This window comes from Durio zibethinus, chromosome 5, assembly GCF_047325235.1.
Source record: "Durio zibethinus cultivar Kanyao isolate XHJ-2024 chromosome 5, ASM4732523v1, whole genome shotgun sequence".
NCBI classification, from domain to species: Eukaryota; Viridiplantae; Streptophyta; class Magnoliopsida; order Malvales; family Malvaceae; genus Durio; species Durio zibethinus.
Genome location: NC_143166.1, coordinates 32,295,593 through 32,367,681, shown reverse-complemented (window position 1 = coordinate 32,367,681; position 72,089 = coordinate 32,295,593). Strand labels below are relative to the sequence as shown.

Sequence of the window (72,089 nt, the reverse complement as noted above, 5' to 3'; positions counted from 1 at the left end):
CATGTGAGTAAGCTATCATATATATTATTTAAATATTTAAAATCATTATTTTTTTCAATGAATAAAACTTATTTTAAAATTATATAAACTTACAGGTGTATAAAAATAATTGCACAAAATGGAAATGGCACACATATACTATTTATATATAAATTTTTTGGATATTTTATTTTTCCTCAAATATTATTATTGTTATATATTTTAAATTTTTAATTAAAAATTTAATTTTATTATATTTTGATATTTTAATTATATTATTTGTAGTATATATATATATTGAACATCTAAATGATTAAATAATATTAATTTATATATCTAAACACATTTAAATAAATATATTACATGGATAATCAACTAGTTCCTTAATAGTTCTCTTAACCAATAGTGACAATTAAAGTCTCTAGCCCTTTTTCATACAAGAATGATAAAACAGTACCATAAAAGTATGATTATGATGTTATAGTCAATGTAGATACTATAAACATAATGGGCGGTATGAGTCAAAGTGGGAGATGTTACACTTTAAAAACACTAGAAAAAGTTAGAAAAAAAAAAGAGCAAAGGTTGAAGAAGAAAAGAAAGTCATAGTAATCCTACGGTAATCCCTAATAAAGAATGTCAGAAGCCAATATTTGAGAATGAAGCTTGTGAATTTTTGAAAACTAATAAAACATAACGACTATAACATGATAGAATAGTTAAACAAGATGCCAGCTAGAATTTCGCTATTGTCATTATTGCTAAGCTCAGAGTCACATTATAATACTTTACTAAAGGTACTAAATCAAGCATATATGTCTTACGATATCTTTATTGAATATGTGGAACAGCTTGTTGGCAATCTAGCAATCTCAAATTACATTTCTTTTAATGATGAAGAGATTCCTCTTGAGGGTTACCAAGGCTTTTTACATTACTATAAATTATAAAAGTCATATAATGGCTAAGGTTTTGATCGACAATGGCCCATCAATCAATGTTATGCCTATGACTACTTTAGTAAAACTACCTATTGATGGATCTTACATGAAGTCTAATCATATGGTAGTTCAGGCCTCTGATGGGACCCAAAACGAGGTGTTAGGAAATATAAAAATGCTATTACAGTTTGACCTTTATACTTTTAATGTAAAATTTCAAGTTATAGATATCTCTCCCTTATATAGTTGCTTATTGGGTAAGCCATACATTTATATGGCAAGTGTTGTTCCATCCTCATTACACTTGAAAGTCAAATTCATTGTTGATGGAAAGCCTACATGTGTGACAAAAGAAGAAAATTTACTTCTAACCCAATCGATAAAATACTTCTTATGTAAAAATGGTAGATAAAGCCCTAAAGTGCTTTTATAGATCTTTTGAGATTGCCAACATAACAAATATGGCTGAAGAATCTAAACTATATTCACAGCATCTGTCTATGATAATTAAAATGGTTATCAAGTAGCTTACCAAGATGGAATGGCAACTTGAAGCTAAACTAGAGAAAAATCTACAAGGAATCATAAAGTTGTCGGTAATATATGATAAGAATGACAGATTTGGCTTATGTTATAAACCAACAAGAGGAGACATAATGAAAATGGTGAATGAGAAGAAAGAAAAGAGAATGGCTAATCTCAAGAGATATTAATGGTTATTCCATCCCTTTATGATTGTTTCTGTTTGGGAGGATATATTTATCCAGATTCGTTTGAAGCCCTAAATGCAAAATTGGTGGAAGATTTTTCTGAGCTGACCATTCAGGTGGTGGATGAAGAAGAAAAAAAGAGCTAAGATGAAAAATTGTTTATGCATCCTTGCCATTCGAACTTCGAGCTAAATAATTGGAATGTCATAGAGTTACTTGTTGTTTTTAAAATTTCTAAAAAGTAATGTACTATGAAACTATAAATCTCTAATTGCTCTTTATAAGCATTAAAAGATCTTTTATGGAGTGTTTATGTTTCGTTTTAATAAAAGTTTTAAAAAATACGTTTGCATTTCTTTTATTTGTTTTCACTTTCATTCATTCGATCCACTTCTTTTTTCATTTTCTTATCATTCCATTTTTGGGTGCCAATATTCTTTTCATCTCACCCATTTATAGGTTCCTAAATAATGAACACGAAGATAATTATGACAATAATCTCATATTCAATTTTGAAAACCTAATTCATGTTGACGAACTTGATAATGAAAAAGATTTTGATAATTACACACTACCTTCTGATTTGTTAAAAATAATAGAACATAAAGATAAGCCAATCGGATCTTACACAAAATAATTTAAAAAATTTAGCTATCATCTGGGGTCATTTAAGTGAAAAAAGAAAAGAAAACTTTTACAAAAAGTATAGGCAGATTGTATCTCTCATTCCAATAGTGATTGAGGAGCAGTTAGTCAAGGCAACCATACAGTTTTGGGACCCATCCTATAGATGTTTCACTTTTAATTAGGAATATTTGATGCCAACTATTAAGGAGTACTTAGTTTTGCTCATGATAGAACTACAATGTCCAAATAAAGTGTTTACTCGAAAGTTGAAATCAAGTTATCATAAAAGGTTGGCAAAGCTTATAGGGGTTAAAATAGAAACCATAGATTCATTCGTAAAGCCTAAAGGTGAACATCTCAATATCTATTGGGACTTTATCCAAAATTTTATTCAAGGGCATTTAAATGATGATCAAGGCATGGTTATGTTTGCTTTGGCAGTGTACGTCATGGTGATCTTCTTGAAGATTTCGTGTTACATCGAAATAATTGTGGTGGACTTTTTTGAGTAAATTAAAACTTAAGCAATTAATCTTGCACTAGCAGTCTTAGTCGAACCAATCAGGTTATTGAATTTCTATCAATGAAATGAAAAAAGACATTTATAGGGTGTGCACTGCTATTTTATATGTAGGTCATAACTCATTTCAAGTGTGGAAAGAGTGCATTCTCAGAGCTGTATTTTTTAAATAAGCACTAATCGAAGAGTTTTGCAAAAGCTAATGGCCAACATTGAAGACTAAAGAAAAATGGGTTTTATTTTTGCGAAGACTCACCAAGGATGAAATAAAATGGATGGCGCCATGGATGCCTTGCGTGCTCATGATGAACCATAGATACCGCTGTTAATACTAAAGAGTATGGTAAGTTACGCTCTATTAATGGTACTGTGACAATTCGATGCAAAGTAGTTTGTTCATGCCACTCATGGCCTAGTTCAAGTAGAATTCACTTACGAAGAATCTAATCCATTAAAAATCTTGGAGCAGTTAATCCAAGCATAGAAAAAAACACAAAAGATGAGATTAAGGCCTTTTCTTGACAAAATCACTCATAATTACCAGATTTGAAAAGTGAAGTGACTCAAATACATGGTGTTCATTCCTAATGATGACTCATATCAATTAGCTAACCTTTTGACAAAAGTGCAATTATTAAAAGTTGAGCTTGTTAAGAAGAAATTAGAAGCTAAAAAAAAAGAAATAAAAAGAGAAAATTTGAAACTTAGTGAAAAGATAGGATAGTTAAAATAAGAAGTAAAAGTACAAAGAAGCAGATTGAAGAAGGTCATAAAAGAACGACAAGTGGCCAACATTGATTTGAAAGATCTACACCAAGAAAACAAAAGGTTATGAGTCCAATTCATGACTAAAAAAGTTACTAAGTCTAACCTTAGTTGGCAACATGAAATGAACGAGCTCTGAGAGGAAATGAACTAATGAAAAAGCAAAGCTCAAGAAATAGAAAAAGAGGTCATCAAAATTTCTCAATAATGCCAAAATTATGAGGGATTATACCTTACAGCTTTGGCAAAATTGGTTGAATGCTAGAAAGAAAAGGAAAAGTTGAAGGCTATGCTCACAAAAAAGAGAATAGAGCACCTTAAAGTACTAAACGAAAAAGAATCATTTCACTAGGTGATCCACAGGTTAGAGCTGTAACTGTAAAATTACAAGAACCATATTTCAATAATAATATATGAGTGGTAGAGAAGGAAAAAGGATTGGATCTTTACATGTAATTCGAAAAGTGATGCTTGTATGAAATAAAAAGCAAAAAACTTAAGAAGGCAATAGTACATAAAGCACCTAACCAGTCAAGTTTGCAAAGCAGTAAAGAAGGTATGAAAGATGGTTAAAAAGGTAAAGGCATTAAGAAGATAAGTCAATCTTATAAAAGAATATAGCCAGCATCAAGTAAACTTTTTAGATGAGACCAAAGATCGTTATGAGCAAGTCAAATGTTTCTATGAATATAATTCTAGGATGACAAATCTTATATAACAAAAGTTGAAATCAATGAAATTTTCTAGTGTTGAAATTTGTCAAAGAGTAAATATCTCTCACTTGCATTTATGCATCATGTGCATTATTTTTAACCATATATTTTTTTAAAAAATCACAAAAAGAAGGTTAAAAAATAAAATTTCTAACACATAGCATTTTGATTTAAAATTTTTTTTTTGTGGTAATAAAGGTTCAAGAATAGCTCATCCACCAAAAATTTTAATTCAACTTACTAACCATTCATACAACTCCAGAGCTCAAACAAAAATCATGAAACAAGAATACACTAGTCGATTTTAAAGGATTAAGAAGGCTTAAAAGAAATTAAAAGGGGATTTTAATAAGATAATAGACATGCTTAAGAATTTTGACAAAGAAAAAATAGTAGAAAGAAACCTCAGTTTCCAAAAGCAAGTGCCAAACATAGTGGATCCTATATACCTTTTACGATTTAAGCCACAACCAATCCAACCTTCTCAAGGAGCCAAAATGCAAATTTTTACTCCCAGAGGATATTTTTATCCTTATCTAGGAATGACATCCACACCTACTCCAAGATAGTTCTAAAATTTTGGTAATCCTATCATAGTAGAAAAACCATCAAAGCTAATCTTGATTCCTGACTTGGATGATCCTAATGAGAGAAAAAAGCTAGGGATGAAAACATTTTAAAAAGTGAAAGATACCAATGCTCAACAGAAGATGAAATTATTAGAAGAAAAACTTAGGACCATAGAGATAATAGATTTTTATGGCTCTATGGACGCAACTAAGCTTTGTTTAGTTCCATATGTGATCATTCCACCTAAATTCAAGGTCTTTGAATTTAAAAAATATGATGACACAAAATGCCCAATAACTCTATCACCCTATATTATCGTAAGATAGTGACGTATACTTATGATGAGAAGCTATTGATACACGTATTTTAGGATAACCTTATGGGTTCTGCAGTTAAATAGTATGTTCAACTAGACAGAACTCCTATTCATTCTTGAAAGGAGCTCATGAGGGCATTCTTTGCATAATATCAGCATGTTATAGATCTAGCTCCAAATTATCTGTTTCTGTAGAGCATAGAAAAGAAAACAACAAAATATTTTAAAGAATATGCATAGAGATGAAAAGATGTGATCATACAAGTACAACCTCCCTTCACTAAAAATGAGATAACTATTCTATTTCTGAACACTTTAAAAATACCTTACTATAAAAGACTGATGGGCAATGCAATTGAAAACTTTACAAATATGGTGATATCTAGTGAGATTATTGAAAACGCCATAAAAATGGTAAGCTTGATACAGAAAAAACATGTAAAGTAAGAAAGGTGAAGCTTTTATGAAGAAAAAAAATAAAGCCCAAACAGTTAACTATGTGGAGCAACAATTCAGATGCTTCACTCATATCTCATACTAGTGTACGAAACCCATTATCCACCAATAAATAATGTTACATCCATCCCTTATCCATATCAGTTGTATCAATCCCTATAATAACCAGTTTATTTACTTTATTTTCAATAATCCTTTCGGATACCTACCTATTCATATAATTGTCTTGCTACACCTACCAAACCAAAATGGAGATCCAATCTAAGTAGTGGTTTGAAAGCCCTAAAAAATGCCTAAAAAAAAGCCATTTTCGACCTTATCCCTATGACATACACAAATTTGCACCCTCAAATCATTGAAAAATATTTACTAGCCTTTGTTATTGTTGAACTTTTGAAACCTTTATTTCTTAAATGGTATGATCCCAATGCGCATTATGATTATAATTATGGAAACTTGGGCTATTCTATGAAAAACTATACTACTTTAAAATCATAAAGTGCAATGATTAATCAATAAAAAGGTGTTAAACTTTGATACTAGCCAATGAGGGACTAGAAATGTTAATGAGAACCTTTTACCAAACCATACTATACCATTAATAAATGCTTTGATTGATGGACAAGCAAGTTATGTCAAGAAGGGGATAGATGAAGTCAAAACTTTAACGGCTAATATGTTTGAAGCCTTAGTCAAAGCTGATATGTTGAAGTCCATAGAGTCTCAAAATTGCTAAGGAATGATTAACTCAATCGAGAGCTACAACTATCACAAAGATACTTTGAGGCATTCTATCGAGAGTTGTGACCAATTTTGTCAAGAGGTGAAGAAGTTGATGGATATGGATCGGATAGAGTTTTACAAAGAAAAAAAAGATTTGATGAAAGCTAAGTTGTCTACCATTGATTCAAAGAATAAGTTTATGTGTAAATTAGTAACTATTTATTATGATGATAAGCCAACCCTGAGGTCAAAAAAGCTTATCTCCTGACCAATAGTGATGATTAAAGTCCCTAGCCCTTTTTCATATAAGAATGACAAAACAATATTGTAAAAGTATGATTATGATGTTATAGTCAATTCAGATATTGTAAACATAGCAAGCGTATGAGGTATGACCCAAAATGATAGATGTTACACTCTGAAAACACTAGATAACGTTAGAAAAAAAAAGCAAAGGTCAAAGAAAAAGAAAAAAGTCAAAGTAATCTTATGACAATCCTTAATAAAGAATGTCAGTAGTCGATCTCTAAGAATAAAGCTTGTAAATTTTTAAAACTAATAAAACATAACAAGTGTAGCGTGATAGAATAGTTGAATAAAATGCCAGCTAAAATTTTGCTATTGTCATTATTGCTAAGCTCAAAGTCATATTGTAATACTTTACTAAATGTAATAAATCTAGCATATGTGTCTCACAATATCTTTGTTGAATACGTGAAACAGCTTATTGGCAATCTAGCAATTTCAAACTACATCTTTTTTTATGATGAAAAGATTTTTCTTGAGTGTCAAAGAAGTACCAGGACTCTTCACATTACTGTAAAATACAAGAGTCATATAATGACTAAAGTTTTAATCAATAATGGCTCATCAATCAATGTTATGCCTATGATTACTTTGATAAAACTATCTATTGATGAATTTTATAGGAAGCCTAGTTATATTGTAGTTTGAACCTTCAATGAGACTCGAAAAAAGGTGTTAGGAGATATAAAAATGTCGTTACAAATTGACCCTTGCATTTTTAATGTAAAATTTTAAGTTATAGATATCTCTCTCTCATATAGTTACGTATTGGGTAAGCTATAGATTCATATGAAAAGTGTTGTTCTATCCTCTTTGCATCAAAAAGTCAAATTCATTTTGATGAAAAGCTTACATACGTGGCTTAGACAATACAAGCTTTATCACATTACTTGGCTCATAGCATATTTGAATCACATTAAGTATATCTTCGAAAAGGGTTTATTAACAAGAAGAATAGTGTGGTGACAAGTTATGCTTTCAGAATATGATATTGTTTATGTAACTCAAAAGGCTATTAAAGTGAATGCAACAGCTAAGTTCTTAGCCGATCATGCGATCGAAGATTATGAGCCAATGAAACTAGATTTTTCTAATGAAGATGTGATAGCCATTGAAATGAATGAACTTATTGAAAAGTCTTGGAAAATATATTTTGATGGAGCTACTAATGCTTTAGGCCATAATATTAGGGCAATTTTAATATCTCTCAATAGACACTATTATCCCATCATGGCCAGATTGAATTTCAATTGCACATACATTGTGGTTGAATACGAGGCTTGTGATAGAGGTCTATAAGTAGTAATTGAAAAGAAGATCAAAGTATTGGGTGTGTTTGGAGATTCAACTTTAGTCATCTATTAGTTATGAGGTGAATAAGAAATAAAAGATTTCAAATTAATCAGGTACCATTGATACGTTTCTAAGTTTGTCCAAAAATTTGAAGAAGTTTATTTTGAGCATGTGCCTAGAGAGGAGAACCAGATTACTAATACAATGGCTACTTTGGATACAATGATCAGAATAGATACAAATACCAAGATTCAACCCATCAAATTGGATGTGAAGGATACACTAGCACATTGCTCAGGTGTCGAAAAAAATTAATGGGAAGCCATGGTATCATGACATTATGCAATACATTAAAAGTCAACAATATTTAGAACATGCAACAGAAAATGATAAAAAGACTATCAAAAGGCTGGCTATGGGTTCTTCCTTGATAGAGATATCTTTTATAAAAGAAATTGAGATCAAGTGCTCTTAAGGTATGTGAATACAATTGAAGCAAAAAAGATTATTAAAAAGTACATGACGGGGTTTGTGAGGCATATAATGGTGGTCATATGATGGCTAGACAAATTATGAGGACTAGCTATTATTGGTTGACAATAGAGAGTGACTATATTGATTATGCAAAAAAATGTCAGAAGTGTCAGATTGTTGCTGATAAAATTCATACTTCTTCAATAACATTGCATGTTTTGGCTCTTCCATGGCCAATATCTATGTGAGGCATGGATGTCATCGATCCTATCACTCTAAAAGCTTCAAATAAACATAGATTCATCTTTGTGATGATTGATTATTTTACGAAATAGGTAAAAGTTGTATCGTATGCTAGTGTGACACAATCGGTGGTATCTAATTTCATAAAAAAAAAATAATATGCAAATATAGGCTTTTAGAGATGATTATTTTTAATAATGCTAAAAACTTGAACAGTAAAATAATAAATGAAGTATGCACTTAGTTCAAGATCCATTATTATAATTTGACACCGTATCGTCTAAAAATGAATAGGACAGTAGAAGCTATAAACAAGAATATAAAAAAGATCTTGGAAAAAATGACTGATACTTATAAAGACTAGTATGAGAAGTTACCTTTTGCCTTGCATACTTGTAGAACATTAGTTTGAGCATTTACTGGGACCACATCATTCTCTTTGGTTTATGAGATAGAAGTTGTGTTGTCAGTTGAAGTAAAAATTCTATCATTGAGAGTTCTGATGGAAGTCAAGTTAAAAAAAGTAAAATGGGTCCAAAATCGCTATGAGCAGTTGAACTTCATTGATGAAAAAAGGCTTACAATACTTTACCATGGTCAATTGTATCAAATGAGGATAATGAGAGCACATAATAAGAAAATTCACCTTCGTAGCTTTTAAGAAGGAGACTTAGTGTTGAAAAGGATCCTTCTAAATCAACATGATAGTAAAAAAAAATAGACACCAAATTAAGAAGATCTGTATGTGGTGAAAAAGGTCTTTTTCGATAGGGCATTAATTTTGGTAGAAGTGGACGAAAATGGTTTGCCTACTCTGATAAACTCAGATACTATGAAAAGATACTTCGTTTGAAAAAGAAAAAAAGAAGAAAAAAAGCAAGAAAAAGAATGGCATTTAAGTTAAAAACTTGAAAATGTGACTTGGATGTAAAAGAGAAGTATCATTAAGAAATGACCTCACAACACAAAAGCAAATATAGTTTAACGAATTCTAAAGAATTAAGGAAGTCATTTGGTTAAGTTTTGGAGAAAGAAACTAGGAATATTTTATTCATGATTATCTTGTAATCATTACTTGGGTACATTTGTTTCTACCTAAACACTTTTGTTGCCATGCACTTATTATCAGTTTAATGAAATATGTTTTCTTTTCTTTGGGAATAATGCCTATCCATCCTTTTATCTCAATTCGTCATATTTGTTCACCTTACAAATGAATTAGAGGAATGTGTGATTGTATTTTATTTATCTTGAACTTGAAATGATAAAAAAAAATAACATGGAATGTCTCGGCATTACTTTTAGAAGTCAATAAAAGCAGATGAAAAATGACAAGAAAAGCATGACAAGACATTGATGTTGTAGAGTTTTGAAAAAGAAAAATATTGTTAAGAAAGAATATAATGGTCAGACATTAAGAACAAATTGGTCCTATGGCAATTGTTTAGAATTTTGATAAAATAAATAAAAAGGTAAGAGATTTCGAGAGCCTTTTACCACAAATGAATGATTTTGATTGCATTACATGCATTGCATTTAGAGCATTCAACACATGCATCAATGAGTAGTTATAACAAGGACAAGGACTTTCAATTTCATAATGGAAAACAAGATTTTGATCATTAGGCAAAGATAATAATTAAAGAAGAGATTTTAAAAGAAAAAAATTTACTTGCTCAAAGATAAGAACTCGATTTTGAGAAAAGATGATGAACTTTTTTAAGTTGTTAAGCCTCTATTCAGAGGAACTTTTTTTCAGATGTCAATTTTAAAGTTATTGAGTCTTTACTTAGAGGTGCCATTTTAAGTTTTCAAAAGTTGTCGAGCCTCGAGTAAGAGGAGTATTTCGATTTGATCTTTAAAGCGTTTTGGTCTTTAATGAGATAAACTTTTTAATTAGTTTAGATCAATTAGAAAAAAAAATCACTTTGGACTCCAGACAAAACTGTTGTCTTTGTTTTTACCCTATTCCTGATTCTCAGCAATGCATAAAGAGAGGCAATTGTAAACATCAAATTTATCTAGGTTTCAATTTAAATTTCTTAATTCTAACGAGTTAATAGGCTAAAACCCAATTTTTTCTAAGCCTTGGCCCACTGTTTAATTTTTAATTTTAATTTTATTATTTATATCAAAATATAATAAATAATAATTAATTAAACATTAATACAAAAATATTAAAAAAAGGCAAAAGAACAAAATACTGGAGGCTAATGCTAGTAGGTGCCGTGCACGGCACCACTAGCCACTTATTCTTACGCCCTTGTGCAACCCACTGCCTTCCATGCCCAAATCCCTTTGGACCTATACAACATGCCTCTAAAAATCCCCTATTGGGGAACTTAGCTCTGTGCGATGTGCCTAAAGGAAAAGAGAAAAGTTAGTATCATTAAAAAATAAAAAATAATAATAAATTAAAATTAATGAAAATATAAAAAAGAGGGAAACTAAAGCTTTAAAGCCTATTCAATGTTGATCAAGGTTGTTCTTGGCAAAAAGGAGACCAAATCTGAGCTTAAAGGGTAAAGGGGAGTCTTTTGATATTTCCTTTGTTTTTCGACCACCGAAAATGGTGATCGATGGCAAAACAAAAAAATTTTGGTTTTTATATAGAAGACTAAGCCTTAAAACAACATCGTTTCATCCAAGATCTATGTGCATACCAATGGGTTGATCAGAGATCTGCGTGTTTGACTCGTGACCCAGTTTTCCCTTTTTGACTACCAATCAGTCTAGCTAAACTGATACAGACCAAACCGTTGATCGGTCCGGTTTAATTTTTTTCATTTTTTGATTTATTTTTTATATTATTTTTGTTATTATGAATTTTATCATTAATATTTATGCATGTTAAAATGTTTAAATTTTGTTAGACTAATTTTTTTTAACTAGTAAAAATGAAAACAAAATAAAATAGATAAATTAAATTAAAAAATGGAAAATATAGTTAAAATTTTTTATAATTTTTATTAAAACTTAGGATAAATCTTATAAAAAAATAATAATTAATAATTGATTAGTATGATACCAATAATAATAAAAAAATGGTTTCTAAACTTTGATAATTTTTTTAAGATTAAAAAATAGGAAAAATAACCAAAAAATTACTGAATAAAATTAATAAAAATAATAAAAAAATTAGTAAAAATGTAAGAAAATGAAATTTTTATTCGAATATAAGATTCAAAGGTACTCCAAGTAGTGATACCTATGAAATCCTTAGGTTAGAAAATTTTCTTAAATATTACCAACGTATTGGAGTATTTATAAAAAGTTTTCAATACAATAAAAAATTTTCTCTTTTTTTTTTTGCTGTAAAATAGTAAATAAAAATTAACTAATTTGTTAAAATTAAAATAATAAAAAATAAGGGAAAAGAAATCTTTACCTGATGATAGGATTTTAAGATATTCCAAGTAGTGATGCTTTAAAACTCTATAGGTGAGGAAATTTTTTTGAAATATTGCTAGTATATTGAAGTATTTATAAAAATTTTTTAATGTGATAAAAATTTCTTCAAACAATAACAATTATAATATAAAAAATAAATTTTCTAAAAGGAAAATAAAATGTGTAAATCAATGTATTATCATTTGTATTGCATGTATAATAGTGTTTTTGAAAAATAAATCTGGACCTCTAAAGATGAGATTTTAAGGTATTTTGAGAACGATACTTAAGAAATCTTTAGGTGAGAAAGTTCTTCTAATATTTTCAATGTACTGAAACATTTTAAAAATTATTTCAATAAAAAAGTTTTAATTTATTTTTCTCAAATAAAACAGAACAATGATAATAATAATAATAAATAAATAAATATAAAATTGTTTTTGTCAGAATTAAAGGATAATATTTAATTAATTGGTACCGTTTTAAACGGGAGCTGTAGGGGTGCTAATTTTTTCCTACAAGTAACTAACTCCTTGACCCAACCTGTTTTGCATACATTAAAATTATTTTTTTAATAAATTTTAATTAATTTTAAAATTTTATTAAAAGAATATGTTTTAATAGGTAGTCAATTTCACCTAGCCAAAAAATATTGGTGGTGACTCTTTTTTTTTTTTATTTCATTTTCAAATTCATCAAGCTACTCCAAAATCGTTATGATAACTATTCAAAACACCAATTTATGCTGATTTTCTTAATTACATACACAAAAATAGATATTCAAAGTGAAACATGGATTGATATCTAGTTAAATTGTATTTTTTAAAAAAATTGTTTAATCTATTGTTAAGGAAATTTTTTAATTTTATAAATGAAGTTAATAAGATCGTGCATGTCTCACTTTTTTTAAAATTAATTTTTTAATTTTTTAAAATATATTCTAAATATATATTTAAATTTGTAATATTAAAAATTTTCATTTTCTTAATATATTTGATAATTTTTCTTAAAAATTAATAAATAAACAAGAGGATTCATTTTATAGAATTTAAAAACTCTAATGTTGATGTATATAATAATAATAGTCAACCATACAAAAAGCTTAAAATTGATTCTTTTAACCATCCTTATTCTCAAATGGTGTCATATAAAAATTGAGATTTATAAGTTAAGTTGTTCCAAAAAACAAGTCACTTTCAAAGATGTTGACATCTTAGGAAGTAAAGAACTTTGAGTTCATTTGGGAGTCTAGATTAGATTGAAGGCTCTCAATGCATCGGATGGTTTGTTTTAGTCAAGCATGATTTATATTCATAGGGTCCTTTATGTGTTGTCTTTCACCTAGACTTTGTTAAGTCTTTTAACTTATGGAGGGAGCTTTTGGCTAGTCTTATTCTAAGTAAGATATTCTTGTCTTCATTAAAAGATATGTTTTGAGTATTAAGCTCTTTTAATTATGTCTTTGAAGTTTCAAAATTCATTAGAATCAAGTTGAACTTAGATTTTCTATTATCAATGTTCCATCTTGTAAAGCATTGATTATAAATAATTTAAGAATAAAATTTGAATGCAATGAGTGTCAAATCTTAAATTTAATAATTAATTGATATAAAAAGATAAGATTGAACACACATTAAGATAGAAGGATTAATTCTATCATTTAATAAAAGTATAAGGATTATCTGTACAATTTGAGAAAAGCTGAAGTGAAAAAATAATGATGTATTAAAAAATTTTGTCATGTTATTACCTTTGATCATTTTGACCTCAAAAGTCAATAAAGTCAACGATCATATAAACAAAAATGTCACGTTAGAAAAGTCAAAATACCATGTCATCAATTTTAATTGAAAAAGTTTGAACCGTTAACAAAATTTCGATAATTAAAGAAAGTATAAAGATCCAATTTAAACACATTAAGATAAAAGGATTAATTTTATTATTTAATTAAAATACAGATATTTATTACATAATTTGACCTCCTTTTTTTGATATGGACTAATCCAATCATTAAAACAAAAGAAAAAAAAATAGAACACACTAACTGTGTCCTACTCCAATAAAATCTTGACCAGATAGGCAATCAAAACCTATTTTTCCACTATAATCACCCAACTTATGATATTAATCAAATTTATTTATAAAAAACCTTATTCACGATGGGACGAGCTTGGCACAAAGCAACTAATGGCTGAACTTTAGGCATGGTGATTCCCTTTCCTTCAGTCATGTCAATTTCCTTGTCATCAATCCTTTCCCACTCAAAGCACTGAATCAAAGATCCTAAAGTTAATCCCACTATTCGCTGAGCCAGGCTTGCTCCTGGACATGCTCTCCTTCCTAACCCAAATGGCATTAGCTTGTGAGAATATTCTCCTAATTTCCCACCATTTTCAAATCTCTCTGGCTTAAAACTTGTTGGATCATCCCATAGGTTTGAATCCCTATGAATGGCCCAAGCGTTCACCAGTACGATGGCACCACGTGGCACGTTGTATCCACCTAAGGTACAATCATTCGATGGCATGTGCGGAAGCAGAAGAGGAGCTGCAGGGTATAATCGAAGTGTCTCCAATATAATACTTTGAAGGTAATGTAGCTTGGAAACATCTTGTTCATCAATCAGGTTGTCTTGACCAATTTGATTGTCTAGTTCAGCTCTAGCCTTCTTCAATACTTCTGGGTGATTTAGCAAATTGGACATTGCCCATTCTATTGTGACTGCTGATGTATCTGTTCCTGCAAGTATTATCACCTACAGAACAATGTTAATTTGTTAGTTTAGGACATTTCAGATTTGAATGTCATCTTCTAAAAATAAGTGCATGAATCAATTAAGTTAAGCTCAAAATTTAAAACCGAAAATCTTTCAACAATAAAATATTGAAAAGTAAAAAGAAAAAAAGAAAAAGATTCAACTAATTACCAATATGAACCCTTTGATAATTTCGTCAGTATAGTAACGAGGCTCAGATTCTTGCAAGGAAAGAAGGTGATCAATCATACTATTATTTTCCTGCCTCTTACTTCGGTGATTGTCAATCAAAGTTTGCAAGAACCTGTCCATCCTTTTTCCAAGCTTCTTCACCTTCTTTTCATACCCTTCACCAAACCAGTTCAATACAGAAAAGTAATCTTCTTGATTTGCTGTTCCACCATTCTTGAATGCCTCTGCCATAAGTTCCTTAAATTCTCTTGCTTCTTCTTCATTCGTCACTTCATCTCCATAGTACCGCTTCCCTGCCACCATCCTCATTATGTTATTAAAGGTCATGTCATTAAGGATAGATTTCAGCTCCACTTTCGCAAACTCTTGACGCGAATCACACGACAGTTTTAATAACAAGCGCCTGATTTCGTCTTTTCGAACAGTCACGGAGGCGTTTAGACGACTTGATGAGAAGATTTCAATGGCACCAATTCTACGTAAGTTGCGCCAATGATCACCATAAGACGATGTTGAAACTGTGGTATAGTTGTAGCCTAAGTGTTTCCCTATGATAAACTTGGGGCGATTGGCAAAAACTATATCGTTCTTGCTGAAGCATTCCTCGGCTGCGGTTGAAGATGATACTACAACAAGAAGCCGAGAACCGAGGCGAAGGGAGAAGATTGGACCATATTTTTGTGAAAGGCTATGGTACAAACGATGGATGGGGGGTTTTAGGAGGTGAAGGTGGCCAATTATGGGTAGTGATGGTGGGCTTGGAGGGAGGTTTTTGGGTTGTTTTCTTGATTGAAAGAACAAGTTTAAACAAACGATGAGAAAGATAAAAGAAAGAAATGAGTAAAGAATTGTTGCTTCTTCCATTGTTTGATTTGCTACTGGTAGCTCTGTGTTTGTTTGATTTGATTTGATTTTTATTTTGTGATGTATAGAATTAAAATGTATTTGCTTTTATAGAGGGGCGTAGTATTGCTAAAAAATTTGGACCCGCCCATAGAAATTTCCAAGTTAGAGTACTTTTAACATGAATCACAATCATGTGCTTTCAGAGCATATTTTAATTTCCCACTCAGATCAACTGTCTTTTTGTATATTTGCGTAGGAGATAGTGTCATCTTAGAGACTTCTTGCGTAGGAGATATTGTCATCTTGGAAACTTAGGGCCCATTTGGATGCACTTAAGGATTATTTTGCACCATAGAAACATGTTTGGATGCACGATTGGAATCTTTCAACTGCACCACACCCCTCAATCGTCACTGGAGCTAAAGAGATCAGTGAAAATTTGTAATCTGCGATTGAAGACAAAAACCCTTAAAATAACCTTACATATAACTCAATTCAACATTTTTCAATTCAATTTTAAAAGCCTTAAATTCAAGAAACCTTATAAAGAGTATGTGAGAGTCCACGTATTTTATTTTGCGTCCAATCTTTATTTATATTATTTTTAATTTATTTTTAATTTTTTATTATTTATTTATTATTTATTTATTTTTCTTTGATCAATGTTTAGAAAAAGCTTTTAATATTCTTATCGCTTGCGTACTAAAGTAAATTATTTAAAAAAATAAATTATATAAAGCTATCATTTTTGTTAGTAATTTTTAATTATTTATTAACTTTAAAAAAATCAAATATACAATAAATTTTATTAGGTAAAAATTTTAATTTGTTATATATAAATAACTTTAAGAATTTATAATTATTTATTCACTTTTCAAATATATACTATAAATTTTATTATATATTAAATTAAATTTAATATTTTTAATAATCAATTTTTTATTACATTTTATTTTATCGTCGTCACTATATTTATACTTAAATATATATTATATCATTAATTTTAATTACACATTTAATTTTATTATTAAAATAATTATTTTTATTATTTTTATTTTTAATTTAATTAAAATTAATTTTACCGTTACGATATCATATTCATGTTGTCTGAATGGAGATGGAGACGTTGATTGATATCTTGTGACACCGTCGTATGAGATATTCAAGGAAAAAAAAAAAATGAAGTTTTGACATTTTTCAAGAGACGACTGCTGACATCCATAGCTTACGTGGCCGCTTACATATTCATAGCTATCGTGTTCTTCTAGCAAGGTTGGGCTTTTGCACGTGGGTTGCTAGTAATAGATTATACGACTTTTCACCGTATTATTACAAATTTAGTTTCTTTTTGTTTTGTTATTCTGGATTTTGCTATTGCATGATACAAAATATCTTAAACCAAACTTAGTTTATGGGTTGGATTGGCTTATTAAATGTTGCGCCTGAAGCAATAATTACAACAATACAGAAGTAATAGACAACAATTAATAATCAAATGCGCAGGAAAAATAAAGCACACCAAGATTTACGTGAAAAACCCTCCAGTGTAAAGGGAAAAATCACAGGCCACCAGAAAAATCTTCACTATCAAATAATAGTTATACAAAGTTCTTCTCTAGCTAAAACTACAGCTAATCAACAACTAGAGAAACAATTGGAGAAATTTCACCAAATAAGTGACTCAACAAATATACCTTGGATTTGTTCCTAGAGAGCTTCAAACCCGATCTTCACCGTTCAGAATGTATAACTCTGAATCATAAACCTCCTGACAAGGTTCCAACTCAATCGAACCACGGATCGACTTTCGTTTAACCAACTCTCCCTTCTCTTTTTTCTCTCTCTGCTTTTTCTGACTTTTCTTCTTTCTCTGCTTGGTTGTCGACACACACCTTAAACAACCCCACCTCTTTTTTATTAAGTAGCTAGGGCTCTGTGTAAAATAAAAGATCAAGGCCCATGGCCTTTACTTGGTCCAAAACCACTTACATGGGACTGGACCCCATTTTTCTAACAATCTCCCCCTCCAGTCCCATTAGAAGGAGATTCATCACCATAGCAATTTCATTTGGAACTTACCTTGGCCAGGGAACTCATTCCGGCCAAGTTACTGCAAAGCTCAAGCTTTTCCCTAGGAAGTATCTTAGTCAACATATCTACCACATTTTTATCAGTATGGACTTTCTTCAATAGCATATGCTGTTCTTCAATCACTGAACGTAACCAATGATATCTAACATCAATGTGCTTTGTTCTAGCATGGTACATGGTATTCTTACTCAAATCTAAAGCACTCTGGCTATCACAAAATATCACATACTCTTTTTGATTCAACCCTAATTCAAAAAGAAAACGTTTCATCCAAAGCATTTCTTTACATGCTTCAGTTGCTGCAATATACTCAGCTTCTGTAGTTGACAAAGCAACACACTTCTGCAACTTAGACTGCCAAGATACAGCTCCTCCTGCAAAAGTGAACAAATACCCTGAAGTAGATTTCCTACCATCAAGATCGCCTGCCATGTCAGCATCAGTAAACCCTTCTAGAATTGGTTGTGAAACTCCATAAGTCAAACACATTTTTGAGGTACCCCTCAAATATCTAAAAATCCATTTTACTGCTTCCCAATGAACCTTCCCTGGATTAGAAAGAAATCTGCTCACTATACCAACTGCATGAGCAATGTCAGGCCTTGTACAAACCATAAGATATATTAAAGAACCGACTGCAGAAGAATAAGGAATACTAGACATAGCTAGTTGCTCTTTCTTAGACACTGGACAAGATTTCTTACTTAGATGAAAATGGTTGGCAAATGAACTGCTAACTGATTTAGCATGTTGCATGTTGAATCTACCAAGCACTCGTTCAACATTCTTTTCCTGTGACAACCACAGCTTTCCAGCTCTCCTATCTCGGATAATGTCCATACCAAGAATCTGCTTTGCTGGACCTAAATCCTTCATATCAAAAGACTTAGACAATTGTTCTTTCAACCTGTAAACCATACTAGCATCTTATCCTACAATCAACATATCATCAACATATAATAATAGGATAATGAAGTTACCATTAGGGAATTGTTTAATATACACACAAGAATCCACTGCTGTTCTTTTATAGCTATGACTCACCATAAAAGAATCAAACTTTTTGTACCACTGTCGCGGAGCTTGTTTCAAGCCATACAAGCTTTTCTTCAATTTGCAAACTAAGTGCTCTTTCCCTTTCACTTCAAAACCCTCAGGCTGATTCATATAAATGTCCTCCTGTAAATCACCATGCAAAAATGCAGTTTTAACATCAAGTTGCTCAAGCTCAAAATTCAAACTAGCTGCCAATCCCAGTACCACTCGAATAGAACTCATTTTTACAACTGGAGCAAAAATCTCATCAAAATCGATGCCTGGTTTCTAAGAAAAACCTTTTACTACCAATCGAGCTTTGTACCTCACTAGTTTGTCACCATCATTTTTCAACTTGAACACCCATTTATTCTTTAATGGCCTCTTCCTTGTTGAAAGTTTAACAAGATCATAAGTACCATTCTTTCGTAATGACTCCATCTCTTCTTTCATTGCTTTTAACCAGTGCTCTCTATCCGGAGTAGCCTGCACATCTTGAAATCTTTTTGGCTCCCTTTCACTGGTAACTAAAATAAAATCTGAACTTGGATACCTGGTAGATAGCCTGCGCTCTCTAGTAGATCTCCTGAGCTGAGACTCTACATCACTTGATGCTGAAGGTAGCTCCCCCTGCTCAACACTCTCAGGTAAAAAAGATTGCTCCCCCTGCTCAAAACTAATAGCATCTGGCTCATCACCAACTATGGTTGGCTCATTCATATCCTCAAGTTCTGTTTCTGGCTCATTTTCACCATCTGTGGCTCTTTCTTGTGAAATCCCTGTCGGTGTTGAAACATCACATTCAACAGTAACTCGTGTAGTCTTCTCATTTTTCTCAAGGTCTGCTATGGTTTCTTTTTCATGAAAGACCACATCTCTGCTTCTGACTATCTTTCTCTTTACTGGATCCCATACCCTGTAGCCAAATTCCTCATCACCATATCCTACAAACACACACTGTGTAGCTTTACTATCAAGCTTTGACCTCTGCTCTTTTGGTACATGCATGAATGCTTTACACCCAAAAACTTTCAAGTGAGAGTATGAAGCATCTTTCCCTGTCCACACTCTTTCTGGAATGTCAAAGCCTAAAGAAACTGATGGTGACTTGTTAAGTAAATAACAAGCTGTGTTGACTGCTTCACCCCAGAATGGCTTTGGTAATTTTGCCATCCTCAACATACATCTGACTTTTTCCACAATGGTGAGATTCATTCTTTCAGCTATACCATTATGCTGCGGTGTTTTAGGTTCTGTCCTCTCATGCCTGATCCCATACTTTGAGCAATACTCTTCAAAGCCTTTAGATGTGTATTCCCCACCATTATCAGTTCAAATACACTTCAAGGGTAACCCTGTCATCCTTTCAACCATGGCATAAAATTTTTAAAAATACTACAGTACCTGACTTTTGTATTTCAACATATACACCCAAGTCTTACGTGAAGCATCATCAATAAAAGTAACAAAATATCTGCTACCACCTAATGACTCAACCTCAATGGGACCACATACGTCAGAATAAATTAATTCCAATCTATTTTCTTTTCTCTGAAAACTTTTACGAAAAGAAACTCTATGATGCTTACCAAACAAACAATAATCACATGAATCGAGAGACATACCTTTGGTCAAGGGAATGAGAGAGTGCCTTGCCAAAACCTGTAACCTTTTTTCACTCATGTGTGCCAGCCTCCTGTGCCACAAGTTTACTGAAGCATCATTTTCAACGGTATTTACCTGGTTACCGTTCAATTGTATCCATGTCTTATACATTGTGCAGCATAGTTTTCCCCTTGTAACTACCATAGATCATTTGAAAAGCTTTCACTGTCCATTCTTTTGTCGGCTTTCATATCCCTCCTTATCAAGGACATTAATAGCAAGCAAGTTCATTCTCATATCTGGAATGTGTCTGATATCCCTTAAAGTCAACATGCAGCCTGTACTAGTTTGTACAATAATATCACTAATTCCAACAATCTACGACACACTCTTGTTTCCCATCTTGATACAACCAAAGTCTCCTGCTTTATAAGTTGTAAACAACTCTCTCTTAGGAACACAATGATATGCCGCTCCTGTGTCAACTATCCACTCAATACCGGGATCACTAACATGATTACAATCACCATGTGTACAAATCAAAGTAACTGAATCACTATCTGAATTTACTGCTGCAACATTGCCATCATCTGAACTCTTACCTTTATCATCTTTTCGCTCTTGCTTCAAGATTCTACAGTTTCATTTTATATGACCCGCCTTACCACAATGGAAACACTTCACTTTACCTCTAGACTTGGATCTATGTTTAGACTTACCACGACCTTTTGAGTTCTGACCTTTGTCGATGTTTCTACCTCTGTTCTCTGTGACCAGAGCTTGATTCCCAGGGTTTACATCTTTTCGCCTCGCTTCTTCATTAAGCATATTGTCCTTTACCATCTCTAATGTCACCTTATAATCAGGAGTTGAATTAAGAACAGTCACAACTAGAGTATTCCAACTGTCTGACAATGAACCCAAAAGAAATAATGCCTTCATTTCATCATCCATCTTAAGTTCCATAGTAGTCATCCGATTAAATATATCTTGAAAATCACTCAAGTGCTCTGTAACAGATCGTCCATCCCTATACTGTAAAGTTGCAATCTTTTTAACAAGCATAACTTTATTCATACCTGTTTTTCTCTCATACAATGCTGCCAATTTTTCCCAAATAATGTGAGCATCTGATTCCTGCGCTACATGATGGAACACGCTGATATCAACCCATTTTTTGATTGTAGCCAGCGTCTTTCTACCTAGCTTCTTTCAGCTTTCATCTTTCATATCTGCTGGTTTAGCCGAATCACCCAATACTAACTCATACAAATCTTTGCAGTATAGATGATCCTCCATCATAGGCTTCCAAATTGAATAATTTGATACTGTCAATTTTATCATGGAACCTGTATCATCCTCCATGATCTCAAACAGAATTTACTTCTATCCTGGGTTGCTTCTGTATCGATGTCTCAAAATAACTCTCGCTCTGATACCACTTGTTGCGCCTGAAGCAATAATCACAACAATACAGAAGTAATAAACAACAATCAATAATCAAATGCGCAGGAAAAATAAAGCACACCAAGATTTACGTGGAAAACCCTCCAGTGTAGAGGGAAAAATCACAGGCCACCAGAAAAATCTTCACTATCAAATAATAGTTATACAAAGTTCTTCTCTAGCTAAAACTAGAGCTAATCAACAACTAGAGAAACAATTGGAGAAATCTCACCAAATAAGTGCCTCAACAAATATACCCTGGATTTGTTCCTAGAGAGCTTCAAACTCGATCTTCACCGTTCAGAATGTATAACTCTGAATCATAAACCTCCTGACAAGGTTTCAACTCAATCGGACCACGGATCGACTTCCGTTTAACCAACTCTCCCTTCTCTTTTTTCTCTCTCTGCTTTTCCTGACTTTTTTTCTTTCTCTGCTTGGTTGTCGACACATACCTTAAACAACCCCACCTCTTTTTTATTAAGTAGTTAGGGCTCTATGTAAAATAAAAGATCAAGGCCCATGGCCTTTACTTGGTCCAAAACCACTTACGTGGGACTGGACCCCATTTTCCTAACATTAAATTATAAAGGAAAAAGTTGAATTCATTTTGATTGTCTAATTTAATTGTTATTTTATTATTAAAATAATAAATATTATCTTTATATTTATATTATAAAATATTTTTTGTTCATATTTAGTGTACAAGACAATAGATAGAATAGAACAATAATTATTTTATAATATTTTTAATTTGTATTTAAAAAAAGAATATGATTACAAAGAATATATCATTCTCTTGATATAAGATACTTTTATCCTTCCAAAGTAAAATTGATTATTTTAATCTATAAAATTAAACTTACATATCTTATTATATCTTTAAAAATTATATTAATAATTTAAATTATATAAATTTTGAGAAAGGATAATTTTGATTAATAAATAAATTATTCTATCTTAATTTTTACACATATCAAATATAAGATAGGATAATACTATTTAATTTAATCATATTTATAATATTATTTTATCTTATTCTATCACAATCTCATATATCAGATACATTTTTCATGTACAATATAATGGTAAAAAATGAAATTATTTCTAAGAATAACTTAGGGTGATAGGGTGACATGGTGACAAATAAGTAGCCTCACACTATGTACAAATGTAATATAACTAGACCTAATTATAGGCCAGGCAATTTGTCCAAACTTGAAAGCTCGACTCGAAATTTTGAAGGAATTAAATATGAATATTAAGTCCGTTAAATAGACCTAAATAAATAAATGAAGTTAAATAAAAAAATGAGACTAAAATTATGTTTCACCATTTAAGGCTCAGGTTTGGTCCAGTCAAGCTCGAAAATTAAAAAATAGTTTTATCATAATGAGATAAGATCTGGTTATTTTATTTTTTATAATGGACAAGATACATTTTTTTTATTACTTATAATATGATAAAACCTATTTATTCTTTGTATAAAACAATAATCAAATTTTAAATTATATTTAACAAAATTAAATTAGACTTAAACTCAAGTTCAAAAAATCATATCGACCTCGAACTTAAAATGTTGGAATATCATACTAAATTTGGGTCAAACTCGACTCGACCCTACCCATTAGTAGATCTAAATATAACTAATCAAAAAATTTTTTTAATTACCGAAAGTAAAATTAAACAATTGCAAAATAACTTTCTAACAGTTTTTAAAATTGATTGTTTTTAAACTTTTTTGTAAAAGAAAACTTTATCTACAAATTAACTAATTAAATCGAAATGTTTTAAAAAAGAAATTTATTCAAAAACAAAATTTTAATGACAATCATCAAAAGAAAATGAAACAAGCTATCATGTTTGATTACCTTCATAATAAATAGAGTCTATATTTAATATATTATTAATATATAAATTTTATATATAGATAATAAATCAAATGATATTACTTTATCAATGATCAAATAAAAAATTTTATTAAACCTTAAAGATAAATACAAAAAAACTTATTTTTTTGTTAAATTTTTATTAATAAATATTATTAATTCATTAATAATATATAAATTTTATATATTAATAAAATATCAAATATAAATAATTATTTTAAAAAGGCTAAATCAATTATTTCAATTTGATCATCAATTTATCTTGTCAGTATTTTAGGAGGACCTATTTGACAAAACTTCTTAATCCGTTGAATGGTCCTTTTCCACTGACCCTTATCTTTGTTTTGATATGAAAATTATAAGATGTTCCTTTTTGGCGGATGCAATGGATTGACAAGATGTTTTTAAATATCTTGAATATTGACAAATAAAAAAATAAGAAAATTTTGGATACTTCCAAATTATTTTGAATATATTTTTATTAATAAAATTATTAAATTTATCAAAAATATATATTATAAATATACATTTTTTTAAAAAAACTTGAATCCAATACTAATTCTTTTCATTTTTTACGAAAAAAATAAAAGATGGGTTATTCTTCTCGGGGGAGAACTAATTTAGGAGTTTGACATTTTCCAATTCAGGAATGGTTGTACGTCTTTTTCTCAACCACTGGCTAGTGATCTGATCGATAGCGTCAGCGCATACGTGAATGTGATGGCTCGGGCTTTTGAGCGCATGCGTGAATGCGATGGCTTGGATAGAGGATCAGTGTTACCCATTAAAATATCCCTAGAGAGATAAAGGTGTGAATAAATTTAAAATATTCGTTGGTTATGAGTTAAAAAGTAATTATAAGATAAAAAATTAAGAATGAAAATAAAGAATGTTTTATTCATCTCATATCAATTGACATCTCGAATATTAATTAAGTTAATTTATTTATTAATTGATGTTAAAATATTAGAATCTGTGAATAGAGTTATAATTATTTTTATATTTATTTGAAATAATTTTGCTTTTCATTAATATTTTATTACACATATTTATAATTATTTTAATATAAAAATAATAAAAATATTAATTTGCATACAAAATATTACAAATATATTAAGATATAAAAAATTAAATAAATTTATATTTAATATATCACAATCAAATTTTTGTTGTTATCTTTTTGTATTAATTGCAAGTGTCATAATTAACTCCTTAATTATCATATATAATATTATATTATAACATAAATAAAGATTTGATAAAATTTATTTATGTGAAAGATAGTTTGTTTTTTTGACACATAGAAAAATTTTTAAAATTTCTCTTTATAATAACTTGTAAGATATTTCCTAATTTTAAGCTATATATCAATATATATATATTTAAAAATTACTTAATTATCTAAAACTTTCAAATTTAAGTAGAAAACCAATTCAATTATTTTTAAGTTGCTAACAACAAAATCTAATTTAAATATATATTTTTTTCAAAAATGCATTTCTAAATAATCTATACATATATATATATAGATATATATATCTTTTTCCATTTAAAACTTTCAAATATAGTGATATACTATCTTTTAAAATAGGTTTTCTAATAATATAAATATATATCTTTTTAAATCCAAAAATCTCAAATGTAGTGATACTATAAAATAGATTTCTTAGTAATTTAAATATGTCATTTTAATTTTGAAATTTTAATTAAAATATAATTTTTATTTTTAGAGATTTCATAATAATATTTTATTATTTGATAATTTTTAAATTCAAAAAGACAAAATATTACATACATTAGAAGATAATTTATTCTTTAACGATATTCTCAATGTTACTTCTATTTCTGTATTTTCTAACCTTTATGCTTGCTAAGAAATGGTTTTTTAACTTGTGAGATGTACAAAATTTTTATTATATTTTTATAATTTGTTCATCCACATATTAAAAAAATTAAAATCAATGTTTTTTTTTTGTTTTTGAAATTTTTATAAAAACTTTAAATATTTTATTTGTTTCAAAGTGTATGCATGGATCTTATAAAAATTCTTTGACAATTCATGAATATTGGAGTGGAGAAAGAAGATCGATTTAGTACAATAATGAATTTTCTAAGATATTCTGACAATTAAGGTAAAAAATATTAATTTAATTGTTTAGACATTGTTTGTTGGTTTTTTTTTTTTTTTATTTAGAAAAGATTGTATAGGCTTATTTTTAATTGTTGATTTGTTATGCTTTTCTTTTTTTTTTAATTTATAAATAAAAGCAAATGACTAAAATTCATTACTAACTATAATATAATTGTTTTATATAAAAGTAAAATCATGTTTATTTATTTAAAATTAAGTTTTTATAATTTAATTTTTATAATAATATTATTATTATTGGAAGCGAAACTTAAATAGTAAAAATAAAAAGCAATTTTTTTTACCTTTTAAATTTATTATAAAATCCTATGAATGGGAATTGACTTATTCTAATTGAAACCTTTTTTCAATAAATTTAAAATAATTGTTTAAATTTTAATACTTGTACTTAAAATTTAAAACTATTTTATTTCAGATTTTACAATAACATAATTTTGTATCAAATATAAAGTTTAAAACAAGTATAAAAATTAATTTGGTAAATCTTATAAGTGTTGAAAAGCAAGATATTACTAAACCTCATGCAAAAAGTGTACATGTGAGTAGACCTATTCATGGGTTGGGTCAAACCGAATTCGGGCTAGACTTAAATAGTATATGAAAAGATTATAAACAAGTCTAGGCCTAGCCTGACCTGATTTTTCGAATCTCATTTTTTGCCCAAGTCCGTTCTTACATATAATAAGAGAGTCAATGTTTGTCCAAGTCCGTTCTTACATATAATAAGGCCGTTACTTTTATCTTGATGATGGTTAAAATATGAATATATCAATTGACTGCTTTTTTTTTTGCCCACTCTGTTTATCCCAAGTTGTCATTTTTTTTAATGAAGTTTGTTTCTTGAGCAATATTTACTTCATCTTATTTTTGTAGTTGAGTTGTCATTATATAGTAATTTTTTAATTTTATTGTGCTTAGAAGAAAATCAATTATTTTAATGGCCATGTGTAAAGATTAAATTAATTAACAACATTTAACATTAATAATGTTTTGATATTACAAACTTGATATTCATTTGTAATTATTAAAAGTTACTTCAAGATTCTATGATAATTTTTAGAAAACATAGATCTGAGATCATAAGTCCGTACAATAATAGTAGAATGGAAAGGTTTCATAAGGTAAAATTATGAGAGGGCATAGGTCAACATGTCACCCTCTCCATCAAGATTTGATTTGCCCTCTTGGTTCGTTTGACCTTAATAGCAATAATCGACTTTTCTGTCTGGAGATAGGATCACAAGGATCAGGTAAATTCCTGGCTAGTTAACGATGAAAGAAAGTGAATGGAAATAGAAGAAAAAACAAAATGAAAAAAGAGAAGAAAAAATTTTGATTAGTATTATTTTGTAGGTTGTTAGATGAATTTTTTTCTTGATTTTTTTTTTTTGCAAGATAATTGACAAAAAGGGAGGCTATATGGAGGACAAGAGTTGTATGCCCTTAAGTCAGCATTGCCCATCATCGTTTGGGATTATGAAAGGTAAAAGATAGAGAAAAAAAATTCTTTTTCATTGCAATTCATTTTTTTAATAAATTTTTCGAACTCCAACTGCAATATGTTTTGAAAATAGAGAAAGAAAAGCTTCAATTTAAATCATAATCTAACTACGATATGTGTTATGGACAGAACTTAGTTACAAGTTTTCTTTTCCTAAAGTTTCACAATGAATAAGTCTAAAGATTAAAATTACTTGCACCTAAAACTCATGTCAATTTTAGTTTTTCAAGTCAACAATTTTAAAAACATGGTTTATATCATTCCGGTACCTAAGAAAAAGGACATAACCCATAAATCTTGCCTAAGTGTTTCCCATTATGCAATTTGGTGCTAGAGATGGAGTTACTACTATGTTCTCAATTGGTATTCTATCATAGGTTTTGAATGATATATTTGGATTGTATATGTAATTGATTGCTCATTTTATTTGTATAAATTTAGTTAGGTTCAATAGTTAATTTTATTTATCGTGTCCTTTTGCACATTTTGATGGCCTTTTATGTCCACTATTGAACTCAAAGTTTTATATATATATATATATATATCGATTTTGCAACAAACACAATCATGCATTTCATTGTCTGATAGGTTAGCTAACATCTGCCATTAAGCTTCAAGTTACAAATACAAAGCCGCCCCACTTGCATAGAGTGCAGGCATGTTACTTATGACAATGGCTGAGTTTATAGTGCCAATTTCTTATAGTAATGAAGTTTGTCTGCCACAAAATCTAACATATATATAATTTTCCCTCCAGACTCTTCTTAATGTGACATGTGGACTTTTTCTTTATATTTAAGTGGTATGTTTTGGGTTATATTTTAGGTTACTTCTCCTTTTCTTTTGCAAGAAAAAGATATGAGAGCAACTTTTTCTTTTATAAGAAAGAGAGATGACAGCCAAAAGAATTAGGTGAGGATGGCATAATAGGAAAAAATATGGAAAGAAAAATTTACAAGAAAGAGAGATGAGAGAAAAAAGGATTGAGAGGATGCAACACAAGAAAATGAGGGAAGAAGAAAAAAAAAAAAAAACACAAACATGAAAGAAATGGTTTTTCTCACTGGATAAAGGTACAGAACAAACAATTGTGAAAAGAAAAAAAATCAAGGAAAAAGAAAAAAGGTAAATGCAGAATTTGGATATTTTAGATGGAGATTTTTTCAATTGATAATTTTTTTAATTTTTAAATTAGTTTTGCATGATTAAGCCAAATAAATTGTTAGAGATAAGTTTTATTGTTTTTTATTTTTAAATTAAATTTGTTAAGAGATAAATAATGACATGTGTTTTTTTTTATTGGTAAATAAGATTATAAAGAGATAAGATTTTTGTTTATAATATATTGAAAATAATACTATGAGAGATTGTTTAATTTATAATTTGCTTTATCAATTGGTTTGAATTTTTTAATTTAATTTAAAGTAAAAATGAATTTTTTTAACTTAATAAAAATGAAAGTAAAGGAAAAGAAATTCCATATTTTAACAACAACCAAATAAAAAAGTTTTAAAAAGTTTTCATACAAACCTTTCACATCTTCAAGGGAATCAGCATATCGCAAGCCATCGAAAGCTGAAATGAAGCAATTGGACAATGTAGCATTAAGATATCTACACATCAACACATGTTAAACAAATCACTTATGATTCATTGTAATGACATATTAATTGACTTTCATACATGAACAAATGGAATGCCATGTGGTGGTCTTATGTTGGCCTTCATGGTTTCATAGAGATCAACAATTCATTATTGGAAACGCTAGAGAGAAAGGGAAAAGAGGAAAATTGTAAGGTAATAACAATGATGATATTTTTTTATTCAACTATTATGGGTTTTGTCATTTCTTTAGTTTTTATTTTATGGTTCATATGAAAATAAGAAAAATATGAGATTTGTCAAAAACAAAATTATGAGTTTTTTTTTTATTCTTCAATCTTTTTCTTAATGAATGGCAGAATCAATATTTGATTTTGAAAAGCATTGCATTGCTGTTTGACGTAAGTATAAGTTTCATTTTGATGTATCAATTTTTTTGCTAGTCACTTCTAATTTAGTTCTTTTAATTGCAAGAATGGTGGCCGTTAAATTTGACTATTTCAAAATTGTTGGTTTCATATATGTTATATATGTTTCTATGCTTGAATATTTCAAGTTCTGTGTTGTTATGTTTGCATTCATAACTCAAGATATATGCTTTGACAAGTTTTATATTGTATTTTATAAAAGTTATCCTCATGCTAATGTGAATTCTCAAAGCAAATTTTACTTATGCTATTATTCGTCTTTATTGTGTTAATTAGCCACCATTGTCTGGAATTTATCACCATTTCTTGATTTACACATTTTAAAGATCAAGCAAATGCATTCTAATAGACAAACTCAATTAAAATCAAGATGTAAAAGATATTAAAAATATGGCCATGATGAATATACATTTTGGTGAATGACATTATTTAACCTTATATTAGCTTTGACTTCTTTTTTATCTTATCAAAAAAATTTCTCTCTCTCTCTCTCTCTCTCTTTATACAAGAGATAGGTTATCAAGGGTAACAATACCACCCCTTTATCAGTAGGTTCCAATCATTCTATTTGAGTCATGTAATTTAAAAATTTCGAAGTATAGAGAAATTATGATTGTAGTGAAATTTTGTTTTTCAGATATTTTACTGAAATTCTTTTGTATATTATTTCATGGTTGATTGTGAGATGATAGATATGATTGATGTTAAATTTGTGTTTTTTCTTGAAATTTGCAAATATTAATTACGGGTTTGACAAAATTTTAAGTTAAGATTGATGGTTTTATATCTAAGTTCTGTGATATAAGATGGTGGTGAAAAGGGATTTTCTCAAGTATTCCTTACACTTTGCTTTAGGGAGATTTATAATGTATGGGATTTTTTGTTTCTCATAAAAAATCAAGTTCAGGTGTAATAATATTGGATTGACAATTTTTTTTATTATTGTAGATATGAAATTTGTTCAAGTTTTGATTTAAATTTTTTGGTTCTAATGAGTTCGCGAGTCAAAGCTTGATTTCTTTTTTTGGACCAAGGTTCACTATTTAATTTTTAATTTTAATTTTATTATTTATATCATAAAACAATAAATAATAGTCAATTAAACGTTAATAATACAAAAAAAAAAAGTCAAGGTGCTAGTGCCAGTGAGTGTTGTGCACGGCTAGGGGTGTAAATGATGCATTAGTACTCGTAAGCTACTCGGGTTCGATTCGAAGAAAACTCGAATTCGATTCGATTATTATTGAGTTGAGCTTGAGCTCGAGTAGCTCGACTTGTCGATCGAGCCAAATTTGAGTATTCTTATATCCGACTTGAGTAGCTCGTGAGCCTAATCGAGCTTTTATATTTAAATATATTTTTATTATTTTAATTAATAAAATATTTCGAGTCCGAGTTCGAGTTCGAGTTCGAGCATGAATAATCGAACTCTTGTCGAGTATATGAATCGAGCTTATTTTTACATATTAATCGAGCTTAATCGAGCAAGCGTGAGTAGTTCGAATTCGATCATGAATCGAGCTCGAGCTTAAAAAATAAAACTCAATCGAGCTCGAGCCGAGTATCGAGCCCCGAGTTGTGAGTCGAGCTCGAGCTCAAGCTTCTCACTATTCGGCTCGACTCGGCTCGATTACACCCTTATTCACGACACTACTAGCCACCCATCCTTATGCCCTTGTGCAACCCACTGCTTCCCACAGCCAAATCCCCTGAGACTCGTGCACAATGCCCTAACAATCCCCTACCGATACCTTGCAACCTAACCACCTATTCACCACCTACTCTTTCAGGCCGTTCTATAAAAACACCAACCAAGAAATTGCCCAGGCTAGTGAAAGACACCTAAAAAAAAAATGACCCAGTGGCCTTTAGGCACTATCACCCATACTACACCTTTGGACACCTACCAAAAAACTACCCCTTTCACCAAAACTCGTACAAGCCACCCACTAGACCGCTCCAACCAAACTCTATATAGACCCTTACCCATGCCACATAACCTTAGCCCTTAACCCTAGCACCTTTTTTTTTCTCCTAGAGCCTTAGACCTTAACCTTCATCCACACACACCCAATATCAAACATCACCAGAACTTTCCCTTTTCATGAGCTTAAAGCCCTTTCACACTAGCTATGGTCTAAGAGCCCCAATGATGACTCCATTCAGCCATTACCCCGAGCCTCTGAAACTAAACCCCAAACCACCACCAGGCATCCTACCAGCACATGCACTTTACAAGAGCACCTCTAAACCCTCATAACACCTAGAAACCAAAAGCCAACTTCCCCAAAGCCCTTTTGCTTCCAACCGGCCACCATCACAAACCCAAAAAAAAAATCAAATCAGAACCCTTAAAAACAAATAGTCCCTTAGTTGCGAACATGGCTTTGTGCAGTGTGCCTAAAGAAAAATAAAGAAGTCGGTATCATAAAAAAATAAAAAAACTAATAAATCAAAATCAACAAAAATATATAAAAAAAATTTAAAGCTTTGAAGCTCGATCTACACCGATCGAGGTTGTTCATAATGAAAGAGAGACCAAATTTGAGCTTAAGAGGCAAAATGGTGTTTTTTGACATTTTCTTAATTTTTCGGCCATCGAAAGCGGTAGTCGACAGCGACCTGTGTGACGACCAATGACCAGCGACCGACGACTAGCGATTCCAATGTTTATTTGAGAGAATTTTGAATTCTTTTTTAGAAACAAAGGAGAAATGAGCTGAAACAAAAAAAATTTTGATTTTTATATAGAAGACTAAGCCTCAAAACGATGCCGTTTCGTCCAGGATCCACATGCGCACCAGTGGGTCGACTCAAGATCTGTGCCCCCAACCCATAATTTGACTTCCTATTTTGATCGTTGAACGGTCTAGCTGAATCAACATACGTCGATGTTAATCGATTCAAACCAGTGTTGACTGAATTGTTGACCAATCTGGTTCAATTTTTTTGAATTTATTTTTTTTTGTTTATTATTTTTTTATTTCAAATTTTGTCATTAATATTTAGGCATGTTAAAATGTTTAAATTTTTTTAGACTAAAATTTTGTTTTTTTTTTAATTAGTAAAAATGAAAACAAAAGAAAATAGATAAATAAAATTAAATAATGAAAAATATAGTTAAAATTGTTTATAACTTTTATTAAAATTTAGGATAAATATTATAAAAAATAATAATAATTAATAATTAATGATTATGATACCAATAATAATAAAAAAATGGTTTTTAACTTTTGATAATTTTTTTAAGATTAAAAAATAAGAAAAATAACCAAAAAATTAATTAATAAAATCAATAAAAAATTAGTAAAAATGTAAGAAAAGAAAATTTTTATCCAATGATAAGATTAAAAGGTATTCCTAATAGTAATACATATGAAATCTTTGAGTGAGAAGATTTTTTTAAATACTACCAACGTATTGGAGTATTTATAAAAAGTTTTTAACATAATAAAAAAGTTTCATTTTCTTTTGCTATAAAATAGTATATAAAAATTAACTAATTTGTTAAAAATGAAATAATAAAAATAAGGGAAAAGAAATCTTTACCCGATGATGGGATTTTAAGGTATTTCAAATAGTGATGCCTTAAAAATATCTAAGTGAAAATTTTTTTTTAAATACTAAGAGTGTATTGAAGTATTATTAAAAATTTCTCTTTTCTTCAAAACAATAACAATAATAATAATAAATAAAATTTTTAAAAGGAAAATAAAATGTTTGCATCAATATATTATCATTTACATTGCGTGCATGACATAGTTTTTTTGAAAAATAAATTCGGGCATCCGAGGATGGGATTTTAAGATATTTCATGAAGCAATGCCTAAGAAATTCTTAGGTGAGAAAGTGTTCTTCTAATATTACTAATATACTGAAACATTTTAAGAATTATTTCAATAAAAGGGTTCTAATGTATTTTTTTTAAACAAAACGGAACAAAGATAATAATAATAATAATAAATAATAATAATAATAATAAAATTTTACTAAACAAAAGAAGTCAAGGAAATTATGTTTCAGATACTGAAACTAAAATAATTTTTTGTTGGAATTAAAAGATGTAATTAATTAATACCATTTTAAATAGATACTGTAAGAGTGCTAATCCTTCCCCATAAATAATCAACTCTTGAATCCAACCTATTTTACAGACCTTAAAATTATCTTTTTAATAAATTTTAATTAATTTTAAAATTTTATTAAAATGATATGTTTTAATAGGTGACCAATCGCACCTAACCAAAAAAGATTGGTGGTGATTTTATTTTTTATTTTTTTTCATTTCGTTTTCAAATTCGTTAAGTGGTTCCAAAATCGTTATGACAATTTTACGACTCTACTAGGGAAGTCAATTTTTTCGAGAGTCAAGCTAAAATTAACTGTGTTATCCTCACTTTTGCTTTAAACAGTTTTAATCTGTATTTAATTTTAAATTCCTAGATTTTGATTCTTTTTCAATAAAAAAAAAAACCAATCAAAAACCAATTAAAAAATCAAAAACAAAAAAATAGGATTTTATGCACATTTTATATGCTTTCTGTTCATTTCTTATTTTATTTTTCTCAATAAATTAAGAGACATTTGCACACATGATGATACATTCCATTACATGCATGAGTTTTATACCCGAGCTCTATCCCTTATAAAAGGAAATAGAGTACCTATGCCTTCGTGAAGTGATAACCTCTGTAATGGCAAGCAAAATATTTTCACTCAAATTGAACCTTTTTCCATTCGTAGCTTATAATGGATAAGGATCAGGGTATCTTACTAGTCCAGCGTGGACAACAGTGAGGAACAATTTAGGAACCTCTAGACATTTGTCAATTCGAACCAAACATATAATAAGCCTAAGAAGCTAACCTTAGGTTGAGCCTTATCCGTCCTATTGTAGAAAATGCCTAAATAAAAAACGTGTAGGAATAAAAGTCGTGTGTAATAAACAAATAAAACAAAAACAAAACAATAAAAAAATTAAAAAATTTAATCAAAAATTTTTTTTTCTTAATCTCAAATCACATCTTCACACTAACTCAATTTTGTTTTATTCTTTTTTCTTTTTATATAAATCATATCATATAGTTCTGCATCAAGGTATTTACTAGGACATTTTTCTTTCAAGAAGTTCTTCATGGATCTTATAGAACTACATATTTGCTTATTCTCTATCAATGTCCCATGTGAATCATATAATGAAGTACATGTTTGATCAAAGAAAGCTCAGCAAAAGAATTATTTGGATCTTACACAAAATAATTTAAAAGATTTAACTGTCATCTAGAGTCAGTTAAGTGAAGAAAGAAAAGAACACTTTTGTAAGAAGTATGGACAGATTGTATCCCTCATTTCGGTAGTGAGCCGTTCTATAGATGCTTCAATTTTAATCAAGAAAAATTGGTGTCAACTATTAAGGAGTATTCAGTTTTGTTCAGGATAGAACTATAGTGTCCAGATAAAGTATTTACCCGAAAGCCAAAATCAATTTATCATAAAAATTTGGCCAAGCTTATAGGGGTTATAGTAGAAATCATAAATTCCTTCACAAAGCCTAAAGGTGAACATCTCAATATCTATTAGAACTTTTTTTGAAATTTTATTTAAGGGCATTTAAATGATGATTAAGACATGACTATATTTGCTTTGGCATTATATGGCATGGTGATCTTCTTGAAGACTTTAGGTTACATCAAGATAATTGTGGTAAACTTTTTTAAACAAATTAAAACCCAGGTAATTAATCGTAGACCAGTAATTCTAGCTAAAAACATCAAGTCATTGAGTTTCTATCAATGAATGGAAAAATACGTTCATAGGGTGTGCACTGCTATTATATATGTAGGTCAAAAGTCATTTTAAGTTGGGAAGAGTGCATTCTTAAAGCTGTATCTTTGAAATAATGCACCAATTGAATAGTTTTGCAAAAGCTAATGGTTGACATTAAAGACTAAGGAAGAATCGGTTCTATTCTTAGGAAGGCTCATCGAGGAAGAAATAGAATGGATGGCACCATAGATGCCCTACATGCCCATGTTGTATCAAAAAGAAAATGAACCGTGGATACTGCTGTTAGGACTATAAGGTATGGTAAGTTATGCGTAGTTGATGGTACTTAGGCAATTCAATGCAAATCAGTTTGTTCATGCCACTCATGGCCTAGTTTAAGTATAATTCACTTATGGGGAATCTAATCCACCAAAAATATTAGAACAGTTAATCCAAGCATAGAAGAAAATGTGAAGGATAAGATTAGAGCCTTTCATCGTTAAAGTCACTCGTAATTATTAGATTTGGAAAGTGAAGTGACTCAAAGACATGGTGCTCCCTCCTGATGATAATTCATATCAATCAATTGACCTTTTGACAAAAGTATAATTATTAGGAGTCAAATTTGTTAAGAAAGAATTGAAAGCTGAAAAGGAAGAAATAAAAAGAAAAATTTTAAGACTTTACAAAAAGATAGGATAGTTGAAATACGAAGCAAAAGGATAAAGGAATAGATTGGAGATGGTTATAAAAGAATGAGATATGGACGAGCTCCAAGCAGAAATAAACTAATGAAAAGGCAAAGCTCAATAAAAAAAAAGAAGAGGTCATTAGAATTTTTCAAGAATGCTAGAATTGAGAGGGATTATACTCTACAGCTTCAACAAATTTGGTTGAATGCTAGAAAAAAAAGAAAAAGTTGAAGGCTATGCTCGTAAAATAGAGAAGAAAGTACCTTAAAGTACTAAACGAAAAAGAATCACTTTATTAGGTGATCCAAGGTTTAGAGCTACAACTGCAAGACCATAAGAACCATATTTCAGCAATAATATATGACTAGTAGAGAAAGGAAAAGGATTGGATCTTCACATGTGATTCGAAAAGAGATGCCTTCATAAAATAAAGAGCAAAAAGCTTTGGGAGGCAACAATACATAGAGCACCTAACCAGTCAAGTTTGCAAGGTAGTCAAGAAGGCATGGAAGATGGTTGAAAAGGTAAAGGCATTAATAAGAGAAGTCAATTTTGTAGGAAAATATGGACAGTGTTTGGTAAACTTTCTGGATAAGGCCAAGGATTATTATAAGTAAGTCAAATGTCTCTATGGATATAATTCTAGGATGATAAATCTCATGTTACAAAAGTTGTATGAAATCAATAAAAATTTTTAGTGTTGAAATTCATCCAATAGTAAATATCTCTCACTTGCATTCATGCATCATGTACACCATTTTTAATCATATTCTTTTTTAAAAAATCATAAAAAAAGTTTTAGAAAATAAAATTTCCAACGCATAGCATTCTGAATTTTTTTTTTAAAAATTTTATGGTAATAAAGGTTCAAAAATAGCTTGTCCACTAAAAAGTTTGACTTAACCTTGACTCAACTTACTCGCCAATCATACAACTCCAGAACTCAAATAAGAATCATGGAACAAGAATAGGCCAATCAATTTGAAAGGATTAAGAAGGCTCTAGAGGAACTACAAGGGGATCTTAATAAGATAATGAACATGCTTAAGATCTTGACAAAGGAAAAGCAATAGAAGGAAACCCTAATTTTTAAGAGCAAGCACTAAACATGGTAGATCCTATATACCTTCCAGTGTTTGAGCCACGACTAACCCAACCTTTTCAAAGAACTAAAATGTAAATTTTTAGTTCTGAAAGATATTCCTATCCTTATCCAAGAATGGCATTCACACCTGCTTCGAGATAATTTCAAAATTTTACTAATCCCATCACAGTAGAAAAGTCATTCAAGCCAATCTTGATTCTCTACTTGGATGATCCTAAAGAGAGAGAAAAAAGCTAGGAATAAAGATATCTAAGAAAGTGAAAGATAACAATGCTCAGCAGAAGATGAAATTAGTAAAAGAAAGACTTAGGGCCATAGAGGAAATGGATTTTTATGGCTCCATAGGCGCAGCTGAGCTTTGTTTAGTCGTATACGTGGTCATTCCACCTAAATTCAAAATCTTTAAATTTGAAAAATATGATGACACAAAATGTCCAATGACTTGTGTTACCATGTATTACTGTAAAATAGTAGAGTATGCTTATGATGAGAAGCTACTGATGCGCATATTTCAAGATAGCTTTATGGGTTCTGTAACTAGATGATATGTTCAACTAGACATAACTCATATTCATTCTTAGAAAGAGCTTACAAGAGTATTTTTAAAACAATATCAACGTGTTATAGATTTAGCTCTAAATCTTCCATTTTTGCAAGGCATGAAAAAAAAAAACAACATAAAATTTTAAAGAGTACGCATAGATATGAAGAGATATGGTCATACAAGTATAACTTTCCCTCTTTGAGAAAGAGATAATTGTACTATTTATGAATACTCTAAAAATACCTTACTATGAAAGATTAATAGGTAAATGCAACTAAAAACTTTGCAAATGTGATGATATCAGGTGAGATTATTGAAAATACCATAAAGAATGACAAGCTTGATGCAAGAGAGATAAGCGAAGCAAAGAAAGGTAAAGCTTTCAAGAAAAAAGAAAATGAAGCCCAAGCAGTGAACTATATGGGGCAACAGTTCAGAGACTTCATTTCATACCCTACACCAGTATACCAAACCTATTATCCTTCCATAAACAATGTTACATTCATCCCTCATCCATATCAACCAAATCAGTTGTTACAATAACCAACTTATTTACCCCATTTTCAGCCATCTTTTTGGATACCTACCTATTTATACAACCGTTTTACTGCACCTACCAGACCAAAATAGAGACCCAATCTAAGTAATGATTTGAGAGACTTAAAAAATATCCAAGAAAAAACCATTTTTGACCTTATTCCCATGACATACATAGATTTGTACCTTCAACTCATTGAGTTTACTAGCCCTTATTATTATTGAACCTTTGAAACCTTTATTTCCCATATGTTATGATCCTAATGCATATTGTGATTATCGTTATGGAAACTCAAGCCATTTTACAAAAATTTACACTACTTTAAAGCATAAAGTGCAATAGTTAATCAATGAAAGGGTGTTAAACTTTGATACCAGCCAACGAAGGACTTAAAATGTTAATGAAACCCTCTACCAAACCATACTAGACCATTAATAAATACTTTGATTGATAGGTAAGCTAGCTACATGAAAAAAAATAGATAAAGTTAAAACTCTAATGGCTAAGGTGTTTAAAGCCTTAGTCAAAACTGATATATTGAAGTCAATAGAGCCTCAAAATTGCTCTGGAGTGATTAACTCAACTGAGAGCTAAGACTATCACAAAGATTTTTTGGGCCATTTAGTCGAGAGTTGTAACCAATTTCATCAAGAGATGCAAAAATTGATAGATATGGGTCAGATAGAATTTTACAAAGAAAGATAAGATTTAATGAAGGCTAAAGTGTCTATCATTGATTTAAGGAATAAGTTTGTGCATAAATTAGTAAATACTTTTATGACGAGAAGCTATCCCCGAGGCTAAAAAAGCCTATCTCCTAACTAATAGTGACAATTAAAGTCCTTGACCTTTTTTCATACTAGAATGATAAAACAGTACCATAAAAGTATGATTATTTTATTATAGTCAATGCAGATACTGTAAACATAATGGGCAGTATGAGTTTGAGTGGGAGGTGTTACACTTTAAAAACACTAAAAAAAGCTAGGAAAAAAAAAACAAAGGTCAAAAAAGAAAAAAAAGTCATAGTAATCATGTGGTAATCCCTAATAAAGAATATTAGAAGTCGATCTTTGAGAATGAAGCTTGTGAATTTTTGAAAACTAATAAAACATAGCGAGTATAACATGATAGAATAGTTGAATAAGATGTCAGTTAGAATTTTGTTGTTGTCATTATTGCTAAGCTTAAAGTCACATTATAATACTTTACTAAAGGTACTAAATCAAGCATATATGTTTTACGATGTCTTTATCAAATATATGGAACAACTCATTGGCAATTTAACAATCTCAAATTACATTTCTTTCAGTGATGAAGAGATTTCTCCTGAGGGTCAAGAAAGTACCAAGGCCCTTTACATTACTATAAATTACAAAATTCATATAATGGCTAAGGTTTTGATTGACAATGGCTCATCAATCAATGTTATACCTATAACTACTTTAGCAAAACTACCTATTAATGGATTTTACATGAAGTTTAGTCATATGATAGTTTGAGCCTCCGATGAGACCCAAAGAGAGGTGTTAGGAGATATAAAAATGCTATTATAGTTTGACCCTTACGCTTTCAATGTAAATTTCAAGTTATGGATATCTCTTTCTTATACAGTTACTTATTAGGTAGGCCATAGATTTATATGGAAAGTGTTGTTCCATCCTCATTACACCTGAAAGTCAAATTCATTATTGATGGAAAGCTTACATGTGTGACAAGAGAAGAAAATTTACTTGTAACCCAATCGATAAAATACTTTTTATGTAGAAATGGTAGATAAAGTCCTAGAGTGCTTTTATAGATCTTTTGAAATTATCAACACAACACATGTGGCTAAAGGATCTAAACTATATTCATAGCATCTATTTATGACTATTAAAATGGTCATCAAGTAGCTTACCAAGATGAGATGGCAACTTCAAACTGAACTAGAAAAAAATCTATAAGGAATCACAAAGTCGTCGGTAATATATGATAAGAATGACAAATTTGGCTTAGGTTATAAACCAATAAGAGAAGACAAAATGAAATGGTGAACGAGAAGAAAGAAAAGAGAATGGCTAATTTTGAGAGATATAAGCCAGAGTTGGAGCCAATGGTCATTCCATCCCTTTATGATTCTTTCTGTTTGGGAGGATATATTTATCCAGATTCGTTTGAAGCCCTAAATGCAAATTTGGTGGAAGATTTTTTTGAGCTAACCATTCAGGTGGTAGATGAGGAAGAAAAAAAGAGCTAAGATGAAAAATTATTCATGCATCCTTGTTTTTCAAACTTTGAGCTAAATAATTGAAATGTCATAGAGTTACTTGTTGTTTTTAAAACTTCTAAAAAGTAATGTACTATGAAACTATAAATCTCTAATTACTCTTTATGAGCATTAAGAGATTTTTTGTAAAGTGTTTATGTTTTTCATTTTAATAAAAGTTTTAAAAAATACGTTTGCATTTCTTTTATTTGTTTTCACCTTCATTCGTTTGATCCATTTCTCTTTTCATTTTCTTACCATTCCATTTTTGGGTGTCAGTATTCTCTTTATCTTACCCATTTGTAGGTTCCTAAATAATGAACACGAAGATAATTATGACAATAATCTCATCTTCAATTTGAAAACCTAATTCATGTTGACGAACTTGATAATGAAGAAGACTTTGATAATTACACATTACCTTCTGATTTGTTAAAAGTAATAGAACGTAAAGATAAGCCAATTAGATCTTACATAAAATAATTTAAAAAATTTAGCTATCATTTAGGGTCAGTTAAGTGAAAAAAGAAAAGAAAACTTTTGCAAGAAGCATATACATATTATATATCTCATTCCAATAGTTATTGAGGAGCAGTTGTCAGGGCAACCATACAATTTTGGGACCCATCCTATAGATGTTTCACTTTTAATCAAGAATATTTGATGCCAACTGTTGAGGAGTATTTAGTTTTGCTCATGATAAAACTATAGTGTTTGGATAAAGTGTTTATTCGAAAGTTGAAATCAGGTTATTGTAAAAAGTTGGCAAAGCTTATGGGGGTTAAAGTGAAAACCATAGATTCATTCACAAAGCCTAAAGGTGAACATCTCAATATCCGTTGGGACTTTATCTGAAATTTTATTCCAGGGCATTTAAATGATGATCAAGGCTTAGTTATGTTTGCTTTGGCATTGTATGGAATGGTGATCTTCTCGAAGACTTTGTGTTACATCAAAATAATAGTGGTGGACTTTTTTAAGCAAATTGAAACCCAAGCAATTAATCTTGCACAAACAGTCTTAGTCGAACCAATTAAGTCATTGAATTTCTATCAACGAAATGAAAAAAGACATTCATAGGGTGTGCACTGCTATTATATATGTGGGTTTGGAGACATTTCAAGTATGGAAAGAGTGCATTCTCAGAGCCGATCTTTGAAATAAGGCACCAATAGAATAGTTTTGCAAAAGCTAATGGCCAACATTGAAGAATGGGTTCTATTTTTGCAAAGACTCACTAGGGATGAAATAAAATGGATGACGCCATGGATGCCTTGCGTGCCCATGTTGTATCAAAAAGAAAATGAACCATGGATACCGCTGTTAGTACTAAGGCGTATGGTAAGTTACGCTCTATTGATGGTACTATGACAATTCAATGCAAAGTAGTTTATTCATGCCACTCATGGCCTAGTTTAAGTAGAATTCACTTGTGGGGAATCCAAGCATAGAAGAAAATATGAAAGATGAGATTAGGGCCTCTTCTCAACAAAATCACTCCCAATTACTAGATTTAAAAAGTGAAGTGACTCAAAGACATGGTGTTCCCTCATGATGATGACTCATATCAATCAACTAACTTTTTGACGAAAGTGTAATTATCAAAAGTTGAGCTTGTTAGGAAGAAATTGAAAGCTAAAAAAAAAAAAGAAATAAGAAAAAAAATCTAAAACTTTATGAAAAGATAAGATACTTAAAATATAAAGTAAAAGTACAATAGAGCAGATTGAAGAAGGTTATAAAAGAACGAGAGGTGGCCAACATTGATTTGAAAGATTTATACCAAAAAAACAAAAGGTTATGAGTCTAATTTAAGACTAAAAAAGTTACTAAGTCTAACATTAGTCGACAACATGAAATGAATGAGCTCTGAGAGGAAATGAACTAATGAAAAGGCAAAGCTCAAGAAAAAAAAAAGATGTCATCAAAATTTCTCAAGAATGCTAGAATTATGAGGGATTATACCTTACAGCTTTGGCAAAATTGGTTGAATGCTAGAAAAAAAAGGAAAAATTGAAGGCTATGCTCGTAAAAAAGAGAATAAAGCACCTTGAAGTACTAAACGAAAAAGAATCATTTCACTAGGTGATCCAAAAGTTAGAGCTATAACTATAAAATTACAAGAACCATATTTCAACAATAATGGATGAGTGATAGAAAAGAAAAAATGATTGGATCTTCACATGTAATTCAAAAAGTGATGCTCATATGAAATAAATAGCAGAAAACTTAAGAAGGCAATAGTACATAAAGCACCTAACCAGTCAAGTTTGCAAGGTAGTAAAGAAGGCATGAAAGATGGTTAAAAAGATAGAGGCATTAAGAAGAGAAGTCAATCCCATAAAAGAATATAGACAGCGTCAAGTGAACTTTCTGAACGAGACCAAAGATCATTATGAGCAAGTCAAACATTTTTATGGATATTATTATAGGATGACAAATCTTATATAATAAAAGTTGTATGAAATCAATGAAAATTTTTAGTGTTGAAATTCGTCCAAGAGAAAATATCTCTTACTTGGATTTATGCATCATATGCACTATTTTTAACCATATTTTTTAAAAAAATCATAAAATGCCCAATAACTCTCACCTTGTATTATCATAAGATAGTGACACATGCTCATAACAAAAAATTATTTATGCACGTATTTTAGGATAACCTTATGAGTTCTGTAGCCAAATGGTATGTTCAACTAGACATAACTTGTATTCTTTCTTGGAAGGAGCTTATGAGTGCATTCTTTACATAATATCAGCATGTTATAGATCTAGTTTCAAATCATCTGTCTCCGCAGAGTATAGAAAAAAACAACAAAAAACTTTAAAGAGTACACATAAAGATGGAAAGATGTGATCATACAAGTGCAACATTCCCTCACTAAAAAGAGACAACTATTCTATTTATGAACACTCTAAAAGTACCTGACTATAAAAGACTGATAGGTAATGCAATAAAAAATTTCACAGATATGGTGATATCAGGTGAGATTATTAAAAATGCTATAAAAAATGGCAAGCTCGATACAGGAAAGACAAGCGAAGCAAAGAAAGGTGAAGCTTTCAAGAAGAAAAAAAATAAACCCCAAACAGTGAACTATGTAGGGTAATAGTTCAGAGGCTTCACTCTATACCTCACACTAGTATACGAAACCCATTATCTTCCCATAAATAATGTTACATCCATCCCTTATCCATATCAGTCATATCAACAGCTATAATAACCAGCTTATTTACTTTATTTTCAATAATCCTTTTGGATACCTACATATTCATGCAACCATCCTGCTGTACCTACCAAACCAAAATGGAGATCCAATCTAAGTAGTAGTTTGAGAGCCCTCAGAAAAAACCATTTTTGACCCTATCCCTATGATATCCACATATTTGTACCTTCAACTAGTTGAAAAATATTTACTAGCCCATGTTATTGTTAAACTTTTGAAACCTCTATTTCCCAAATGGTATGATCCTAATACGTATTATGATTATAATTATGGAAACTCGGGCTATTTTATGAAAAACTATACTACTTTGAAACATAAAATGCAATGATTAATTAATAAAAAGGTGTTAAACTTTGATACCAAACAATAAGAGACTAAAAATATTAATGAAAACCTTTTACCAATCCATACTAGACCATTAATAAATGCTTTGATTGATGTACAAGCAAGCTATGTCAAGAGGAGGATAGATGAAGTCAAAACTTCAATGGCTAAGATGTTTGAAACCTTAGTCAAGGCTGATATGTTAAAGTCCATAGAGCCTCAGAATTGCTAAAGAGTGATTAACTCAATCGAGAGTTACAACTATCACAAAGATACTTTAAGGCATTCTATCGAGAGTTGTGATCAATTTCGTCAAGAGGTGCAGAAGTTGATGGATATGGATTGGATAGAGTATTGCGAAGAAAGAAAAATTTTGATGAAAGCTAAAATGTTTACCATTGATTCGAAGAATAAGTTTATGCATAAATCAGTAACTATCTATTATGATGATAAGCCAACCCCGAGGTCAGAAAAGCCCATCTTTCGACCAATAGTGATGATTAAAGTCCCTAGCCCTTTTTCATACAAAAATGACAAAGTAATACTATAAAAGTATAATTGTGATGTTGTAGTCAATTCAGATATTGTAAACATAGCAAGCATCGGAGGTATGACCCAAAATGAGAGATGTTACACTCTAGAAACACTAGATAACGTTAGGAAAAAAAGCAAAGGTCAAAGAAGAAGAAAAAAGTTAGAGTAATCTTGTGACAATCCCTAATAAAAAAGTCAGTAGTCGATCTCTGAGAATAAAGATTGTAAATTTTTAAAAGTAATAAAACATAACGAGTATAGCATGATAAAATAGTTGAACAAGATGTCAACTAGAATTTTATTGTTGTCATTATTGCTAAGCTCATAATCATATCATAATACTTTACTAAAGGTACTACATCTAACATATGTGTCTCACAATTTCTTTGTTGAATACGTGGAACAACTTATTGGCAATTTAGCAATTTCAAACAACATCTCTTTTAGTGATGAAAAGATTATTCCTAAGGGTAAAAAAAGTACCAGGAATCTTCACATTATTGTAAAATATAAAAGTCATATAATGACTAAGGTTTTGATCAATAATGGCTCATCAATCAATATTATACCTATGATTACATTGATAAAACTACCTATTGGTGGATCTTACATGAAGCCTAGTTATATGGTAGTTTAAGCTTTCAATGGGACTCAAAAAGAGGTGTTAGGAGATATAAAAATGTCGTTATAGATTGACCTTTACACTTTCAATGTAAAATTTCAAGTTATGGATATCTTTTTCTCATATAGTTGCTTATTGGGTAAGCCATAGATTTATATGATAGGTGTTATTCTATCCTCTTTGCACTAAAAAGTTAAATTCATTGTTGATGAAAAGCTTACATGCGTGGCTTAGACAATACATGCTTTATCACATTATTTAGCTCATAGCAAAATTGGATCTCATTAAGTATATTTTCGAGAAGCCTTCATTTATAAGAAAAATAGTGTGATGGCAAGTTATGCTTTCAAAATATGATATTGTTTATGTAACTCAAAAGGCTATTAAAAGGAATGCAATAGCTAAGTTCTTTGTCGATCATACGATCGAAGATTATGGGCCAATAAAACTAGATTTTTCTGATGAAGATGTGATAGCCATTAAAAAAAATGAACTTATTGAAAAGTATTGAAAAATGTATTTTGATGGAGCTACTAATGCTTTAGGTCATAATATTAGTGCAATTTTAATATCTTTTGATAGACACATTATCCCATCACGGCCATATTGAATTTCAATTGCATAAACATTGTGGTTGAATACGAGGCTTATGATATAGTCTATAGCAACAATTAAAAAAAAATAAAAGTATTGGATGTGTTTGGAGATTCAGCTCTGGTCATCTATTAGTTATGAGGTGAATAAGAAATAAGAGATTTCAAATTAATCAGGTACCATAGATACATTTCTATGTTGATCAAAAAATTTGAAGAAGTTTAATTTGAACATCTGCCTAGAGAGGAAAACCAGATTACTGATACAATGGCTACTTTGGATGCAATAATCAAAATATATATAAATACCAAGATTCAACCCATCAAATTGGATGTGAAGGTTGCACTAGCATATTACTCAAGTGTCAAAAAAAAATTTGATAGGAAGCCATGGTATCATGACATTATGCAATACATTAAAAGTCAGTAATATTTGGAACATGCAACAAAAAATGATAAAAAGACTATCAAAAGGCTGGCTATGGGTTTCTTCTTTGATGGAGATATCTTTTATAGGAAAAGTCAAGATCAGGTGCTTTTAAGGTGTGTGAATATAGCTAAAGCAAAAAGAATTATTAAAAAATACATGACGGGGCTTGTGAGGAATATAATGGTGGTCATTTAATGGCTAGACAAATTATGAGGGCTGCCTATTATTGGTTGACAATGGATAGTGACTATATAGATTATGCAAGAAAATGTCAAAAGTGTCAAATTTTTGCTGATAAAATTCATGCTCCTTAAATAGCATTGCATGTTTTGGCTCTTCTATGGACAATCTCTATGTAGGGCAGGGATGTCATCGATCCCATTACTCCAAAAGCTTCAAATAAACATAGATTCATCTTTATAATGATTGATTATTTTATGAAATAGGTAAAAGTTGTATTGTATGCTAGTGTGACACAATCGATGGTATCCAATTTCATAAAAAAAGAGATAATATGCAGATATGGGCTTTTAGAGATGATTATTTTTAATAATGCTAAAAACTTGAATAATAAAATAATGAATGAAGAATGCACTTAGTTCAAGATCCATTAACTTAATTTGACACCATATCGTCATGGGACAGTAGAAGCCATAAACAAGAATATCAAAAAGATCTTAGAGAAAATGACTGATACTTATAAAGACTAGCATGTGAAGTTGCATTTTGCCTTGCATACTCGTAGAACATTATTTTGAACATTTACTAGGACCACCTCGTTCTCTTTGGTTTATGGGATAGAAGCTATATCATCAATTGAAGTAAAAATTTTCTCATTGAGAGTTCTGATGGAAGTCAAGTTAGAAAAAGTAAAATGGGTCCGAAATCGCTATAAACAATTAAACCTCATTGAAGAAAAAAGGTTACAGCACTTTACCATGGTCAATTATATCAAAAAAGGATAATGAAAGCACATAATAAGAAAATTCACCTTCATAGCTTTCGAGAAAGAAACTTAGTGTTGAAAAAGATACTTCCAAATCAACATGATAGTAAAAAAAAATAGACACCAAATTAAGAAGATCTGTATGTGGTGAAAAAAGTCTTTTTTGATGGGGCATTAATTTTGGTAAAAGTGGATGGAAATGGTTTGCCTACTCCGATAAACTCAAATACTATGAAAAGATACTTCATTTGAAAAAGAAAAAAAAAAAAAAGAAAAAAAAGTAAGAAAAAAATGACATATCTAAATTAAAAACCTAAAAAAGTGACTTAAATGTAAATGAGAAGTATCATTAAGAGATGACCTCACAACACAAGGGAAAATATAGTGTGACAAATTCTAAAGAATCAAGGAAGTCATATGGTAAGTTTTGGAGAAAGAAACTAGGAATATTTTGTTCATGATTATCTTGTAATCATTACTTGGGTGCATTTGTTTCTACCTAAACACTTTTGTTGCCATGCACTTATTATCAGTTTAATGAAATATGCTTATTTCCTTTGGGAATAATGCCTATCCATTCTTTTATCTCAATTCGTCATATTTGTTCACCTTACAAATGAATTAGGGGAATGTGTGATTGTATTTTATTTATCTTGAACTTAAAATAATAAAAAAATAACATAGAATATCTTGGCATTACTTTTTAAAGGTCAATAAAGGTATATGAAAAATGAGAAGAAAAGCATGACAAGACATTGATGCTGTAGAGTTTTAAAAAATATATATTGTTAAGAAAGAATACAATGGTTAGATGTTAAGAACAAATTGATCTTATGGCAATTATTGAGAATTCTGATAAAATAAATAAATAGGAGAAAGATTTCGAGAGCTTTTTACCACAATTAAAAATGAATGATTTTGATAGCATTACATACATTGCATCTAGAGCACTCAGTACATGCATCCATGAGCAGTTATAACAAGGACAAGGACTTTCAATTCCATAATGGAAAATAAGATTTTGATGATCAAGCAAAGATAATAATTAAAAAAGATATTTTAAAAGAAAAAAATTTACTTGCTTAAAGATAAGAACTTGGTTTCGAGAAAAGATGAAAATTCCTTTTAAGTTGTTGAGCCTCTACCTAAAGAAGGCTTTTTTCATATGCCAATTTTAAAGTTGTTAAGTCTCTTCTTAGAGGTGCCGTTTTAAGTTTTCAAAAGTTGTCAAGCCTTGAGTAAGAGGAGCATTTCGATTTGATCTTTAAAGTTTTTTGGTCTTTAATGAGATAAGTTTTTCAACCAATTTGGATCAATTAGAAAAAAAAATCTCTTTGGACTCCAAACAAGATTATTGTCTTTATTTTTACCCCATTCCTGATTCTTAGCAATGTGTAAAGAAAGGCAATTGTAAACATCAAATTTATTTGGGTTTCAATTTAAATTTCTCGATTCTAATGAGTTAATGGGCCAAAACCCAATTTTTTCTGAGCCTGGGCCCATTGTTTAATTTTTAATTTTAATTTTATTATTTATATCACAATATAATAAATAATAATTAATTAAACATTAATACAAAAATATTAAAAAAAAAAGCAAAAGAACAAAGGGCAGGAGGTTGATGCTAGTAGGTACCATGCACGGCACCACTAGCCACCCATCCCTATGCCTTTGTGCAGCCCACTGCCTTCCATGCCCAAATCCCCTTAAACCTATGCAACATGCCCCTAACAATCCCCTATTAGGGAACCTAGCTCTGTGTGATGTGCCTAAAGGAAAAGAAAAAAGTCAGTATCATCAAAAAATAAAAAAAATAATAAATCAAAATTAATGAAAATAAAAAAAGAGGAAACTGAAGCTTTGAAGCCCATTCTATGCCGATCAAGGTTGTTCTTGGCAAAAGGGAGACCAAATCTGAGCTTAAGGGGTAAATGGGAGTCTTTTGATGTTTTCTTTATTTTTTGGCCACCAGAAACAATGATTGATGGTGAGGCCAATGGCGACTTGTGTGACGACTGGCGATCGGCTGACTTCCTTCTTTGTTTGAGAGAATTTTATTTATTTATTTATTTTATAAACCAAGGAGAAATGAGTTGAAACAAAACAAGTTTGGTTTTTATATAAAAGACTAAGCTTTAAAACAACGTCGTTTCATCCAAGATCTATGTGCACACCAATGGGTCGATCAAAGATTCGTGTGCTTGACTCGTGACCCAGTTCCCCCTTTTGACTGCTAATCAGTCTAGTTGAACTAACCCAGATCGAACCATTAACCAGTTCGGTTTAGTTTTTTTATTTTTTGATTTATTTTTTTATATTATTTTTGTTATTATGAATTTTATCATTAATATTTATGCATGTTAAAATGTTTAAATTTTGTTAGAATATTTTTTTTAACTAGTAAAAATGAAAACAAAAGAAAATAGATAAATTAAATTAAATAATAAAAAATATAGTTAAAATTTTTTATAATTTTTATTAAAACTTAGGATAAATCTTATAAAAATAAAAATAATTAATAATTGATGATTATGATACCAATAATAATAAAAAAAATGGTTTTTAACCTTTGATAATTTTTTTAAGATTAAAAAATAGGAAAAATAACCAAAAAATTAATGAATAAAATTAATAAAAAAATAGTAAAAATGTAAGAAAATGAAAATTTTATTCGAAGATAAGATTCAAAGGTACTCCGAGTAGTGATACCTACGAAATCCTTATGTTAGAAAAGTTTCTTAAATACTACCAATATATTGGAGTATTTATAAAATGTTTTTAATACAATAAAAAAAATTTTGCTATAAAATAGTAAATAAAAATTAACTAATTTGTTAAAAATAAAATAATAAAAAAATAAGGGAAAAGAAATATTTACCTGATGATAGGATTTTAAGATATTTGGAGTAGTGATATCTTAAAAATCTATAGGTGAGGAAATTTTTTTAAATATTGCCAATATATTGAAGTATTTATAAAAAATTTTCAATGTGATAAAAATTTCTTCAAAACAACAACAATAATAATATAAAAAAATAAAATTTCTAAAGGGAAACTAAAATGTGTACATCAATGTATTATCATTTGTATTGTATGCATAATAGTGTTTTTGAAAAATAAATCCAAACCTCTGAAGATGGGATTCTAAGATATTCTGAGAAGTAATACTTAAGAAATCTCTAGGTGAGAAAGAATTTTTATAATATTTTCAATGTACTGAAATATTTTAAAAATTATTTCAATAAAAGAGTTCTAATTTATTTTTCTCAAATAAAACAGAACAATGATAATAATAATAATAATAATAATAATAAAATAAAAATAAATTTTAAAAAAACAAAAAAAAAATTGAGAAAATTATGTTTCAAATACTGAAACTAAAATTGTTTTTGTCAGAATTAAAGGATAATATGTAATTAATTGATACCATTTTAAACGGGAGCTGTAGGGGTGCCCCTACAAGTAACTAACTCCCTGACCCAACCTGTTTTGCATACCCTAAAATTATTTTTTTAATAAATTTTAATTAGTTTTAAAATTTTATTAAAAGGATATGTTTTAATAGGTAGCCAATTGCACCTAGCCAAAACAAATTAGTGGTGACTTTATTTTTTTTATTTCATTTCCAAATTCATCGGGTTGCTCCAAAATCATTATGATAACTATTCAAAACACCAATTTATGCTGATTTTCTTGATTACACATACAAAAACATATATTCAAAGTGAAACAGGGATTGGTAGCTAGTTAAATTATATTTTTTTTTAAAAAATTGTTTAATATATTGTTAATGAAATTTTTTAATTTTATAAGTGAAGTTAATGAGACAGTGCATGTCTTATGTTTTTAAAATTAATTTTTTATTTTTTTAAAATATATACTAAAAATATATTTAATTTGTAAAATTAAAAAATTTCATTTTCTTAATATATTTGATAATTTTTCTTAAAAATTAATAAATAAACAAAAGGATTCATTTTATAGAATTTAAAAACTTTAATGTTGATGTATATAATAATAATAGTCAACCATATAAAAAGCTTAAAATTGATTATTTTAACCATCCTTATTCTCAAATGGTGTCATATAAAACATTGAGATTTATAAGTTAAGTTGTTCCAAAAAAGTCACTTTCAAAGATGTTGACATCTTAGGAAGTAAAAAACTTTGAGTTCATTTGGGAGTCTAGATTAGATTAGAGGGCTCTTAATGCATTGGATGGTTTGTTTTAGTCAAGCATGATTTATATTCATGGGGTCCTTTTATGTGTTGTCTTTCACCAAGACTTTGTTAAGTCTCTTAACTTATAGAGGGAGCTTTTGGCTAATTTTATTCTAAGTAAGATTTTCATGTCTTTATTAAAAGATCTATTTTGAGTATTGAGCTCTTTTAATTATGTCTTTGAAGTTTCAAAATTCATTAGAATCAAGTTGAACTTAGATTTTCTATTATCAGTGTTCCATCTTGTAAAGCATTGATTATAAATAATTTAAGAATAAAATTTGAATACAATGAGTGTCAAATCTTAAATTTAATAATTAATTAATATACAAGGATAAGATTTGAACATACATTAAGATAGAAAGACTAATTCTATCATTTAATAAAAATATAAGGATGATATGTACAATTTGAGAAAAGTTGAAGTGAAAAGATGATGATGCATTAAAAAATTTTGTCATGTTGTTATCTTTGATTATGTTGACCTTAAACGTCAATAAAGTCAACTATCATATAAATAAAAATGTCACGTTAGAAAAGTCAAAATGTTATATCATCAATTTTAATTGAAAAAGTTTGAACAGTTAATAATTTAACTAAATTTGATAATTAAAGAAAGTATAAAGATCCAATTTAAACACATTAAGATAAAAAGATTAATTTTATCATTTAACTAAAATACAGATATTTATTACATAATTCGACCTACTTTTTTTATATGGACTAATCCAATCATTAAAAAAAAAAGAAAAAAAAATAGAACACACTAACTGTGTCCTACTACAATAAAATTTTTACTAGATAGGTAATCAAAGCCTATTTTTCTACTATAATCACCCAACTTATGATATTAATCAAATTTATTCATAAAAAACCTTATTCACGATGGGACGAGCTTTGCACATAGCAACTAATGGCTGAACTTTAGGCATGGTGATTCCCTTTCCTTCAGTCATGTCAATTTCCTTGTCATCAATCCTTTCCCACTCAAAGCACTGAATCAGAGATCCTAAAGTTAATCCCACCATTCGCTGAGCCAGGCTTGCTCCTGGACATGCTCTCCTTCCTAACCCAAATGGCATTAGCTTGTGAGAATATTCTCCCAATTTCCCACCATTTTCAAATCTCTCTGGCTTAAAACTTGTTGGATCATCCCATAGGTTTGGATCCCTATGAATGGCCCAAGCATTCACCAATACGATGGCACCACGTGGCACGTTGTATCCACCTAAGGTACAATCACTAGATGGCATGTGTGGAAGCAGAAGAGGAGCTGCAGGGTATAATCGAAGTGTCTCCAACATAATACTTTGAAGGTAATGTAGCTTGGAAACATCTTGCTCATCAATCAGGTTCTCTTGACCAATTTGATTGTCTAGTTCAGCTCTAGCCTTCTTCAATACTTCTGGGTGATTTAGCAAATTGGACATTGCCCACTCTATTGTCACTGCTGATGTATCAGTTCCTGCAAGTATTATCACCTACAGAACAATGTTAATTTGTTAGTTTAGGACATTTCAGATTTGAATGTCATCTTCTAAAAATAAGTGCATGAACCAATTAAGTTAAGCTCAAAATTTAAAACCGAAAATCTTTCAACAATAAAATATTGAAAAGTAAAAAGAAAAAAAGAAAAAGATTCAACTAATTACCAATATGAACCCTTTGATAATTTCGTCAGTATAGTAACGAGGCTCAGATTCTTGCAAGAAAAGAAGGTGATCAATCATACTATTATTTTCCTGCCTCTTACTTCGGTGATTGTCAATCAAAGTTTGCAAGAACCTGTCCATCCTTTTTCCAAGCTTCTTCACCTTCTTTTCATACCCTTCACCAAACCAGTTCGATATAGAAAAGTAATCTTCTTGATTTGCTGTTCCACCATTCTTGAATGCCTCTGCCATAAGTTCCCTAAATTCTCTTGCTTCTTCTTCATTCGTCACTTCATCTCCATAGTACCGCTTCCCTGCCACCATCCTCATTATGTTATTAAAGGTCATGTCATTAAGCATAGATTTCAGCTCCACTTTCGCAAACTCTTGACGCGAATCACACGACAGTTTTAATAACAAGCGCCTGATTTCGTCTTTTCGAACAGTCACGGAGGCGTTTAGACGACTTGATGAGAAGATTTCAATGGCACCAATTCTACGTAAGTTGCGCCAATGATCACCATAAGACGATGTTGAAACTGTGGTATAGTTGTAGCCTAAGTGTTTCCCTATGATAAACTTGGGGCGATTGGCAAAAACTATATCGTTCTTGCTGAAGCATTCCTCGGCTGCGGTTGAAGATGATACTACAACAAGAAGCCGAGAACCGAGGCGAAGGGAGAAGATTGGACCATATTTTTGTGAAAGGCTATGGTACAAACGATGGATGGGGGGTTTTAGGAGGTGAAGGTGGCCAATTATGGGTAGTGATGGTGGGCTTGGAGGGAGGTTTTTGGGTTGTTTTCTTGATTGAAAGAACAAGTTTAAACAAACGATGAGAAAGATAAAAGAAAGAAATGAGTAAAGAATTGTTGCTTCTTCCATTGTTTGATTTGCTTCTGGTAGCTGTGTGTTTGTTTGATTCGATTTGGTTTTTTTCGTGGTGTATAGAATTAAAATGTGTTTGCTTTTATACAGGGGCGTAATATGAGTATTGCTAAAAAATTTGGACCCACCCATCTTTCAATGGGCGAAATTTCCAAGTTTGACTACTTTTAATAATCATCACCATCATGTTGCTTTCATAGCTTATTTTAATTTCCCACTCAGATCAACTGTCTTTTTGTTTACTTGCGTAGGAGATATCGTCATCTTAGAGACTTCCTGCGTAGGAGATATTGTCATCTGGGAGACTTGGGCCCATTAATTTGGTTTCGCTTTTAGCACCAGCGCGGTGCAATAAAGCATAATTTTGCACCATAGAAGCATGTTTGGATGCACGATTGGAATCTTTCAACTGCACCACAACCCTCAATCGTCATTGGAGCTAAAGAGATCAGTGAAAATTTGTTATCTGCGATTGAAGACAAAAACCCTTAAATACCCTTACATATAACTCAATTCAACATTTTTCAATTCAATTTTAAAAGCCTTGAATTCAAGAAACCTAATAAAGAGTATGGGAGAGTTCACGTATTTTATTTTGCGTCCAATCTTTATTTATATTATTTTTAATTTTTTCTTTTATTATTTATTTATTTTTCTTTGATTAATGTTTAGAAAAAGCTTTTAATATTTTTATCACTTGCGTACTAAAGTAAATTATTTAAAAAATAAATTATATAAAGCTAACATTTGTTAGTAATTTTTAATTATTTATTAACTTTAAAAAAATCAAATATACAATAAATTTTATTATATAAAAATTTTAATTTGATATATATAAATAAATTTAATAATTTATAATTATTTAATAATTTTTCAAATATATACTATAAATTTATTATATATTAAATTTAATTTAATATTTTTAATAATCAATTTTTTGTTACATTTTATTTTATCGTCGTCACTCTATTTATATTTAAACATATATTATATCATTAATTTTAATTACACATTTTATTTTATTATTAAAATAATTAATTTTTTTATTATTATTTTTAATTTAATGAAAATTAATTTTATGTTACAATATCATATTTTATGTTGTCTGAATGGAGATGGAGACGTTGATTGATATCCTGTGACACCGTCGTATGAGATATTTAAGGAAAAAAAAATGGAGTTTGACATTTTTTAGAGACGATTGCTGACATCCATAGCTTACATGGCCGCTTACAAATTCATAGCTATCGTGTACCTCTAACAAGGTTGGGCTTTTGCACGTAAGTTGCCAGTAATAGATTATAAGACTTTTCAACTTATTATTACAAATTTAGTTTCTCTTTGTTTTGTTATTCTGAATTTTGCTGTTGCATGATACAAAATATCTTAAACCAAACTTAGTTTATGGGTTGGATTGGCTTATTAAATTATAAAGGAAAAAGTTGAATTCATTTTGATTATCTAATTTAATTGTTATTTTATTATTAAAATAATAAATATTATCTTTATATCTATATTATAAAATATTTTTTATTCATATTTAGTGTATAACATGATGGATAGAATAAAATAATAATTATTTTAAATTATATTTAATTTGTATTTAAAAAAAAATGATTACAAAGAATATTTATCATTCTCTTGGTATAAGATACTTTCATCCTCTCAAAGTGAAAATGATTATTTTAATCTATAAAATTAAACTTATATGTCTTGTTATATTTTTAAAAATTATATTAATAATTTAAATTATATTAATTTTGAAAAAAAATAATTTTGACTAATAAATAAATTATCTTATTCTAATTTTTACACATATCAAATATAAGATAAGATAATACTATTTAATTTAATCCTATTTATAATATCATTTTATCTTATTTCATCATAATCTCATGTATTAAATACATTTTTCATGTACAATATAATGGTAACAAAAGAAATTATTTCTAAGAATAACTTAGGGTGATAGGGTGACAAATAAGTATAACTAGACCTAATTATAAGCTAGACAGTTTGTCCAAATTTGAAAGCTCGTTTCGAAATTTTGAAGGACTTAAATATAAATATTAAGTCTGTTAAATAGACCTAAATAAATAAATGAAGTCAGATTAAAAAATGAGGTTGAAATTGTGTTTCACCATTTAAGGCTCAGATTTGGCTTGATCAAGCTCAAAAATTAAAAAAAATATTTTTATCATAATAAGATAAGACCTATTTGTTTTATTTTTTATAATGGACAAGATTCATTTTCTTTATTACTTATAAATGGATAAAACCTATTTATTCTTTGTATAAAACAATAATCAAATTTTAAATTATATTTAACAAAATTAAATTAGATCCAAACTCAAGTTCGAAAAATAAGATCGACCTTGAATTTACTTAAAATGTTGAAATATCATGCTAAATCTGGGCCAAACTCAACTCGACCCTACCCATTAGTAGATCTAAATATAACCAATCAATTTTTTTTTTTAATTACCAAAAGTAAAATTAAACAATTGCAAAATAACTTTCTAATAGTTTTTAAAATTGATTGTTTTTAAACTTTGTTATAAAAGAAAACTTTATCTACAAAAATAATTAATTAAATCGAAATGTTTTAAAAAAGAAATTTATTTAGAAACAAAATTTTAATGACAATCATCAAAAGAAAATGAAACAAGCTATCATGTTTGATCACCTTCATAATAAATAGAGTCTATATTTAATAATTATTAATATATAAATTTTATATATTGATAGTAAATAAAATGATATCACTTTATTAATGATCAAATAAAAAATTTTATTAACCCTTAAAGATAAATACAAAAAAACTTATTTTTTTGTTAAATTTTTATTAATAAATAAATATTATTTAATTTATTAATAATATATAAATTTTATATATTAATAATATATCAAATATAAATAATTATTTTAAGAAAGCTAAATCAATTGTTTCAATTTGATCATCAATTTATCTTGTCAATATTTTAGGAGGACCTATTTGACAAGACTTCTTAATCCGTTCAATGGTCCTTTTCCACTGACCCTTGACTTTGTTTTGATATGAAAATTATAAGATGTTCCTTTCTGGCGGATGCAATGGATTGACAGAATGTTTTTAAATATGTCGAATATTGACAAATAAAAAAATAAGAAAATTTTGGATACTTCAAAATTATTTTGAATATATTTTTATTAATAAAATTATTAAATCTATCAAAAATATATATTATAAATATACATTTTTTTAAAAAACTTGAATCCAATAGTAATTCTTTTTATTTTTTATGAAAAAAATAAAAGATGGGTTATTCTTCTTGCGGGAAAACTAATTTGGAAGTTTGACATTGTCCAATTCAGGATTGGTTGTACGTCTTTTTCTCAACTACTAGGCTAGTGATCTGATCAATGGCGTCAGCGCATACGTGAATGTGATGGCTTGGGCTTTTGGACGAGGGACCCCTAGATGCCTCTATCATTTGCTACATATATTATTTATGCATGGTTCAAACCAAACTGTATGGAGGGGAAGACGAGATTTTTTGCCATGTCCAACCTACATCAAATTATATGGTTCACACCAAATATCATTTTGATTTGTTTTCAATGTTTTTTGTTATTTTGATTTATGTTTATGGGATCCATAATTAATAATCCAATCGCATACATATGAATAATAATTATAAACATATTGAAATTAATAGATACAAAAATAAAGAAAATTTTTTTTTAACTTGTTCACAATTAGAAATGATATTGATACTTTAAAAATAGAAGCTTGAGTATCAATTTAATTTAAATTGATCCATTCATTTATATTATATTTATTATAATACATGAAAATTTTTTATATTAAAGTTTTAAAATATATTTTACAATAAAAATTATATAAAATAAATTATTTATGTAATATAATCTAATAACTTTAAGACAGGGCGGATCAAACGTAAATTATAATTCAGTCCAAGTGAGTTATTCTTGTGGGCCTAGCATGTAAAGAAAATATAAAGAAAAATAAAGGCTCAAGCTTCACCAAATGCCCTCGAACTTGGCCTAACCGGTTTGGGCTATCACTTTTCAACACAAATAATTGCATGATTTTAATATCAAATAAACAAGAATAAGTTGCCACCACCTTTTACATCAAGTCACTCTTTTTCAAAAGGATAGTAGTATTCATCCCTCCTATTTTTTATGTTAATTAGGAATGTTAATTTTATTCAAATTTAACAAAGAATTTAATTTTTATTTTAATTAAGATAAAAATGGATATTAAATTTTGATAATAAAAATGAGAATGAGTATGATTTTATATTTTTTTATAGAATATGGGAAAGATAATAAGTAATATAGTTTCGTACCCATATTCTATATATTTTTATATATTTAATAAATTAATTTTTATTTAGTAATATAATTTTATTTTAGATGTATTATATCTAATATATTTGTATTTAAAAAATATATATTTATAAAAAAAATTACTTAAATATGCAAGATAAAAAATTTTTAAAAATAAAACTTATTTTTTATTTTTTATTAAAAAGTCATGGATACAAGGATTAGTAATACCCATTAAATATCCACAGAGATAAAAGATGTGAATGAATTTAAAATACCCGTTAGATATGAGTAAAAAGATAATTATAAGATAAAAAACTAAGAATGGGTATAGGGAATGCTCTACTCATCCCATACCTTATCAATTGATATCTCGAGTGTTAATTAAGTTGATTTATTTATTAAGTAATTGATGCTAAAATATTAGAATGTGTGAATAGAGTTATAATTATTTTTGTATTTATTTGAAATAATTTTGCTTTTCATTAATATTTTATTACACATATTTATAATTATTTTAATATAAAAATAATAAAAATATTAATTTGCATACAAAATATTACAAATATATTAAGATATAAAAAATAAAATAAATTTATATTTAATATATTACAATTAAATTTTTGTTGTTATCTTTCTGTATCATTTGCAAGTGTCATAATTAACTCCTTAATTATCATATATAATATTATATTATAACATAAATAGAAATATGATAAAATTTACTTATGTGAATGTTTAGGTGGATAGTTTGTTTTTTCAACACATAGAAAAATTTTTAAAATTTCTCTTTATAATAACTTGTAAGATATTTCCTAATTTTAAGTTATTTATAAAAAAATATATATTTAAAATTACATAATTATCTAAAACTTTCAAAGTTAAGTAGAAGACCAATTCAATTATTTTTAAGTTGTTAACAACAAAATCTAATTTAAATATATATTTTTTTTAAAAAATGCATTTCTAAATAATCTATACATATATATATATATATATATATCTTTTTCCATTTAAAACTTTCAAATATAGTGATATATTATCTTTTAAAATAGGTTTTCTAATAATATAAATATATATCTTTTTAAATCTAAAAATCTCAAATGTAGTGATACTATAAAATGGATTTCTTAGTAATTTAAATACGTCATTTTAATTTTGAAATTTTAATTAAAATAAATTTTTTACTTTTAGAGATTTCATAATAATATTTTATTATTTGATAATTTTTAAATTCAAAAAGACAAAATATTACATACATTAGAAGATAATTTATTCTTTAACGATATTCTCAATGTTACTTCTATTTCTCTATTTTTTAACCTTTATGCTTGCAAAGAAATGGTTTTTTAACTTGTGAGATGCACAAAATTTTTATTATATTTTTGTAATTTGTTCATCCACATATTAAAAAAATAAAAATCAATGCTTTTTTTTTAAAAAAATTTTTATAAAAACTTTAAATATTTTATTTGTTTCAAAGTGTATGCATGGATCTTATAGAAATTCTTTGACAATTCACGAATATTGGAGTAGAGAAAGAAGATCGGTTTAGTACAATAATGATTTTTCTAAAATATTCTGACAATTAAGGTAAAAAATATTGATTTAATTGTTTAGACATTGTTTTTTATTTATTTATTTAGAAAAGATTGTATAAGCTTATTTTCAATTGTTGATTTTGTTATGCTTTTCTTTTTTTTTTTAATTTATAAATAAAAGCGAATGACTAAAATACAATACTAATTATAATATAATTGTTTTATATAAAAGTAAAATCATGTTTATTTATTTAAAATTAAGTTTTTATAATTTAATTTTTATAATATTATTATTATTGTTGGAAGCAAAACTTAAATAGTAAAAATAAAAAGCAAATTTTTTTACCTTTTAAATTTATTATAAAATCCTATGAATGAGAATTGACTCATTCTAATTGAAACCTTTTTTCAATAAATTTTTAAAATAATTCTTTAAAATTTAATACTTGTACTTAAAATTTAAAACTATTTTATTTCAGATTTTACAGTAACATAACTTTGTATTAAATATAAAGTTTAAAACAAGTATAAAAATTAATTTGGTAAATCTTATAAGTGTTAAAAATCAAGATGTAGAAACCAATTTGGTCCAAGCTTGAATCAATTGGGCCTGGTCCAATAGGGCCAGTCAAACCCAAAGATTTGGGCTTAATTATTTTTTTATGTAATTTATTGATTTATGGATTTGTTTTTCTTCTTCTTTCTTTTCTTTTTCAGGTTAATTATTGTTTAGGAGATAATAATTAAAATAATTAAAAATAATAAAAATGAGAATGGATTCTGTTGTGAATAAGGCCAGTAGAGAATTATAGTTGGATTAAACCAGTATAGGATAAATTCAATGATTAATTTGATAATCCAAAAAGCTAATCAAAGAAGAAATTCGGATTAATCAGAAACTCTGTGAATTGGTCCCTATAAATACCTATTAACCAGAAGCAGAAGAAAAAAATGGAAACAGGGAGAAAACAAAAGCAAAAATAGTGTTTAGAAAAGTAGAGGCAATTCTAAAATTTTTAGGAAATTTTTTTGAAATTTTTGGCCTTTTTTTTTTTTTGAAATTTTTGAAAAATTTCCAGATTTTGAGCAATTTTCCAATGACTTTCTAACAAAATTCAAAGTTCCGACGAAGCTTCCAATTTTCAGCAACCATTTTTTAGAAATCGATGAACTTCCGGCAAGATTTTGGTGACCCTACCCAGATTCTGATGAAAATCCCAGAATCCAACGAAGGATTCAACCGGTGTTCTTGAATCCTAGAGAGAAAAGGGAGAGGAAAGAAGGAGAAGAGAGAGAATAGAAAGGAGAAATCGATGAAAAAAGATAAAATTTAGCCTTTTATACTATTATAAAACGACGTCATTTTTGGCATTAAGAGACCCTAGGATCCTCGCATTTTTATTCGATCCAACTTGCCCTGGACACAACCTTGCTTTTGGTCGATCCGCGTTCCAGCCAAACTTTTAGTCGAGCTGAGGCGAGCTGAGCCGAACTGCTTGAGCCGTTCCTTTTAGCTGCTTTTATGCCTTAAGCCGAGCCATTTCAACAGCTGAGTCGAGCCATGTCAAGGTTTATTTATTTATTTATTATTATTTTTTTTCTTATTGATTAAATTAGAATTATTTGATATTCCTTAATTTTTTTTAATTTTTTGTCAATGATTTTCTTTAAAAATAAAAAATTTTTTTTAAAAATATTTTTGGAGAAAGTTGAAAGTATCAATTTTTCTTGAAAATAAAGTTTTTTTTAAAAAATATTTTTGAAGAACAGTTAAAAATATCAATTTTTCTTGACAACAAAAAATTTTTTAAAAAATATTTTTTAGGAAAAGTTGAAAGTATTAATTTTTTTTGAAATTAAAATTTTAGAAAAAAATATTTTAAGGAAAAGTTGAAAGCATCAATTTTCCTTAAAAGTAAAAATTATAAAAAAAAAATCATTTTTAAGGAAAAGTTGAAAGTATCAATTTTTCTTATATAAAAGTAATGAGTTTTTTTTTTCCTTATAAAACAACAAAAAACTTTTATATCAAAAGTCAAATCATTATTTTTTTTCCTTTTTCTTTCTTTGGATAATTTTTAAATGTTAAATAATCCGACGACGGAGCCTTTGCAAGAGAAACAATAGTTTTCTTATATATTCTTGAGGTGAGTGAATTTTTTTAATTTTTCTATCAAAAGTATTGGAGTCAATTAAGAATAATTTTCAATAATTAATTACTTGATAAATTTTTAAGGCTTATTGGATAATACGAAATTGAGCTAGTATCATCTTTCGATGGGCATTATGAGGGTGCTATAACCTTTCTCACACGTAATCGTACTCTCGAACCTAGTTCTGGTTTCACAAACATTGAATTAACCTTTTAGAGATACCTAAGTCGAACTTAAGATCCCTCTCTAAAAGGGATAGATTCAGTTAGGTGGCCAATCGCACTTAAACAAAAAAAGCTGGTGGCGACTCCTCAAGTCAATGTCTAGCGATAGGTTTACGGATCTAAACGTTATGACAACTTGGCGACTCCGTTGGGGAGGTGTCGAGAGTTAAGCCAGTAAATAAATTTGTGTTATCCAAAAGCCTAATAAAATTGAATTTTTTGTAAAGATTTTTTATGCATTCATTTTATTTATTTGTTTGATAATTATGTCATTCATATGCATGTGCATGACATAAGTTCTATACCCGAACTCCGTCCTTCTAGGAAGGAGTAAAGTAGCTATGCTTTCGTGAGGTTTTAATACCTTCGCAGTGGCTAGCGAAATACTCCCACTCAAATTAAACTTTTTTTGCTTGCAGCCTGTAATGAGTGAGGATTGAGGTGCCTTACTAGTCTATAATGGACAATAATGTAAGGAGCAATTTGGGAACCTTTAGGCTTTAACCTTGAACCACATATAGTGAACCTTAGAAGTGCCTAACCTATAGATAGAACGATCTTATTTCTTTTAAAATTAACCAAAAGCATAGGATTCATTCCTCTTATTCTGTGTAATGTTTTAATTTATTTAGTTATTTATTTATTTCTCCTTATTTGGTATACTAACGTTTTCTCTTATTCATTTCTGCATTGATTCATGCTTATATCATAAAGTTGCATAAAGAACATTTGCTTGAAAGATGGTCTCCAACAAAAGTTCTTCATGGACCCCACAAGACAACTAGTTTGCTCTTTGTCTGTATTAGTTCTTTGTGAGTCACTCAATGAAGTAAAGGTCCAGTTAGAAAGGATTCAACTAAAGAAAAAAGATTGTTTACCAATCGACTATGCTTCCACCTTGTTTCAAGAAACATCCAACCTCTTCAAACAAAATAATTTAGAGGATTTTCTTGATATATGGAAGAAGATGAGTCCATCAAGACAAGAGGAGTTTTGCCAGAAGCATGGACATATAGTACACCTCATTGTAGTGAATGTTGAGAATTAACTAATTAGAGCTGTAGTATAATTCTAGGAGTTTTTTATATAAATATTTCATCTTCAATGAAGTTGATATGACACTAACCATTGAAAAATATTTAACTTTGTTAGGTCTGCACCTCCAGGCTCTAAACAAGATATATGTAAAAAAACATAAAGCATGATTTTATAAGAATCTGACCCATCTTATAGGGATAAACAAAGAGATTGTGGATTCTCATGCAAAGAAAAAACAAAAGCAGGTTTGTCTACCTTGAAAGTTCTTTTATGATTTTCTAATACAACATGCCGACGAATAATGGGGCTTAGACGTGTTTGCCTTAGCCATATATGAAATGGTGATTTTTCGAAGGTCTTGGGTTATATTGAAATAGCAGTGATTGACTTTTTCAAAAGTGTGACAATGGCTACAACTCTTCAACGATAATATTAGTAGAGACTATCAAATCCTTGAGTTACTGTTACAAGAATGGAAGGCGTTTTATAGGTTGCATACAATTATTGTACTTATAAATGAAAAGCCACTTCGAGTGTAAAAAAAGTGCTTTCTCGAAGCTTTATGTCTGTAATCGAGGTTCAATCAAGGAATTTTATGAAAGTGAGTGGCCAAAACAAAAGTCTAAAAAAGAATGGATAGCTTTCTTACAAAAGCTAACAAGTACCGAAGTAAGATGGTTGATCTCATAGATGAATTATGAACTTATGCTATATTAGTGTAGAGATAATACTGTGGTCCCACTTCTGGGTTTATGGAGAGCAACAAGTTATACATCACTTCTAGTAAGAAGGTAGTTTGGGGTAAAATAATTCATTCCCATGACGCATGAGCTTCATCAGTCAGATTTTTCTTACAGTGAGCCAAAAGCATTTCAAAGAATGAATGAGGTGATTAAAGCATGAAAAACCCCTATATGGTGAGTCTTGGACCATTCACTGATAAGGTCACTCATGGGTACTTAGTTTGGAAAGCAAGATGAGGATAAGAAGTGATATTCATTTATGAAAGCTTTTAATCGTCAACAAAAAAAAAGTTTAAAGAGACACCATCAGAATTGGAGTTTACGACAAAAGAGTTCAAGATCGAAAAAAATAGACTAAGGTAAAATATTCAAAAACTTTGAGAAGAAAGAGATCAATGGAAAGATAGGGCTAAAAAATATGAAGTCAAAGTTTACAAAATTGCTAGAGAATGTGATACAACTGTCAAAAACCTAACGAAGCTACACCATGAATATAAGAGGTTGTGTGTGAAGGTAAAAGCTAAAGAGATAACAATCATTGAGCTGATCGATGAAAATGAGCAATTGAAGTAAGAATATGCTGAATTAGAAGAAAAAAGTACCTAGGTACAGACAGAGAATAACATGTTGAACAGCTACCTAAATAGGTTAAGACAAATGTTAAATGAACAAGAAGATTATATTGCTGTATTGGTTAGACAGCACAGAGAGTTATCATACCAAGTATGGTGTGATAAAAAAGAAAACTTAGGAAGATAGAAGTATATTGAGCACTTAACAACCCAAATTTACAAAGAAGCATGTAAGACAAGAGAAATGGTCGAAGAGGCAGAAGCATTAAAACAAGTGGTGGCCTGAGTAGGGAAACATAGACAACGCCTGTTGAATTTCATCGAGGAAACAAGAGACCAGTATGAGCAAATCAAATGATTTTATGGTTATAACTCTAGGATGATAAATTCTATGTAAACGAAAGTTCTTCAAAATAAATGAAATCTTTTGGTTGAACACTGTCTTAAGGTAAATATTCTTTTCATGCATGCATTTTCATTTATTGCATTCTCATTTAGTACATTTAACAAAGTAAATATGAGATAGTCGTATAAACTTTCTAATTCTAAGATATGACATTCAAGGTTCAATGATAGCTCCATCCAGTAAGAACCCTGCCCATCGATATAACACAAGAGTCAGAGCTAGACAAATGAAGCAAGAAAATTCTTATCGACTTGAAAAAATAGAAAAAGCATAGGAAAAGCTTGAAAATGAGTTGAGTAAGATTTTGGATGCTCTCAACAAGTTAAATAAGAGAAAATAGATAGAAGAGAATACAAGCCTACAAGGCCATCCATCACAAGAAGTGGTTGATCTTCTATATCCTCTCGATTTTGGTTTACAATAAGCTTGGTCCATATAAGATATAACACCACAGCAGTTCACATATCCTGTATACCTTGAAATGCTATCAACTTTAAACTCAAGGTATTACCATAGCTATATGAATCCTGTCTTTACTGAAAAGGTAGTAGAATCCATCTAAGTTCCTAATCTGGATGACTTGAAAGAAAAAAAAGAAAAAAAAGGTAAAAGTAGTGGAATCTCAAGAAGATTTGAACATTAGTATGCTTGAACAAAGTTACAGGTTGTGAAAAAAATTAGGTTTTATGGTTCTGTCGATGCTATTGAGTTTTACATAGTCCCGGATGTAGTCATTCTTCCAAAGTTCAAAGTACTAGAATTTGAGAAATATAATGGTATGAAGTGCCCAAAGACTCATATTACCATGTACTGTCAGAAGATGGTAGCCCATGCTTATAATGAAAAACTATTAATGCATATTTTTCAAGATAACCTTACGGGCTCTGCTGTTAAATGGTATATCCAGTTGGACAGAACTCACATATATTCTTAGAGCGATATGTCCTATGACTTTATTAGTCAATATCGATATATTATAGATTTGGCTTTTGATCATTTATCTTTACAGAACATGAAAAAAAAAGTAAATGAGTCTTTTAAGAAATACGTCCAGAGGTGAAAGAATGTAGCTTCTCAAGTGTAACCTCCTCTAACTAAAAGAAACTATAGTGTTATTCATCAGCACTCTAAAATCTCTCTATTATGAAAAGATGATAGGGAATGCAATCAAGAATTTCATCGATATGGTGATTTCAGGAGAAATTATTGCCAACAAGAATGGCAAGTTAAAAGAATGAGAGGCATCAAGTAAAAGAGCCCTAAAGAAAAAAGAGACTAAAGCTCAAGTTATGAGCTTTGATAGGTAAAAATTCAGGGGTTATCGACCCTACCAACCATAAGGATATCCTCTTTATTATCCTGCTATGAATAATGTTTCTCTTTACCCATACCAACCAATCCTACAGTTATTTTACCTCCAAACATATCAACCTTCTTTTAGACCTTAAAATATCATATATAGTTCTAACACTCAACCTACCCCAAGACCTCAAACTAATTTAGCTAGCCCAATGGGTGGTTTATGAGAGCAACGAACTACTCATGAAAAGTCTGTGTTCGATCCAATTCCCATGACCTATACAGAGTTATATGGTGAGCTTTACAACAGTCATCTGATTACTCATAGAAAATTAAAGCTCATAGAAAATTAAAGCCACTCAAGCCACCTTACCCTAAATGGTATGATCCCACAACTTATTGTGACTATCACTACGGGGATTGTTGGTCATTCCATTAAAAATTACTCTACATTGAAACATAAAGTGCAATGGTTGATCAAGAATATAATGATTCACTTCGATACAAGAGGGGTAACTGCACCAAATATCAATGGCAATCCTTTGCCTAATCATAATATGAATGCTCTAAGTAAGTCACATGAGCATTATTTGAAACGAAAAATGACAGATATTAAGACACCTCTCAGTCTGTTATTTGATATTTTATGAAAAGTTGACATGATACAGCCAGTAAGTCTGTATGGTTATTATGAAGCATATGTAGCAGGCACTAGTTGTAAATATCATAGTGGGGTAATTAGTCACTCTATCAAAATTTATGAATAGTTTCGTCAAGAGGTATGAAGCTCATGAATTTGTATCAAATGGAACTTTATGAAAAAAGAGAGGTCTTAAAGAGTGCTGAGGTATATATGATCAACAAGCCAGTAAAACTATTTCTAAAGTCGATGAAAATTCACTATGGGAATAAGCCAAAGTCAGATATAGACAAACTCATTCCTAAGCCAGTAACTTTTAAAGTCTCAGCTTCATTCTCGCATAAGGATGATAAAGTTGTACCTTAAAAATATGACGTAATATGGTAGTTCAAGAGCAAAAGAAAAGTGCTTCTAAGTTTGATGTTGCGAACATAATAGGTGTAGGGGGCATCACCCGAAGTGAAAGATGCTACACTCAAAAAATGCTAAAGAAAGCTAGGAAAAAAAAGCCAAGGTAGGTGAAGAGTGAAATAACCTCAAAGTGGAACCTGAAAAAGATCGTCCGAAGCCAGTGTCAGAAAAGAAAGCTTATGAATTCCTAAAATTGATAAAACACAGTGAATATTCTATTGTTGAATAGTTAAATAAAATGCCAGTACGAATCTCATTATTATCATTGTTATTGAAATCGAAATCATATTAGAATGCCCTATTAAAAGTGTTGAACCATATATATGGCACATAATGTGACTGTTAAATATGTGAACCATTTAGTTGGAACCCTAGTCATGCCAAACTATATTTCATTCAGTGATGACGAGATTCTCCTCAAAAAAAGGGAAAGTGCCAAGACTCTGCATATCACGGTCAAGTGTAAGAGCCATATCATGGCTAAAATCCTTATTGATAATGGTTTCGCTATCAACGTCATGCCTATGTCAACTTTGGCAAAGCTACCTATCGACTACGCCTATATGAAGGATAGTCAAATGGTCATGCGAGCTTTTGATAAGACCAAACAAAAAGTTCTAAGAGATATAGAGATGCCTTTGTAAATTAAGTAATGCACTTTTAATGTGAAGTTTTAAGTGATGGATATCTCTCCATCTTACAGCTTAGAAAGGCCATGGATTCACATGACAGGGGCTGTTCTTTTTACCCAGCACCAAAAAGTTAAGTTCAATGTGGAAGGCCAGTTAGTGATAATGTTTAAAGAAAAAGACATGTTAGTAACTCAGCCATTGAATGCTTCATATGTGGAAGCTGTTGAAAAAATAATGGAATGCTCTTATCGATCCTTCAAGTTAGTTAACTCTATAGGTGAAAGATCTAAAAATCAATCTTTTTCAAAGAGAGTGATATGCCAAGCCATCAATAAGGGTTGATATCTTGTAGTAGGGCTGGGCAAGAACTTACAGGGAATAAGAAGGCCTCTAATAGTGGTAGACAATAGTGAAAGGCTAGACCTAGGCTATGAAATAGAAGAATGAAAGATTAAGAGAAGATCTGTAGGTAAAACAGTAAGATTAATGATCTTCGCACACTTACATGAGACTTTCAGGCCTGAAAGATTCATGTACCCAAAACGTAGAAGAAGATTATGAATGAAGTATGGAAGAGGCATTCGTCCAGTTGACCATCCATGCTATTGAAGATGAAACGAAGCTTGAACAAGAAGGGTGGGTCTGTCTTTATTTGTCAGATTATAAGTAAACAATTTGAGTACCATTGAAATGCCTTTTACCTTTGAGACTAATTCAATGTAATTGTACATCCCAATAGCTATTACCCAAGGCATTGGGGTGATCTTTCTTGTTTGGGCCATATATCTTTTATTATTTTAATAAAGATTAGAAATGATGCATTTTCATTCATTTTTTCTTGTGCCCTCATTTTTGTCATTTTTCTAAACATATATTGCCAACATATCTCATTTCATTTAATTTCAGGTCTTTAAATGAACAAAAAGATAATTATGATAATGATTAAGAGTTTAATTTTGAGAATTCAATTAACACTGATAAACTTGATAATGAATATGATTTTGAAGAGTATGTTATATTTCGGGACTTAATGAGATTGATTGAATAAGAAAGTAAGCCAATTGAGCCTCATCAGAAGATAACTGACTTTGTAAATCTAAGAGATAAAGAGAATAAGAAAGATGTCAAAATTGGCACTTCAATTTTATCAGGAGATAGGTAACATTTGAAAGATCTACTTCTAGAATTCGTAGATGTGTTTGCTTGGTCTTACCAGGATATGTCAAGGCTGAGTACGAAGATAATAAAGCATGGATTACCTTTGAAGCTAGAATGTAAGTCAGTCCAGCAAAAACTAAGGTGAATGAAGCCTGAAATGCTACTAAAAATCAAAGAAAAGGTGAAAAAGCAGCTTGATGTAAGTTTTTTGCAAGTGGCTAAGTATCCAAAGTGGGTAGCCAATATAGTATCAATTTTTTTAAAAAATAAAAAGGTATGAATGTGTGTAGACTATCATGATTTGAATAGGGCTAGCCCAAAGAATAACTTTTCTTTACCTCATATTAACACACTGGTAGATAACATGGCTTAGCATTTAATGTTTTCTTTTATGGATAGGTTCTCAGGGTATAATCAGATAAAAATGGCTACAAATGATATGGAAAAAACCACTTTCGTGACCATATGAGGGATCTTTTACTATAAAGTCATGTCTTTTGGGTTAAAAAATGCTAGAGTAACATACCAAAGAGCCATGGTGACATTTTTTCATGACATAATGCAAAAAGAGATTGAGGTGTATATAGAAGATACGATTGTAAAATCTTATGAAAATGAAGATTATGTCACCAACCTCAAAAATTTATTTGAGAGGCTGAAAAAATTCCAACTCAAGTTGAACCTAGCCAAGTGCACCTTTGAGACAAAGTCAGGAAAGTTGCTAGGCTTTATGGTCAGTGAAAGAGGGATTAAAATCGATCCAGAAAAAATACAGGCCATTCAAAATTTGTCACCTTCGAGTACACCAAAAGAAGTTCAAAGTTTTCTATGAAGATTGAACTACATTTTGCGATACATATCTCAGCTTACTTATAAATGTGATCCCATTTTTAAGCTTTATCGTAAGAATAACCCTAGAGAATGGAACGAGAAATGCTAAATGAATTTTGATAAAATTAAGCAATACTTATCAAATCCTCTAGTGTTGGTGCCACCTATTCCAAGAAAACCCTTAATTTTATACCTAACGGTGTGCGGGAATTTAATGGGATGTGTGTTGGGGCAATAAGATGAATATGGTCAAAAAAAGAGAGCTATTTATTATCTGAGTAAAAAATTCACAGAATATGAGTCCAAGTATTCTTCTTTGAAAAAAATACGTTGTGCATTAGCTTGGACTGCTAAAAGACTCAGACAATATATGTTCTATCACACCACTTGACTTATAGCAAAATTGGATCCAATTAAATACATCTTCAAGAAACCTTTTTTGTCTGAAAGAATTGCTAGGTGGCAAATAATACTCTCGAAATATGATATCATATATGTAAGCTAAAAGGTAATAAAAAAGAGTGCTATAGCTAAGTTTCTTACAGATTGTGCTACTGAAGAATATGAACCAATGAGATTGGAGTTTCCCATTGAAGATCTAATTATTGTTTTGCAATTAGAGAAGGGGGAGCATAAAGGAAAGTGTTGAAAGATATATTTTGATGGAGCTGCTAATGCCTTGGGACATGGAATTGGGGTAATTCTGATTTTTTTAGAAAAACAATACTATCCTATAACAGCAAGGTTAAATTTTAATTGCATAAATAACATCACTGAATATGCGGTATGTGTCATAGGTTTACAAGTTGTTATAATAGAAAAGTTAAAGCATTAAAAGTGTTTAGGGACTCAGCTCTAGTTATATATCAATTGAAAAGAAAATGAGAGACGAGAGATTCAAAACTTGTTTTATATCATAAGTATATTTTGGAGTTGATAAAGTAGTTTGAAGATGTCTAGTTTGATCATTTACCTTGAAAGGAGAATCTGATTGTCAATGCCTTGGCTACTTTGGCTATCAAATTAGATGTTAAGGATATGCCAGCTCATTGCTCCAATATAGAAGAAGAGGAGGATGGGAAGCCCGGGTTTTATGATATATTACAGTAAATTAAGAACCAGCAATACCTAATCCAAATAATGGAGAACAATAAAAGGGTCATCCGAAAATTAGCTATAAGCTTTTTCGTAAACGAGGATGACTTGTACAAAAAGAGCCATGATCAAGTATTACTGAGATGCATAAATAAGGTTGAGGCAAGAAAAATCATTAAAAATGTGCATGATGGAATATGTGAGGCACATGCCAATGGACATATGATGGTAAGACAGATCATAAGAGCATGGTAGTATTGGTTGATAATGGAGAGTGATTGCATTGATTACGCTCAAAAATATCATAAATGCCATATATATACTGATAAGATCCATGCTCCGTCATCTGTTTTACATGTTTTGGCACCACCTTGGCCATTCTCGAAGTAAGGCATGGGTGTCATTAGTCCTATTACCCCAAAAGCTTCTAATGGGCATAGGTTTATATTTGTGATGATAGATTACTTCACAAAATAGGTAGAGACAGCATCATTTACAAATGTAACATGATCTGTGGTCTACAAGTTCATAAAAAGAGAGATAATTTACAGATATAAACTTTCAAAGAGACTTATTTCAGACAATGCCAAGAATTTAAATAACAAGTAAAGTAAGAAATATGTGCCTAATACAAGATCAAGCATTATAATTCGATGCCATACCATCCAAAAATGAATAGGGCAGTTGAGGTAGCTAACAAAAATATAAACAGAATTATTGAGAAAATGACCAAGACCTATAAAGATTGGCATGAGAAGTTGTCATTTGTACTGCATGCATATCGAATGTTAGTGCGCACCTTTACTGGGGCAACTCTATTTTCTTTGGTTTATAGGATTGAAGCTGTATTGCTAGTAGAAGTAAAGATCCCATCCTTAAAGATTCTGAAGGAAGTTGACTTGGAAGAGGCTGAATGGATTCGAGAGAGCTATGAATAATTGAATCTCATTGAGAAAAAGAGATTGACAGCGTTGTGCCATAGTTAGCTATATCAAAGAAGAATGATAAGAGCTCATGATAAAAAGGTTTAACCTCATTATTTTCAAGAAGGGGAGTTGGTCTTGAAAATAATTCTCCCAAGCTAGCACGATAATAGAGAAAAGTAGACTCCGAATT

General features: G+C 29.6%; 2 protein-coding genes across 2 annotated transcripts; both read right to left on the bottom strand.

Annotated features, from left to right (window-relative positions):
• Positions 1–13,942: 13,942 nt before the first annotated feature.
• LOC111282031 (cytochrome P450 81Q32-like) lies at positions 13,943–15,962 on the bottom strand. The gene is made up of 2 exons (XM_089761182.1): positions 14,953–15,962; positions 13,943–14,781 (listed from the first exon to the last, which is right to left on the bottom strand). The coding sequence occupies exons 1-2, from the start codon at positions 15,835–15,837 to the stop codon at positions 14,161–14,163; spliced, it is 1,506 nt and encodes a 501-aa protein (XP_089617308.1). The 5' UTR covers positions 15,838–15,962; the 3' UTR covers positions 13,943–14,160.
• Positions 15,963–51,987: 36,025 nt separating this feature from the next.
• On the bottom strand, positions 51,988–53,963 carry LOC111282012 (cytochrome P450 81Q32-like). Its single transcript, XM_022869883.2, has 2 exons — positions 53,008–53,963; positions 51,988–52,836 (listed from the first exon to the last, which is right to left on the bottom strand). The coding sequence occupies exons 1-2, from the start codon at positions 53,890–53,892 to the stop codon at positions 52,216–52,218; spliced, it is 1,506 nt and encodes a 501-aa protein (XP_022725618.2). The 5' UTR covers positions 53,893–53,963; the 3' UTR covers positions 51,988–52,215.
• Positions 53,964–72,089: the final 18,126 nt, after the last annotated feature.

Bases quoted from the DNA above. Each gene is read 5' to 3' on its own strand.
- LOC111282031 (XM_089761182.1), bottom strand. From the start codon at position 15,837: ATGGAAGAAGCAACAATTCTTTACTCATTTCTTTCTTTTATCTTTCTC. The intron at 14,782-14,952 runs GTAATTAGTTGA...ATTGTTCTGTAG, and splicing joins TTATCAAAGGGTTCATATTG to GTGATAATACTTGCAGGAAC.
- LOC111282012 (XM_022869883.2), bottom strand. From the start codon at position 53,892: ATGGAAGAAGCAACAATTCTTTACTCATTTCTTTCTTTTATCTTTCTC. The intron at 52,837-53,007 runs GTAATTAGTTGA...ATTGTTCTGTAG, and splicing joins TTATCAAAGGGTTCATATTG to GTGATAATACTTGCAGGAAC.